Raw genomic sequence first — 72089 nt, forward strand, 5'->3', positions numbered from 1 at the left:
CATGATTGCACGTATTTTCTGGTCAAATCTGCTACATGATTGCACGTATTTTCTAGTCAAATCTGCCGACATGATTGAACGTGTTTTCTGGTCAAATCTGTCACATGATTGAATGTGTTTTTTGATGAAGGTGAGAATAATATTGAGGCTGCCATATTTATCTCCTTTTAAGCAATACCAGTTGCCTGGCTACCGTGCTGGTCCTCTGCCTCTAAATCTTTCAACCATAGACCCTGAACAAGCATGCAGCAGGTCAGGGGTTTCTGACAATATTGGCAGAACTGACAAGATTAGCTGCATGCTTGTTTCTGGTGTAATTCAGTTCACTACTGCAGCCAAATAGATCAGCAAGGCTGCCAGGCAACTAGTATTGTTTAAAAGGAAATAAATATGGCAGCCCCATATCACTCTCACCCCGGGTTCACTTTAAATTACAGTTAGCTCCGCCCTCCTCTGGCCACACCCATTGTTGCACCGCAAGTTAAAGCCACGCCCATTTTTTGCTGCGGCGCTGCGGGTCATCAGCTACCCCAGAAATTGGTCCAGCACCTGCATAGCACCCCCCCAAAAAAATCCTGGAGCCGCCACTGACTGCCTCCCTCCTCTGCTTACACCTCTCATACTGTGGATGTCCTTGGCAAATTTTGTAAATGCTTGGGGGGGGGGGGCAATGGAAAACTTGCACTGGGGCCCAAAGCTCCTTTGCAACGCCACTGTCCGTGTGTCTAACTCTGGTAGGCTGGCTCACTAAGCTTAAAGTGGTATGAAACTCAGCAATTCTTCTTTGCTCTAAAATATTATTTACAGCATAAAATCTACTACCACAAAAGAAAATTGTAGCAGAACAGCATTCAAACAGTTAAACACAGCTCTTTCTTCTTCAATGGAAAGCTTGCTGCAACATCCAAAGAGGTGATCATATCTTTTGTTTGCATTACAGCAGCTATGCAATAAAATGCAATGGCAGCCTTCAGAGCAGATAAACTGTACTTTTGGAACTTGTAATATGTAAACTGACAATATTACTTGTGCATAAATGCAAATATGGTAACTGTATTGGTAATAAAAAGAAGGAAAACACATTTTTATTGAATGTTATGTCAGAGTTGTATCCCACTTTAAAACACACCTGAACTGAGAGGGATATGGAGGTTGACATTTTTATTTCCTTTTAAACTATGCAAATTGCCTGGCTGTACTGCTGATCCTCTGTCTCCAATAGTTTTAGCCAAAGACCCTGAACAAGCATGCAGATCAGATGTCTCCGACTGAAGTCTGACTGGATTAGCTGCATGATTGTTTCGGGTGTATGATTCAGACAACGAAATAGATTAGCAGGACTACCAAGTAACTGATATTTTTTTAAATGAAATAAATATGGCAGCCTCCATATCCCTCTCAGTTCAGGTGTGCTTTTAAGTGTACAAAAGACCTTACATACCTGGGGCTCCCTCCATCCCCATCCGCACGGATCACTCCCACGCCGCTGTCCTCAGTCTTCTCCGTCTTCTGCACCGGTTCCTGTAAGTTCGGCCAGACGCGGCCAGTCTGAGCAAGCGCTGTGGGCAGTACTGTGTCTGCGCAGACTAGCCGCGACTGGCCAAACTTACGGGGCCCGTTAACGAAGGTGGAGAAGACTGAGGGCGGCGGCGTGGGAGCGATCCGTGCGGATGGGGCTGGAGGAAGCCCCAGGTATGTATAAAACTTTTAAGGTTCGTCGCCTCTGGTTTACGTTAAGCTGGACCAAATACTGTAGTTGTCAAATTATGGTCCCATATGCCAAAGCAACTGATCGCTCTTCCAGTGGAACCGCATAGTGATTGATTGCTATCGTACATGGCAAACTCAATTTCATTATATTTGAGCAGAAATCTTTGAGCATTGATCAAAGTGGTTTTTACTGGTCAATGCAATGCAACACTATGTGCCACTGTTCCTGTCTCGGGGAGCCTCTAGGCATAGGCAGTACAGGCCATTGCCTGGAGTGCCATTGGTCCTGGGGGCGCCATGTTGCTGGATTAAGCCACGCCCCCTGGATGAAGCCACACCCCTGACTAAGCCCCACCCCCACGGGTGTTCTATTACTTGCTTCTAATGCATCTGCTTAGCGTAAGTTGCAGCCAGCTGCCACAGTGTCCCTCTGTGCCTTGTGCATCCTTTCCCCAACCCCTCTTTGTACCCCCTTCTGTCCCTTTTGTGCCTCCTTCAGTCCCTTGTGGGCATGTCTGACCCCGTGTTTATCCATCTGTCTCCCTTTATTCCTTCTGTCTCCACGTGCCTCCTTCAGTCCCCCTGTGCCTCCTTATGTCCCCTTGTACCTTTCTTTGTTCCCCTGTGCTACCTCTGCCCTCCCCCCCATTCCTCCTTCAGTCTCACTCTGCCTTCTTCTGTCCACATGTGCCTCCTTCTGTCTCCCTTTGTGCCTCATTCTCTCTCTATGTGCTTCTTCGGTCCCCATGTGCCACCTCTGTCCACTGCACCTTCCTCTGTCCCCGTGCCTCCTTCTGTGCCCCTTTGTGCTTTCTGTCTACCTGTGGCTCTGTCTGTCCCCCTCTCCCTCCTTCTGTCTCCCTGTGCCTCCTTACATCCCCCTCTGCCTTTTTCTGTCACCCTTTTGTGGCTCCTTCTGTCCCCCTTTGTGCATCCTTCTGTTCCCCTTTGTGCCTCCTACTGTCTCCCTGTGCCTCCTTCTGGTCCCTTTGTGCTTTTTTCTGTCCCCATCGTGCCTCCTTCTGCCTCCTTTGTGCCTCCTCCTGTCCCCTGTGTGCCTCCTTTAGTCCCCCTGTGTCTCCTTCTTTCCTCCTGTGCCTCCCTTTGTCCCCCTTTGTTCCTCAATCTGTCTCCCATTGTGCCTCCTTCTGCCCCCCGTTGTGCCTTCTTCTGCCCCCTTTGTGCCTCCTTCTGTACCCCTGTGTGCCTCCTTCAGTCCTCCTGTGCCTCCCACTGCCCTTTTTTGTGCCTCCTTTTGGCCCTCACTGCCTCCTTCTGTCCTCCTTTGTGTATCATTCTGCCCCCCATTGTGCCTCCTTTTGTTGCCCATTCTGCCTCCTTGTGTCCCCCTGTGTGCCTCCTTCTGTTTCCTTGTGCCTCCTTCTGTCCTCCTTTGTGACTTCTTCTGACCCTCATGCTTCCTTCTGTCCCCCTGTGCCTCTATATGTTGCCCTGTGTGCCTTATTCAGTCCCCCTGTGCCTCCTTCTGTCCCACTTTGTGGCTCATGAAAGCCTTGCCTATGTGTATTTTCTGGTGAAATGCTCCTGAATTGTGTATTTTCTCGTGAAACGCTGCCCGCATTGTGTATTTTCTGGTGAAACACTGCTGCATTGTGTATTTTCTGGTGAAACATTGCCTGCATTGTGTTTCTTCTGGTGAAACACTGCCAGCATTGTGTATTTTCTGGTGAAACGCTGACACAATAAGTGTAATTTCTGGTGAAACGCTGCCGCAGTACGATTATTTTTTGGTGAAAAGCTGCCGCGGTATGATTATCTTCATTGTGGGGGGCGCCACAGGATTTCTCGCCTGGAGTGACAAAATGGCTAGAGGCGCCCTCATAATTTTCCAACATGTCCAATTAAACTCTATGTGTGCCCTAACATACAGCATTTTTTTAAAAAGTTGTTTTTATCGATAGTTGTCCTTTAAAGGACTCCCGAGGTGAACAGGCTAATCTATCTTTACATACCTAGGGGTTCTTCCAGCCCCTAGAAGTCATTTCAGTCTCTCGCTGCAGCTCCAGTCCGCCTCAGTGTCCCGCTGGGCGCCCGTAAAGATCGCCAACCTGTCGGCAGGTCGGCTCCTCTCCGCATGCACGTGTCCACGTCATGCGGAGAGGAGCCGTGCAGACAAATTTCCAATTTTTCGTTTTCAGAAGGCATCTTTTATTGAAATCAATGAAAATCGATTTTTACGTTTCATAGGAAAAACGTTTTTTAAACTGGGTAAAATGACTTTGCTGTGGTTCCCTGTATTGCATTCCGAGTTCTGCATACATACTGTATACATTTCATGAAAATAGACAGCATGGGGTCCCCCCTCCTGAGCCTCTTTAACCTCTTGTCACCCATGCAGGCTGGGATAGCCAGGATGTGGTGGCTTGGCGGCGTGGGGCTCTGCAGCCTGAACTATACCAGCCCGCAAGGTCCATGATATGGGGGGCTCTGGGCCCCAGAGCCCTTGTCCGATCCATGGCAAGGGGCTCTTCCCCACCTCCAGTGCCGAGGAAGATGTGGGGGCCCTCAACACCCTGGAGGGGGGTTCATGGTGACATCTGGAGGTCTCCTTTAAGAAGGAGATGCCCACCCCCTCCCTAGGTGAAATGAGTATAGCTCAGACTTTACCCAGTTTAAAAACCATCTTTCCTATGAAACTTTTTTCCTCAAAAACTACACGGCCTTTTTCTCAAAATGTTTTACCATGTTCCCATCAATCTCCCTAACATACGTGGCAAGCTTGGTGACGATAGCATTTACGGAGACTTTGCTATTACCTGTGGAAGTCTGCGTTATTGACTTCAATAGAAAAACGGATCACGCTACTCAAAACAGAGCGATTTCCAATTTTCGAGTTTGTGCTCAGAAGTACCAAATTCTGGAGCGAAAATAGGAACTGTTTCAATTCTGAGAGCTCAACCCTAACTACTAATGTACAGATGCAGGAATAGACTATAACATTTCCCAAATGAATGAATCTCCCGTTGTTTGTTGCATTATACAGTATTTTCTTGTGAACTTTACACCTCCTGCTGGTTTAAAACAACATGACTTGTTTGATGAAGTATGGCAAGGCAATATCTATATACGTATGTAAATCCTTCTTGTGGATAAAGAAAAGTATAATTTCCAACTCACCTACGTGAAGACGTTAGAGAGAGACTCACTTATTTAAGTAGGACACTCTCTGTAGAGACACTTCTTTAAATAAGCCAACACAACAGTAACAGGTTTTCCCAGTGGGCATTATTTAGTGTTTAATCAACAGTTTGGCACAATAAATTGCCTTCAGTGATGGTTACAGAACTATCGTACCCAAACGCACTTCACTGCAATGAACTGAACACCTCCTGCCATTCACAGGGAATGCTGCTAGTTGGCTCGCCTTCACTTTTAAAAGAAAGTAGAATAGAAATCTTTGGGATCATGGTTGGCTAACTAATCATCGCTCCACAACTGACAACCGTTCAGCTATGAGGATAATGGCTTCTCTTTACCTGTCGCTTTGTTGTAAAATAGAGGCTTATTAGGTTTTCCATGTCTAAACTTGAACAGAAAAGTAAGAAAGAGCAAAGTATTCCACACACGGGTGGATTTTAGTTTCATGTGAATGTAAAGAAATCGATTATTTAATGTGACTGGAATTTCTGAGCTAGATTGCTTGATGACTTCATAACATTGAAAAATTATGGCAATAAGCTGACTATTGTTAAAGTGTACCTGAGCTGGAGTCTCTAAGAGGGAAGCCTCTGGAATGAGGCTTCCCATGTTGCCTCTGGTACACCTGTTGCCACTCGCAGACCCTCCAATGATAACCGACAAGGGCTTTTTGGTAATCTGATCTGCAGCCATACTGCGTCTGAGCAGTAGGCCAGAGCCGCACGTGCACGGCCCCGCTTGTGCAAGAAGAAGAGCATGGCCCCAATCAACTGGAGAGTCTGCGAGTGGCAACGGGGACCAGAGGACGTAGTGGGAAGCCTCATTAGGATCCAGAAGCTTCCTTTGCCTTAGGGATGATTTTTTTCGGGGGGCAAGTGAAGTGTGGTCCGGTGTTAGTCGAGGAGCAGAAATGCAGATATTAAACTAACAAACCTTGATTCTGGTGATACCTTTAACCACTTAAGGACTGCAGTCATAAAACCCCTTAAGGACCAGAGCCTTTTTTTCCATTCGGACCACTGCAGCTTTCACGGTTTATTGCTCAGTCATACAACCTACCACCTAAATGAATTTTACCTCCTTTTCTTGTCACTAATACAGCTTTCTTTTGGTGCTATTTGATTGCTGCTGCGAGTTTTACTTTTTATTATATTCATCAAAAAAGACATGAATTTTGTCAAAAAAATGACTTTTTTAACTTTCTGTGCTGACATTTTTCAAATAAAGTAAAATTTCCTATACATTTGAGCGCGAAAGTTATTCTGCTACATGTCTTTGATAAAAAAAAAAACATTCAGTGTATATTTATTGGATTGGGTAAAAGTTATAGCGTTTACAAACTATGGTGCCAAAAGTGAATTTTCCCATTTTCAAGCATCTCTGACTTTTCTGCGCACCTGTCAGGTTTCATGAGGGGCTAAAATTCCAGGATAGTACAAATCCCCCCCAAATGACCCCATTTTGGAAAGAAGACATCCCAAAGTATTCAGTGAGAGGCATGGTGAGTTCATAGAAGATTTTATTTTTTGTCACAAGTTAGCGGAAAATGACACTTTGTAACAAAAAAAAAAAAAAAAGAAAAAGTTTCCATTTCTTCTAACTTGCGACAAAAAAAAATGAAATCTGCCACGGACTCACTATGCTACTCTCTGAATACCTTGAAGTGTCTACTTTCCAAAATGGGGTCATTTGTGGGGTGTGTTCACTGTCCTGGCATTTTGGGGGGTGCCTAATTGTAAGCACCCCTGTAAAGCCTAAAGATGCTCATTGGACTTTGGGCCCCTTAGCGCAGTTAGGCTGCAAAAAAGTGCCACACATGTGGTATTGCCGTACTCAGGAGAAGTAGTATAATGTGTTTTGGGGTGTATTTTTACACATACCCATGCTGGGTGGGAGAAATATCTCCGTAAATGACAATTGTTTTATTTTTTTTACACACAATTGTCAATTTATAGAGATATTTCTCCCACTCAGCATGGGTATGTGGAAAAATACACCCCAAAACACATTATACTACTTCTCCTGAGTACGGCGATACCACATGTGTGGCACTTTTTTGCACCCTAACTGCGCTAAGGGGCCCAAAGTCCAATGAGTACCTTTAGGATTTCACAGGTCATTTTGAGAAATTTCGTTTCAAGACTGCTCCTCACGGTTTAGGGCCCCTAAAATGCCAGGACAGTATAGGAATCCCACAAATTACCCCATTTTAGAAAGAAGACACCACAAGGTATTCCATTAGGAGGATGGTGAGTTCATAGAAGATTTTTTTTTTTTTGTCACAAGTTAGCGGAAATTGATTTGAATTGTTTTTTTTCACAAAGTGTCATTTTCTGCTAACTTGTGACAAAAATAAAATCTTCTATGAACTCACCATACTCCTAACGGAATACCTTGGGGTGTCTTCTTTCTAAAATGGGGTCATTTGTGGGGTTCCTATACTGCCCTGGCATTTTAGGGGCCCTAAACCGTGAGGAGTAGTCTTGAAACCAAATGTCGCAAAATGACCTGTGAAATCCTAAAGGTACTCATTGGACTTTGGGCCCCTTAGCGCACTTAGGGTGCAAAAAAGTGCCACACATGTGGTACCGCCGTACTCAGGAGAAGTAGTATAATGTGTTTTGGGGTGTATTTTTACACATACAGATGCTAGGTGGGAGAAATATCTCTGTAAATGACAATTATTTGATTTTTTTTACACACAATTGTCCATTTACAGAGAGATTTCTCCCACCCAGCATGGGTATGTATAAAAATACACCTCAAAACACATTATACTACTTCTTCTGAGTACGGCGATACCACATGTGTGACACTTTTTTGCAACCTAGGTGCGCTAAGGGGCCTAACGTCCTATTCACAGGTCATTTTGAGGCATTTGGATTCTAGACTACTCCTCACGGTTTAGGGCCCCTAAAATGCCAGGGCAGTATAGGAACCCCACAAGTGACCCCATTTTAGAAAGAAGACACCCCAAGGTATTCCGTTAGGGGTATGGTGAGTTCATAGAAGATTTTTTTTTTGTCACAAGTTAGCGGAAAATGACACTTTGTGAAAAAAAAAACAATACATATCAATTTCCGCTAACTTGTGACAAAAAATAAAATCTTCTATGAACTCACCATACTCCTAACGGAATACCTTGGGGTGTCTTCTTTCTAGAATGGGGTCATTTGTGGGGTTCCAATACTGCCCTGGCATTTTAGGGGCCCTAAACCGTGAGGAGTAGTCTTGAACCCAAATGTCTCAAAATGACCTGTGAAATCCTAAAGGTACTCATTGGACTTTGGGCCCCTTAGCACAGTTAGGCTTCAAAAAAGTGTCACACATGTGGTATCGCCGTACTCAGAAGAAGTAGTATAATGTGTTTTGTGGTGTATTTTTACATATAACCATGCTGGGTGGGAGAAATATCTCTGTAAATGACACATTTTTTATTTTTTTTACACACAATTGTCCATTTACAGAGAGATTTCTCCCACCCAGCATGGGTATGTGTAAAAATACACCACAAAACACATTATACTACTTCTCCTGAGTATGGCGATACTACATGTGTGACACTTTTTTGCAGCCTAGGTGCGCTAAGGGGCCCAACGTCCTATTCACAGGTCATTTTGAGGCATTTGTTTTCTAGACTACTCCCTACGGTTTAGGGCCCCTAAAATGCCAGGGCAGTATAGGAACCCCACAAGTGACCCCATTTTAGAAAGATGACACCCCAAGGTATTCCGTTAGGGGTATGGTGAGTTCATAGAAGATTTTATTTTTTGTCACAAGTTAGTGAAAAATGACACTTTGTGAAAAAAACAATAAAAATCCAATTTCCGCTAACTTTTGACAAAAAATAAAATCTTCTATGAACTCATCATACACCTAACAGAATACCTTGGGGTGTCTTCTTTCTAAAATGGGGTCACTTGTGGGGTTCCTATACTGCCCTGGCATTTTACGGGCCCAAAACTGTGAGTAGTCTGGAAACCAAATTTCTCAAAATGACTGTTCAGGGGTATAAGCATCTGCAAATTTTGATGACAGGTGGTCTATGAGGGGGCAAATTTTGTGGAAACAGTCATAAGCAGGGTGGCCTCTTAGATGACAGGATGAATTGGGCCTGATCTGATGGATAGGAGTGCTAGGGGGGTGACAGGAGGTGATTGATGGGTGTCTCAGGGGGCGGTTAGAGGGGAAAATAGATGCAATCAATGCACTGGGGAGGTGATCGGAAGGGGGTCTGAGGGGGATCTGAGGGTTTGGCCGAGTGATCAGGAGCCCACACGGGGCAAATTAGGGCCTGATCTGATGGGTAGGTGTGCTAGGGGGTGACAGGAGGTGATTTATGGGTGTCTCAAGGTGTGATTAGAGGGGGGAAATAGATGCAAGCAATGCACTAGCGAGGTGATCAGGGCTGGGGTCTGAGGGCGTTCTGAGGTGTGGGCGGGTGATTGGGTGCCCGCAAGGGGCAGATTAGGGTCTAATCTGATGGGTAACAGTGACAGGTGGTGATAGGGGGTGATTGATGGGTAATTAGTGGGTGTTTAGAGGAGAGAAGAGATGTAAACACTGCACTTGGGAGGTGATCTGATGTCGGATCTGCGGGCGATCTATTGGTGTGGGTGGGTGATCAGATTGCCCGCAAGGGGCAGGTTAGGGGCTGATTGATGGGTGGCAGTGACAGGGGGTGATTGATGGGTGGCAGTGACAGGGGGTGATTGATGGGTGATTGACAGGTGATCAGTGGGTTATTACAGGGAATAACAGATGTAAATATTGCACTGGCGAATTGATAAGGGGGGGGTCTGAGGGCAATCTGAGCGTGTGGGCGGGTGATTGGGTGCCTGCAAGGGGCAGATTAGGGTCTAATCTGATGGGTAACAGTGACAGGTGGTGATTGATGGGTAATTAGTGGGTGTTTAGAGGAGAGAATAGATGTAAACACTGCGCTTGGGAGGTGATCTGATGTCGGATCTGCGGGCGATCTATTGGTGTGGGTGGGTGATCAGATTGCCCGCAAGGGGCAGGTTAGGGGCTGATTGATGGGTGGCAGTGACAGGGGGTGATTGATGGGTGGCAGTGACAGGGGGTGATTGACAGGTGATCAGTGGGTTATTACAGGGAAGAACGGATGTAAATAATGCACTGGCGAATCGATAAGGGGGGGTTTGAGGGCAATCTGAGCGTGTGGGCGGGCGATTGGGTGCCCGCAAGGGTCTAATCTGATAGGTAACAGTGACAGGTGGTGATAGGGGGTGATTGATAGGTGATTGATGGGTAATTAGTGGGTGTTTAGAGGAGAGAATAGATGTAAACGATGGATTTGGGAGGTGATCTGATGTCGGATCTGCGGGCGATCTATTGGTGTGGGTGGGTGATCAGATTGCCCGCAAGGGGCAGGTTAGGGGCTGATTGATGGGTGGCAGTGACAGGGGGTGATTGATGGGTGGCAGTGACAGGGGGTGATTGACAGGTGATCAGTGGGTTATTACAGGGAAGAACGGATGTAAATAATGCACTGGCGAATCGATAAGGGGGGGGTTGAGGGCAATCTGAGCGTGTGGGCGGGCGATTGGGTGCCCGCAAGGGTCTAATCTGATGGGTAACAGTGACAGGTGGTGATAGGGGGTGATTGATGGGTGATTGATAAGTAATTAGTGGGTGTTTAGAGGAGAGAATAGATGTAAACGATGGATTTGGGAGGTGATCTGATGTCGGATCTGCGGGCGATTTATTGGTGTGGGTGGGTGATCAGATTGCCCGCAAGGGGCAGGTTAGGGGCTGATTGATGGGTGGCAGTGACAGGGGGTGATTGATGGGTGGCAGTGACAGGGGGTGATTGACAGGTGATCAGTGGGTTATAACAGGGAAGAACGGATGTAAATAATGCACTGGCGAATCGATAAGGGGGGGGTTGAGGGCAATCTGAGCGTGTGGGCGGGCGATTGGGTGCCCGCAAGGGTCTAATCTGATGGGTAACAGTGACAGGTGATGATAGGTGGTGATTGATGGGTGATTGATGGGTAATTAGTGGGTGTTTAGAGGAGAGAATAGATGTAAACGATGGATTTGGGAGGTGATCTGATGTCGGATCTGCGGGCGATCTATTGGTGTGGGTGGGTGATCAGATTGCCCGCAAGGGGCAGGTTAGGGGCTGATTGATGGGTGGCAGTGACAGGGGGTGATTGACGGGTGATTGATGGGTGATTGACGGGTGATTGACAGGTGATCAGGGGGGATAGATGCATACAGTACACAGGGGGGGGAGGGTCTGGGGGGGTCTGGGGAGAATCTGAGGGGTGGGGGGGTGATCAGGAGGGAGCAGGGGGCAGTTTAGGGACTAAAAAAAAAAATAGCGTTGACAGATAGTGACAGGGAGTGATTGATGGGTGATTAGGGGGGTGATTGTGTGCAAATGGTGGTCTGGGGGGTGGGCAGGGGGGGGTCTGAGGGGGTACTGTGGGCGATCAGGGGGCAGGGGGGGGCAGATCAGTGTGTTTGGGTGCAGACTAGGGTGGCTGCAGCCTGCCCTGGTGGTCCCTCGGACACTGGGACCACCAGGGCAGGAGGCAGCCTGTATAATACACTTTGTAAACATTACAAAGCGTATTATACGCTTCCTATCCGGGGATCGTCGGGTTAACAACCCGCCGGCGCTTCCGATTGGCCGGCGGGTTGACGTCGCGGGTGGGCGGAGCCTATTGCCGGTGGATGCGCGCGCATCTCAGCGCGCGATCCCCGGCCAGAGAGTGCCCCAGGACCTGACGCCAATCTGCGTTACGTGGTCCTTGGGCTGCCACTTTGCCGCCGCCAATATGAAGTAGGCGGTCGGCAAGTGGTTAAAGGACACCCGAGATGACATGTGACATGGTGACATAGAAGTGTATGTACAGTGCCTAGCACACAAATAACTATGCTGTGTTCCTTTTTTTCTTTCTCTGCATGAAAGAGTTAAACATCAGGTATGTAAGTGGCAGTTCCTGTCTGAGTCAGGACTGGGTCAGACTACAGTGTGACCCTCACTGATAAGAAATTACAATTATAAAACACTTTCCTAGCAGAAAATGGCTTCTGAGAGCAGGACAGGGATAGAAAGGATCAATAGTTCATAGATTTTAGCTCTGGCATACTTGAATGAATGAATGAATGAATGAATGAATGAATGAATGTGTCATTGAGCAAAAATGATAAAACAATAAAAACTTAAAAAGTAGATTTAAATATAAAATAACACTGAAATATCTTAAAAAGTCATATTTAGGAGGAAGATAGATACAATTGTTTATTTCATTAGTTTATTTTCACCTCGGGTGTCCTTTAATGACTAACTGTACATTGTTTATTGCAAGATTTTGAAACGTTAAGTTTCTTCTTCAGGTATTATACTGCACTGTTTATTGTACGGTTCTGATACAGTTCAGGCCTAATTGTTCATTTTTATAAAACCATTCCATATATGCAAAATCAAACTATAAACATTTAAATGCAATCGAATAATTTTTATCATTGTCAATTTACATTGGATGGGAGGGCCTGGAAATGTTGATTGGATTGAACTGAATGGATTATTTTTAAGTTCTGGAAGGATCACTTTAGAAATCTATTGCAGGTGTTTTAAAATCAGGATCAAACTCTATTCATGCATAACTGGCATAAGCTGCTCTCCTGTGGTATCCACAAAGAAAGACTACGGAAAAGAAAACGGCTAAATATTGATTGTAAAGGGTGAGAGGAAAACAGGGAAGTTGTTCTGCACCACAAACTGTGTTCTGTCAACATGGCTGTAAAGAAGTGAAATTAGAACTTATTGATGATGTTGGAAAATCCTCATTGGCTGAAAACTAAAATGCTTAAAGGACAACTGTAGTGAGCAGTATATGGAGGGTGACATATTTATTTCCTTTTAAGCAATACCAGTTGCCTGGCTATCCTGCAGATCATCTGCCTCGAATACTTTTAGCTATAGCCCCTGAACAAGCATGTAGCAGATCAGGGGGTTGATTCACAAAGCTGCGCTGCTTTAACAGTGCAGCTTAATGACTACAGCGCTTGTTATTAATTCTCAGTGACGCTATGCAGTCATAGCGTGCAATGCAAAACAACGCTCTTCATTGCTACTTTAATGAGCGGCTCGTTAAACTTAATGAGTGCTCCACTGAACCTGCCCGGAGGCCAGCGGGTCCAGTAGCTTCAAACTTTGATTGGCCCAGTAGGCTGCCTGTCAAGTGACCTTTCCTGACTTGTGAGCAGCAACAATGCAGGTCCTCACTGAGATCATTTGTCTTAGCCATGACTGTCCACAAACCAACTGCAGAGAGCTGATGTTTTTTTACCTGTTGAGTTGATTAAACAGCTGTCCCCAATTAATCAGGTTAATTCGGATGCTTTAGAACAGCTTGGACTATTTGGAAGAGTATAGAACTTTGGATTTCCCCACAGACTGTGACAGTTTGTGAAGGATGTGACTAATTTTGGACTGGAAAGTTTTTGCTTAAATGTAAATGAAAGCTGATAAATGTTTTTTCTCCACAATACTGCCTATTGTACATCGTCTTACTATCTTTTGGGAGACACCTATGTTATTTGACTTTCTGACTTAATCTGACTTTCCTGAACTGAAGGTCAGGAGGCAAGATGTACTGGTGCGTTTGTTAGTTTTGGTTGGGGGTATTATTTAGCAGCCAGATCATGTTTTATTAATCTCCACATTACACCTCCTGTCTCAACAGAAAGTGAATAGAATTTTTTGCATATAAATTGTGTACCAGAAACTGAAAGCGCAAGGATTCAAGGAGAAAGGCAAGTGTGGTACAGATGTTTCCATTAATTATTTATATTATTCTTGGTGCTGATTGATTTAAAATAGTGCTATTTGAATGGGTAAAGGTCAATTTCAAAGCTGAACTAAATATAAAAAAAACATCCCAGCACACAGGAAAGTCACCTTGTATGACAATGATTAAAGTGGAATAAACTCTAACATACCATTCAATCAAAATGTGTATTTCTACTTTTTAGTACCCATACAGTTACCATATTTGCTTTTGTGCTCAAGTTATATTGCCTGTTTACAAATTACAAATTCCCAAAGTACAGTTTACCTGCTCTGAAAGCTGCCATTGCATTTTATTCTTAGATTTTAATATATAAGTACAGCAGCAATCTAGTGAAAATGTCTCATATATCTCTGCTTGTCAGCTCCTAGCAGTTCCTTCTGCATGTGGGTGGCTGTAACTAATTGTAGCAAAAGAGGAATGTAAACAAAAGATAATGTTATCACCTCTTTGGTTGCGGATCACAAGCTGAAGGAGCTTTCCACTGCAGTGCAAAGTGCTGTATTTAACTGTTTGAATGCTGCTCTGCTACGATTTTTTTTTATGGTAACAGGTTTAAGGCTGTAAATAATCTTTTAGAGCAAAGAAGAAATGCTGAGTTTCAGTCCACTTTAACCACTTAACGACCGCCTAACGCCGATAGGCGTCGGCGGGTCGTTAGTGGTATAGCATGGAAACGACCGCTCGATCGAGCGGCCTTTCCATGCCAGTTCACAGAGGCTGTCTCCGTAAACAGCCGGAGAGCCGCTGATCGCGGCTCGCCAGCGAAATGTAAACACGCGGGGAAGAAATCCCCGCTGTTTATATCATACGGCGCTGCTGCGCAGCAGCGCCGTGACGTAGATCGGCGATCCCCGGCCTCTGATTGGCCGGGGATCGCCGGCATATGATAGGCTGAAGCCTATCCTTCAATGCGCAGGACGGATATCCAACCTGCGCAGCCCATGGAGGGAGAGGGAGGGACAGGAAGGCAGGGAGCGCCGAAAACGCTGCGGAGGGGGGCTTTGAAGAGCCCCCCCCGCAGATCACAAACAGCCGGCGGCGATCAGACCCCCCAGGCAGGACATCCCCCTAGTGGGGAAAAAGGGGGGGGGGGAGTCTGATCGCCAAGGCTCAATCCTGATCGGTGCTGCGGGCTGGAGAGCCCACGCAGCACTGATCACTGCAGAAAGCCCTGGTCCTTAAGTGGTTAAGGTGTACTAAAAGCAAAATTACATTTTGAATTAAGCCCATGGTGGGTTAAATTACTGCTGAAAATTTTCCTGCAGCTTGTTGTCTTGAGGGTCCTCCTGTTCCCATTAATAAACTTAACAAACTACAGGTGAAATGAAAAAAAAAATAGAATATCGTGCAAAAGTCCATTTACTTCAGTAATTCATCTTAAAAGGTCAAATTATTGAGTCTATTTCTTATATTGGTTTCACCTTTTAAGTTGAACTACTGAAATAAATGGACTTTTGCAAGTTATTCTAATTTTTCAAGTTTAACCTGTATATGCTTTATGCAGTTGTATTGAAGGTCCAACCAATGTGGGTAAATAAGAAAACAGCAAAAAAAAAAAAAAAAAGAAAAAAAATGTATAACAGACCTCATTTTATGGTATCAAAGTTTAAAAGTGATCACCAGATCTGTCCCTTCCCCCACAAACACTCATGCCATTTAGAATATAGGCCTGACTAATCCAGCTGGATTGTCTGTGCCTAATGGTTCAAATAATTGCCTCCATACGGATAGTTAACAAGATAATACATAATAGGTATGTCAATAACACGCACAATAGACATAAATGAATGCATTTAAATTCATGACTCCAAAATTAAATCAATTATAGATAAAATTCCACACATCATGTAGACAAGATGAAAGTTAATACACCTCTGGTACATGTTAATCATAGAGCACATTCACTTTATCCAGCTGTTTCTTAAAGGTACATAAACTTGTCTGATTTGACCGATCCGCCAAGCGGAACCGGAAAAACCAGCATTATCAGCTGAACAACCGTTTCTACACACACCGGATTTGACGTCCAAACGACTGGTCGTTTGGAAAAATCAACGTGTGTTCGCACTTTTAGCCTCATATTAAAGTACAAGGCATGACATTTGGCAGGGCTCGGGACCTGATTCCATGGTGACATTGCAGGGCTGAAGCTGTACAGTTGCTTCACTAGCCCGCAGCCTAGCCTGTTCCTATGCCGGGGGTAGGAAGAAGTGACGTCATGCGGCGGACAGGGTAAGTGGGGAGAACAAAGCTCTCAGCCATAGCTGGCCACCCAGGGTCAGGGACGTCTGTACATATGCTGGATTCTTGGCAGAAACGGTAGTTATGGGCCACCCCGAGTTTCATCTAGTGTGTATGGAACTTAAAGTACAACTGATGTGAACAAAAAGAAAAGTTAGATACAATTTTCTGCTAGTCCTCTCTTCCTCCCCTCGTTCCTGCGCCATCCCCTAGTGAAGTTCAGTGACCGGATACCTCTTTGTCCTTCCTCAGGCGGCCCTCAGAATTACCTACACAGTAGGTATTAATAACGTGACAGCTCTGACAGCCCTGTTTCTGATGAATACATCTCATGGGGAATGGAGAGTGCACAGGAGTAGGCAGGCCCCCTAGAATCTGTATGGGCCCTTGCCGCAAGTTCTTTTGAAATAAAGGGAACTTTGAGAATCCCCTATAAGGAGATGTACTAATTAAAACCCTGTTGGTAAGAAGTTCAAAGAAGTTCAGAGACTTCAGATTAATAATATGAACTTGAACTGATTCAGGATGGCACTGCTTTGGCCCTGCAAGGACCAGAGCCTTTTTTATTTTTCTATTTTTACAAATTGATCACAGGGTCACAGAGCTCAGCTGTCACTGGACAGCTGAGTGTAGCAGTGGTGGCAGAGGCAGGAGTACACAGAGACAGAACACTGAAATCTACTTCCTGGCAGAGATAAGAGTCTCCAGACTTCAGTAGAGCATGTACAGAACCACTTGAAGGGTACCTAGTGTGACACAATGTGACATAAGATAAACATAGGTACATACAGTACTAGTATTTTTAAGTAATTGTGTTATTTCACTTTCTGTTTTCTTGTAAAGCAAGTTGTAATGTTTGCGGGTTTCTATCTCCGTGGTCAGCGCACAAGATGCACGCTGACACAGCGGAAATCCTCCACAAACGTGTAATTTGGAGAACCCAGGTTAGGTGCAATGCACCAGTAGAGGGCAATTCCCACCAGCAGATGGAGCTGTGGAGTGCAGACGAGCACAGCCTCTGCACGGCCACAGATGCCAGGATGGGAATTGTACAGATAAGGCAAAGTAGGGCACGATAGCCCTCAAGAGAAATAGCACAGGGACAGACAGAATGTGTGTTCACCAATCTAGTCGCCCCCTAGCGACGATGAACACACATCAACGGAAAGAAAGAGCGAATGCAATCGCAAGAATGGCGATTGCCAACAGACACCAGACTGAGAAGGACAGAGCATACTGTAGGTCCTACCAACTCGTTTGAATGCTTGGGGGTGCAACTTTCAGCTGAGGAAAACATTAACATATTGCTGATCTACCGCCCACCAGAAAAATACTCAGACTTCCTTGAGGAACTTGTAGACCTCCTATGCAACCTAACAATGGAACACCCCAGATGGATTGTTCTTGGAGATTTCAATACATGGGTGGACGACTCCTCTTCACAATTTGGAAAAGAGCTACCTCGTGCCTTACATGAACTGGGCTTCCTCCAATCAATCAGCTCTGCTACTCACAGGAAAGGTCACACTCTGGACCTTATATTCCATACTGGGCTGTCAATAGCCAATGTGGAAATTAATCCTGTTGCCTGGTCAGACCATCACACTATCCACTTCTCCCTCTCAATACCAGCCGTCAAACACCAGGTCAAGAATCAAATAAAATATCGCCGCTTAAAAGGGCTAACACCTCAACATATCCGAGATAACCTTAGCTTTGATGAATTGACTGACTCCAGCTTGGACCCTGATACTCTGGTGTTTAAATACAACAAATGTGTTTCCTCCACCTTTGAGACCATTGCTCCTCTGCGCACCAAATATCTTACTCCACACCATCATGCACAGTGGTTTGATAACGCTATAAAAGAGCTGAAAAGACAAGGCCGAAAACTTGAGAGGCTGTGGCGCAAATCTCAGTCCCCAGAAGACAAACATGCCTTAATCTTCCACTTGAAGAGCTACCAAAAGGTAATCACGGGAAAAAAATCATCCTTTCTATCACAAGAGATTGCAAATGCAGTTAACAAACCAGCCCAACTGTTCCGCACAGTGGAAAAACTCTGCAACCCAGCATGTCAAAAACTTAATATCGAGTCTTCAAAGGACCTCTGTGACCAATTTGCCCATTTCTTCACAGACAAAGTCTCCGCTATAAGGGACAGAGGCAAGAGACAGAGGAGAGTGCTCGATTCTCATACTGCTAGACCTTTCTGCAGCCTTTGACACAGTTGACCAGGACATCTTGATAAAAAGGCTACAGGAATACTGCGGCATTGATGGCATAGTACTTCAGTGGTTCCAATCCTTCTTGAGTGGCAGAACCCACAAAGTGTCTATGGGGCCCTTCCTGTCCACCCCTGTAACACTTAAGTATGGGGTGCCCCAGGGCTCAATCCTCTCCCCCCTGCTTTTCACGATTTACATGCTACCGTTGGGAAAACTAATCCAAAAACATGGCCTGACATACCACTGCTATGCAGACGACACCCAACTATATCTTTCCTTCAAGCCTGGTGTGACAGACCCAACTCTAACTATAAACGCCTGCTTACGTGAACTACAGCAATGGATGAATGACAACTGGCTGAAACTAAATGCAGACAAAACTGAAGTCCTTCTGATTGGAGAGCAGAGCATGATAACAAAACAACTTAACTTGCAGTCTTCACCACTGGGAATAGGAGGCACGGATCTACGCAGCTCTGATCATGTGCGTAGCCTGGGAGTTCTAATTGATGGGGATTTAAACTTCAGAACTCAAATCTCTGCTGTGGTGAAATCATCCTATTTTCACCTGAAGAACATTGCAAAAATCAAGCACCTCATACCCCCAGAAGATCTGCCAACCTTAGTCCACGCCTTCATCACATCCCGACTGGACTACTGCAATGCTCTCTACACTGGCCTTTCAAAAAAGGTCTTGTACCGCCTACAGCTGATACAGAATACTGCTGCCAGACTGCTAACCAACCAACCCCGTCACTGCCACATAACGCCAGTCCTGCATTCCCTTCACTGGCTACCTATAGAATGGAGGGTCCTATTCAAGATCGGCCTACTGACATTTAAATCCCTGAATAATCTAGGCCCTGGATACATGAACGATATGTTACAGCTGCGTAGCAATCCCCGCATTCTCAGATCCACAGGTTCTAATAATCTAGTCATACCCAGAGTCCACTTGGAAACTTTTGGTCCCAGAGCCTTCTGTCATGCTGCCCCTACGTTTTGGAACTCCTTACCTCAACAGATCAGGACAGCCCCATCCCTGGACGTGTTTAAATCCAGACTGAAAACCCACCTGTTCAGTCTGGCATTTGCAGAAATATAACTTTTGTTGTGTGAATACTTCATCCTACTAATTACTGAATCTGAGAGAGCCTAAGCGCTTTGAGTCCTATGGGAGAAAAGCGCTATAGAAATTTTATTGTATTGTATTGTTATTGTATTATGAGAGTAGCAAACAACAATCAGAAGATAAGAAAAATAATAAACGCTAGCTAAACGCGAACACCGCACTCATTCGCAACAGCGAACGCGTTTCTTCACGATCACCGCGCGTTAAGCACCCAGTGATAAGCGTGCCACCCTAACAACCACAAGTAATACAAATGAACACAAATAAACTGAGACAGACAGAATGAACGCTTGCGAAAGCAAACGATCAACACAAACAGGTTGCGTAGACGCTTGCTAATCGGTTGCCTCACACCAGGCAACAGAAGGCGCAAACACAGGACAAGACAGACAGATGAGTGCAGCCAGTAGCCACCGCGGCTATGGTCTACACTCCAGGAACTCAGGCAAGGAGGATCCACCGTTGCTACCGCTAGAGCGAGTGCGATCCAAACAGACAAACAGATGAGGCTACCAGTAGCAACCGCTGCTCTGGTTAGCACCCGAGGCAGAATACAGAAGGAGGCACTGCCACTACCACTAGGGCGAGTGTGATCCAGACAGACAAACAGATGGGGCTACCAGTAGCAACCGCTGCTCTGGTTAGCACCCCTAAGGCAGAATACAGAAGGAAGCACTGCCACTGCCACTAGGGTGAGTGCGATCCAGACAGATGGAGCAGCCAGTAGCGACCGCAGCCCTGGCCTACACTCCCAGACAGACAGAACGATTTCCTGTCGACTGCCGCTGGCGACAGGACAATCGCAGCAGAAGGAAGCACTGCCACTACCATTAGGGCTAATGCAATCCAGACAGATGAACAGAAGGGGCTACCAGTAGCAAACGGCCAACCGCTGCTTTGGTTAGCACCCCTAGACAAACAGAACGATTCCCTGTCGACCGCCGCTGGCGACAAGGTAATTGAGACACAAAGACTGTACAGGCAAAACAGATAATAAAATCTGACTGCACTAGAGGGAATGCCTAGTACAGTCCCAAGAATTACTCTAAGATAATCTTTGACAAACAGGCAAGGCTGACACTCCAGGAGTGTTTATCAGTAACAAACCAGGAGGATGACCAGCAAAGGAGTCTGGGAGAACATGGTATTTATACTGCCAGGCTTCAAAGGAGGCAGGTAGGCAATTTGCATAACGAATGTATGCAAATTCCTCAGCAGCAGAGCAGGTCTGAAACTTGCAAAGCAAAGACAGGTCTCTTTTCCAGAGACCTGCAGCCCTCAGACTTAAGGAATGGTCAAACAGCTGTCTGTCTATGCAGACAGCTGAGCGGATCATTACACAAGTGTTAAAAAACTGAAATTGTTATCTATGCAAATGAGCTTGTCAAACAGACAAATTCAGCTGGATTCCTGAAAAGTATATAGCAGACAAAACCCTCTTTTCTGGCTGAGAAAACACTGCTGTTAAGGTGTTAGTGCAGGAGTATTCAAATGGTCATTACTTGTTTTGCAGCTGACTTGAAGCGGATTTTACATCAGATTGCAATGGCTTAAATATGATCCAAGGATGGTCAAAGCTAGAACTGGTTGGGAAAATTGGGGGAAAGAAATTCCAGCATCTGAATGGCTGGAGTGTGAGGAGTCCTACATGGAAACCGTGATCAAAGCTTATACAATTATGCTGGTTTCACCAGATTCACTATACGCCTCCCAAAATGTCTACATTTTCCAAAGGTGTCAGTGATGCTTGTTGGAGGTGTGGGCATAGGCCAGGTACGTTTAAGCATATGGCTTGGGACTGTCCATTGATACAGTCGTTTTGGAATTAAATTACACAATGTATGGATACTGAGTTAGGTCTTCATGTGGTCTCCTTGTATTACTCGTCTTTTAGGATTACTGGATGATTTGCCTCTCGGGAGTAATAAGAAATTATTGGTTATATTACTATTCTTTTACGCTCAAAAATCTGTCTTATTAGAATAAAAAAAATCCGCTTAACCTTCATTAAGCCTCTGGAAGCAACTGATAAACACAGCAATACCCCTGTATCAACTAACTTGGCTGGCCAGAGGGACTGGTTCAACCTTCTGAGGTGTGGGGGGAATAGTTCCATTATAATGAGTCTGCTACTGCTAATTTGGAATGTGACCCCAAGTATTATTGATGCTTTGTGATGTAAGCCTAAGCCAGTATAGATATATGTTTTCCCCTGAAGATATTATTATTTTGTTATAATGTCTCCGAAGTATAATAGTATTTGGTACTATACGGAAATAATATCACAAATTTTTGAGGGGAGGTTAGCTTGCGCTAATACTTTGTTTATAGCTAAAGGTGTATGTACTCCTTTTGATAATCTTTGTCATGCCCCTACTGTGATGTATACTTTGTTACACTGTCAATTGACTGTTTAATGTTTTGTTTGTTGGAAAACAATAAAAAGACTTTGGAAAAAAAAAAAAAGAATGCAATTGATGGTGTTAAGAATTCAATCTTAAAAATGAAGCTCTTAAAGTGGAAGTGAATTCTTGCACAGGACACAGAGAGAATTGAGTGAAATGCATCCTGTATGTTTTTAGAGAGAAGAGCCTGGGCAGCACGGTGGCGTAGTGGTTAGCTCTCTCGCCTTGCAGCGCTGGGTCCCTGGTTCAAATCCCAGCCAGGGCACTATCTGCAAAGAGTTTGTATGTTCTCTCCGCGTCTGCGTGGGTTTCCTCCGGGCACTCCGGTTTCCTCCCACATTCCAAAAACATACGGATAAGTTAATTGGCTCCCCCTAAAATTGGCCCTAGACTACAATGCTTACACTACATAATATAGACATATGGCAATGGTAGGGATTAGATTGTGAGCTCCTTTGAGGGACAGTTAGTGACAAGATATATATATACACTGTACAGCGCTGCGTAATATGTCGGCGCTATATAAATACTAAATAATAATAATAATTCCCTCCTCACCTGTAAGTAATCACAAATGTAATTTGATCTCTTAGCTGTGTCAACAACAAAAATGCGGCAGTCTTTTCAGACCTAGCCAATATGTAAACACAGGATGTTAACCCTTTGTCTGCTTCCATGAAAGCAGGAAGTGGACACACTGTAGATTTATTGCAGGAGTTCTGTAAGCTGTAACCAAGAAATGGTTTTCTTTAACCTTTTTTAACTTTTTTGACTACATTTATTTTTAGTTCAGGTTTATTTTAAGTGACAGGTACATAGGAAGAAAGTTATTTACAGTGCATTTTACACTAGAACAAATGTACATCATCTATATGTAGGTTCATACATGTGCTTAAAATTTTACATTTTGTCATCAGTGGTTCTTAAAAGGCTATCAAAACAAACCTTGTTCTCCTTTTGTTCCCCCCATTACTAAGGAGAGGCCTGCTTTCTCCTAAAAGCCCTATCAAGCAGATGTTCAAAGCTTGCTAATGTTTCTAATGAAAATATGTGAGCTGACCCATAGACTGTAAAACAAGCTGTTGCAACCACTAGAACAATGAGGTAACTGTACTCACCTGAGCTACAAAGCATCATAGTCAAAATCAGTAGGCTTGGTCTACCGCAATGTATTATGGTCAAAATAGGTAAGCTTGGTTTAATGTAACCACTTAGCAACCTCTGCCACACTTTTCTACATCCCTGTTTATAAACACCTGTAAACACATGGTTCTGTTTTCTATTTTTAGAAAACGGAGTTAGTATAACACTATCTTGTGGCCAAAAAGTAAAACTACTTCCAAATAAACCACTATACCGTACACGTACCATAGAAAAATTAAATACATTTTCATTATTTCTTAACTCCTTCACCCCTAACCCAAAATAAAATATTATCGCCATACATTGTACTAGGGACACAATTTAAGCATTGTAATAACCGGGACAAATGGGCAAATAAAATGTGTCTGTTTTATCTGCAATAGTACATTTTATTTTTAAACTACAATGGCTGAAACCTGAGAAATTGTGCATTTTTTTCATTTTTTTCTTCTTCTTCCCTGTAAAATGCATATAAAATAATATAATTCTTAGCATAAAGTACTGCCCAAAGAAAGTCTAGTTTGTCCCCCAAAAAATAATATATACCGTATTTCGCGCCGTATAAGACGCACCCAGGTTTAGAGGGCAAAAATCAGGGAAAAAGAAAATACTAAACCTGGTGCGTCCATATTCCAGGAGCGTCTTGTACTTGTCCTTCTGTGTGTTCTCATGTGCCCCATGTGTCCTTCTGTGCCCCCCATGTGTCTTCCCGTGCCCCCCATGTGCCCTTCTGTGCCTCCCATGTGTTCTCCTGTGTGTCCTCATGTGCCCCATGTGTCCTTCTGTGCCCCCCATGTGTCCTCCTGTGCCCCCCATGTGTCCTCCTGTGTCCTCATGTGCCCTTCTGTGCCCCCATGGGTTCTCCTGTGTGTCCTCATGTGCCCCCATGTGTCCTTCTGTGCCCCCCATGTGTCCTCATGTGCCCTTCTGTGCCCCCCACGGGTTCTCCTGTGTCCTCATGTGCCCCCATGTGTCCTTCTGTGCCCCCCATGTGTCCTCCTGTGTCCTCATGTGCCCCCCATGTGTCCTCATGTGCCCCCCATGTGTCCTCATGTGCCCCCCATGTGTGCTCCTGTGCCCCCCCATGTGTCCTGATGTGCCCCCATGTGTGCTCCTGTGCCCCCTCATGTGTTTTTCTGTGCCCCCATGTGCCCTCATGCCTTCCTCCCTCCCACCTGCCCGAGTCTCCTGCCCTCCGGATTGGAGTGTTAATAGCAGCAGCAACTTACCTTTGGCAGGCTCCTGCGCTGATCCTAGATCATTGCGCTGCCCCCCGCTAGCCTCCTCTGCCTCCCCCCTGTGTATTTGGCCCCCCGGGTGAAGGAATAAAGTATCGGCAGCTTACCTCCGCAGTGCGCCCGCGATGACTGCAGACGTCCGTCTTCCAGGCACTTCTCGCTCTAGTGGCCGGCTTGAACTGCGCGTCATCAGTTCAAGCCGGCCACTAGAGCGAGAAGTGCCTGGAAGACGGACGTCTGCAGTCATCGCGGGCGCACTGCGGAGGTAAGCTGCCGATACTTTATTCCTTCACCCGGGGGGCCAAATACACAGGGGGGAGGCAGAGGAGGCTAGCGGGGGGCAGCGCAATGATCTAGGATCAGCGCGGGAGCCTGCCAAAGGTAAGTTGCCGCCGCTATTAACACTGCATCCGGGGGGCCAGGAGACGCAGGCGGGCACAGAAAGGCAGGAACAGAAAGGCAGGGAATCCCCAACATGGCAGCGGGTCGCGGTCCGTATCGGCGGGCGTTATTAAGTTGGGGATTCCCTGCCTTTGCCGTATAAGACGCAAGGACTTTTTCTCCCCATTTTTGGGGGAGAAAAAGTGCGTCTTATACGGCGACAAATACGGTAGATCATTTCAGTGTGATAATTAGCAATAAAGTTATTACCGAATGAATGGGAAAAAAACCTGTAGTAGAAAAATGGTTAATGTCAAAAACTAGTACTGAATAAACAATCAATTTATTAAGGTAATGCATGAAGACTCTTTTTACAAATGCACCACTCTAAATCGCAGGCTTAGAGAGATTGGTGAGAGCCAGCACACGTGATGATGACCACTTTAATGGCATGACTACTTTAACATTTTACTAGATTTGCTTGCAATACGTATCACAATTATATCAGTTACCTAATTATTATTTGTATATACAGTACACTATACAGGATCTTCTCAAAAAATTAGCATATTGTGATAAAGTTCATTATTTTCTGTAATGTACTGATAAACATTAGACTTTCATATATTTTAGATTCAAATACACACAACTGAAGTAGTTCAAGCCTTTTATTGTTTTAATATTGATAATTTTGGCATACAGCTCATGAAAACCCAAATTTCCTATCTCAAAAAAATAGCATATTTCATCCGACCAATAAAAGAAAAGTGTTTTTAAAACAAAAAAAAGTCAACCTTCAAATAATTATGTTCAGTTATGCACTCAATACTTGGTCGGGAATCCTTTTGCAGAAATGACTGCTTCAATGCGGCGTGGCATGGAGGCAATCAGCCTGTGGCTCAGGTGTTATGGAGGCCCAGGATGCTTCGATATCGGCCTTAAGCTCATCCAGAGTGTTGGGTCTTGCGTCTCTCAACTTTCTCTTCACAATATCCCATAGATTCTCTATGGGGTTTAGGTCAGGAGAGTTGGCAGGCCAATTGAGCACAGTAATACCATGGTCAGTAAACCATTTACCAGTGGTTTTGGCACTGTGAGCAGGTGCCAGGTCATGCTGAAAAATGAAATCTTCATCTCCATAAAGCTTTTAAGCAGGTGGAAGCATGAACCCACTTTTGAACCAGAAACAGCAGCAGAAGCGCCTGACCTGGGCTACAGAGAAGCAGCACTGGACTGTTGCTCAGTGGTCCAAAGTACTTTTTTTGGATGAAAGCAACTTTTACATGTCGTTCGGAAATCAAGGTGCCAGAGTCTGGAGGAAGACTGGGGAGAGGGAAATTCCAAAATGCCTGAAGTCCAGTGTCAAGTACCCACAGTCAGTGATAGTCTGGGGTGCCATGTCAGCTGCTGGTGTTGGTCCACTGTGTTTTATCAAGGGTAGGGTCAATGCAGCTAGCTATCAGGAGATTTTGGAGCACTTCATGCTTCCATCTACTGAAAAGCTTTGTGGAGATGAAGATTTCATTTTCCAGCACGACCTGGCACCTGCTCACAGTGCCAAAACCACTGGTAAACGGGTTTACTGACCATGGTATTACTGTGCTCAATTGGCCTGCCAACTCTCCTGACCTGAACCCCATAGAGAATCTGTGGGATATTGTGAAGAGAAAGTTGAGAGATGCAAGACCCAACACTCTGGATGAGCTTAAGGCCGCTATCGAAGCATCCTGGGCCTCTATAATACCTGAGCAGTGCCACAGGCTGATTGCCTCTATGCCACGCCGCATTGAAGCAGTCATTTCTGCAAAAGGATTCCCGACCAAGTATTGAGTGCATAACTGAACATAATTATTTGAAGGTTGACTTTTTTTGTTTTAAAAACACTTTTCTTTTATTGGTCGGATGAAATATGCTAATTTTTTGAGATAGGAAATTTGGGTTTTCATGAGCTGTATGCCAAAATCATCAATATTAAAACAATAAAAGGCTTGAACTACTTCAGTTGTGTGTATTTGAATCTAAAATATATGAAAGTCTAATGTTTATCAGTACATTACAGAAAATAATGAACTTCATCACAATATGCAAATTTTTTGAGAAGATCCTGTATATACGTTATTTTTAAACTGTTTCCCTCATGCATGTATTGTCATGTAAGTATATTAAAGCATAAAGGTGGCTTTTGGATGGCCATTTCTTTCCTTTATGGTATTATTTCATTATTTTATATTATAATTTTGGCATACAATTCACTTTTTGCAGCATCCTGTTAATTTGGATTTTTTTTTCAGCTTGGTGCATTAATTTTATTTATACAAAAGAAGGGCAGTGTACAGTACAACAGTTGGACATTTTAAGCATCACAAATCATTGAAGTATCAGGTAGCAGGAGGAGTATAAATGCATTTAATTTGTATGTTATAACGTGTATCTCAATAACATTCCAAATGTTAATAAATATAAGTGCTGCCATCTGGGAGAGATATTGGCAGAAGGTTACCTGGCACGCTTTTAAAGAGACTCTGTAACAAATTTTTCAGCCTTAGTTCTTCTATCCTATAAGTTCCTATGCCTGTTCTAATCTGCTCTGGCTTACTGCAGTCTTTCCTAACTGCACTGTCTCTGTAATAAATCAATGTATCTTTCCTCTGTCCTGTTTGTCGGGCTAAAGCTTGATTGTGTGGAATGTGCAGGGCTGCTTGTGATTGGTAGAAGCGATACACACCCTCTGCAGGCCCCCTGCATACTCTGAATGACTCACACACTATGCTTAGCTGAGCCTATTAGAAGCTGGTTAGTTTGTTTGTAAACACTGCCTAAAACTGTTAATTACAAGCCAGGATTGCAGTAGAGAGTGGCAGAAACAGCACAGAGGGGCACAGGAGAAAATAATGAATAGAATGGTATGCTTTTTATTGTAAGAATATTAGAGTACAGATTCTCTTTAATGGCTTATCAATTGTTTGAGCCTGCCTGACCAAAACAAAGAAAAAAGTTTACATTGCGCCCATTTCTAGAAGACCACATCAATACAATGTCCCCAAAGTGAGTGGGGGAGACAAAAACTCATCTCTCATCTAGGGACCATAAGAAAACCCACAGTGACAGGTTAAAACCATCTTAGAGCGGATTATAACCCTGCATTTCAACTTTGCTCTAAAACATTATTTAGGCCCCGTTCACACTGCACGCGTTTCCAGCCGCGTCTTGGAAACGCGTGCAGGTGGCCGACACGCACGACATCAGACAGTGCATACAGTGCACTGTCTGATGTTCACACTGCATGCGTTCCGGACCTGTGCGGTCCGGGAACTCATGCTGCATGCATTTTTTGCCAAAACGCGTGGCTGTCCCATTCACTTTTCAGTGATGGGATCAGCCACGCAACGCATACAAACGCGGATGGCGTGCGTTCGTACGCATTGCGTCCGCGTGCGTGCCCGTCCGCGTTTGTAATGTGAACGAGGCCTAACAGTATATTATATGCAACCAGCATTTTTTTTTTTACTAGACCAGCATTGGAAGGGTTACACAGAGCTTTAAAGTTCCTGGAGATTTCTGCAGACGCATCCGAAGCTGACATAGATACATTTTGTTTACATAAATGTATCGAAGTGTTGAATGTGACTCACTCTCTCTGACTGAGAAGGAGCTGGAGGACAGCCAAAGAGTGTGTAACATTTCTCAAAAGATACATTTAACTAAATAGAATGTAACAATCTGAACTTCTGCATATCTCTCCACGGAACTTTAAACCTCTGTGTTTAACCCTTCCAATGCTGGTCTACTAAAAAAAAAAAATATGCTGGTTGCATATAATATGCTGTAAATAATGTTTTAGAGCAAAGTTGAAATGCAGGGTTATATTCCGCTTTAATAACCAAAGGCATAACAGAATAGAAAAACATCTGCTGAAACTGAGTATGCAGGAACTGGGCCCACCCCAATCATATTGTATGACATTTAGAGCAGTTTCCAATTCTCATAAATTATTTCCACCCATTAACCCTACACAATGGGCCACAATCAAATCAAATCAATCTTAGAGAAATTCAAATATTTGTGACAATCAGAAGTTCCTCTGGCAAGCCTGGAGTCCAGTATACTCCATGACAGGGCTTCCAAACCCCGTCCTCAAGTACCACCACGTTTTGTGGAAATCCACAGAGGTAGTTAATCACCACTGCTGACACTACCTCACCTTTGAATGTTTGTGGTTTACTGAAACATATGCACTGTTGGTGGTACTTGAGGACAGGGTTTGGAAAGCCCTGCTCTATGCATTATAGAAAGTAAAAATAGCCTTCTGAGTAGGTGTGGGGAAACCTTTAACGCATCTGAAAGGATGTCCTCCTATTCCTCATTCGCTACTGGGCCCAGGACTAGCTTCCACATTTGTGCTACGAAGTTTGCATTTGGTGGAACTATATTGTTCTACAGGGTGGTGATAGGTTTCCTAAAATTGGGGTCAGTGATAATTGTTCAGCAGATCATGAAAAAGTGGATGATGTGTGCAGACACTGAGCATGTAGTGCATGGTTTAAAGGGAACCTAAACTGAGAAGGATATGGATTTTACCTTTTAAAATAATACCAGTTGCCTGACTCTCCCGCTGATCCTGTGTCTAAGGCCCGGTTCACACTTGCGGTGGCCCTCCGGAAATGCCGTGCCGGAGCCGCACCGCCTGCAGAACGGACGGAACGGACGCACGGCATAGCAATTAAAGCCTATGCGTCCGTTCACATGGGTCCGTTCTGCAGAACCGGAGCCGGACCGGATCCGGGCCGGATCCGGACTCCGGCCTCCGTTCCAACATGCGCCATTTTTTCATCCGGCCCCTCCGGCAGCCGTATCCGGGGCGGAGCCGGACTGCACCATCCGGCCAATACAAACAAATGGGAACCGGAGGCCGCACAACACACTGGCTGAGAAATCCGGATGTTCTACCCCACTTCCTATGCGGATTGTTGCGGCGATATTGGCTGGGGACACATGGGCAAGCATTTCGGAGTGGAGCAGCACAGCTGGATCCGGAGATGTTGGCAGCATGTCGGAGGTGGAGGTGAGTGCTAAACAGCAGAGGGCCTGATTCCACAGGTCCCCCTTCTGCTGACCTCCCAGACCCCAACTTTTTTTTTGTTTTTAACGAACTTTTGCCAAACGGATCCGGATCGCATCCTGATGGACACCTGATGCAACCTGACCGGATCCGGATCGGATCCGGATCAGAACCGTACGGTTCCGATCCGGATCCGGTCCGGATCCGGTCAGGTCATCCGGTCCGTTTGGCAAACAACCGCTAATGTGAACCGGGCCTTACCTATAGCCACAGCCCCTGAACAAGCATGCAGATCAGGTGCTCTGACTGAAGTCAGACTGGATTAGCTGCATGCTTGTTTCAGGTGTGTGATTCAGCCACTACTTCATCCAAAGAGATCAGCAGGACTGCCAGGCAACTGGTATTGTTTAAAAGGAAACATCCATATCCCTCTCAGTTAACCTGCTGAGCGGTCTGGACGAGCTCAGCTCGTCCAACACCGCCAGAGGCTGCCGCTCAGGCCCTGCTGGGCCGATTTTTGTCAAATAAAAAGCAGCACACGCAGCCGGCACTTTGCCAGCCGCGTGTGCTGCCTGATCGCCACCGCTCTGCGGCGATCCGCCGCGAGCAGCGGCGAAAGAGGGTCCCCCCAGCCGCCTGAGCCCAGCGTAGCCGGAACAAAAAGTTCCGGCCAGCGCTAAGGGCTGGATCGGAGGCGGCTGACGTCAGGACGTCGATGACGTCACTCCGCTCGTCGCTATGGCGACGATATAAGCAAAACAAGGCCGGCCGCTCATTGCGGCCTTCCTTGTTTATTCTGGGCGCCGGAGGCGATCGGAAGATCACCTCCGGAGCGCCCTCTAGTGGGCTTTCATGCAGCCAACTTTCAGTTGGCTGCATGAAATAGTTTTTTTTTTATTTAAAAAAAACCCTCCCGCAGCCACCCTGGCGATTTAATCAGAACGCCAGGGTGGTTAAAGGGACTCCGAGCAGTGCAGAAACTATGGAAAGGCGCATACCATTTTGAAGCTCTCTTTCTCCTCTTTCCAACGCTATATAAACCGCCGCCCTATGCCTTTTAGTTTTCGCTATTTCGGCCGCTGCGATTTCGTTCGCAAAAAAATCGAAAACTAAAAGGCGTAGGGTGACGGTTTATGTGTCGTTGGAAAGAGGAGAAAGAGAGCTTCAAAATGGTATGCATCTTTCCATAGTTGCTTGTATTACACAGGACAACTTTTCCCCAAAGTCAGCAGCTGAATGGAGCTGCCGACTTTCGGGAAAAGTCGTCCTGTGTAATACAAGCAACTATGGAAAGATGCATACCATTTTGAAGCTCTCTTTCTCCTCTACGCCTTTTAGTTTTTGATATTTTCGAGATCGAAATCGTGGCAGCCGCGATTTTGATCGCAAAAATATTGAAAACTAAAAGGTTTAGGGCGGCGGTTTATATATCGTTGGAAAGAGGAGAAAGAGAGCTTCAAAATGGTATGCATCTTTCCATAGTTTCTGCACTGCTCTGAGTCCCTTTAAGGTTCCCCTTAAGTGTAACTAATAGCACTGCATCACAGCTGGTAAACCAGTATTTAGATGGAAAATGGTTTAAAGTGTACCCAAGGCAACATGTGACATTATGAGATAAACTTGTGTATGTAGAGTGCAAAACATGAATAACTAGGCTGTTTTACTTTTTTTATTTTGCTGCCTGAAAGAGTTAATTTCTAGGCATGGAAGTGACAGCTTCTGTCTTGTTGGTAGCTTGCCTGGAATATAGTAAACATCACTGATAAGCTAATTACAGCTATAAAAGTTTTTCCAGGCAGAATAAAACTTCTAAGAGAAGAAGGAGATACTGTAGTAAAAGGACAATAGTTCATGTATTTTACTCTGGAACACTTAATAGGCTGCCACTGAGCAGAGGCAACAAAACATTCATTCTACTTTGTAAATGTTTGAGGCAGGGGTCACACTTGTCGGCTTTTGCACGCGTTTCAACTGAGAACTCATGTTAATCAATGGGATAGGGCAGTGATCTGCAAACTTGGCTCTCCAGCTGTTAACGAACTACAAGTCCCACAATGCATTTGCTTTTATGAATCATGAATATGGCTGTCAGACTCCCACAATGCATTGTGGGACTTGTAATTCCTTAACAGCTGGAGAGCCAAGTTTGCAGATCACTGGGCTAGGTCATACTTGAATGCAGATTTCGCACACAGAAAAAAAAACTGACATCTTGGGCAATTTGTCAGTTTTTTTTTATAAATTATATTAGCTGCTGTAAGGCAGGGGTCACACTTGTCTTTCAATATTCTGAAGAGTGTAGAAAACTGAAAGACAAGTGTGACCCCTGCCTCAATATAAAATAAAACAATGGGATATAAAAATAAGTCATTTTTAGAAGTAGGAGGATAAATACAATTGTTTTACTTATCAGTTTATTTTCACCTCGGGTTCACTTTAATGCGCCCTGATTCTATGTTTTTTTAAATGAAAAGCATAATGTGAAAACCTCAGTAGCTACATATCTGTACTTTTTCTTGAAAAGTAACATTCCATGATAAAGGTACCACTAATTATATCAAAACCCCTTCTAACGTGTGCACTGCCTCTGCAAATGTTAAGTCTCCTTTTGATTTCTCTACATCTGTCCAAAGTACATGTAGGTTTCAAATGTTCTGCATACTTACAACAAGTCTACTTCTTGACCAGAACCAATTAGTGTGACAGTCAAAATGTATGTATGATGTAGACAGATGTGGAGAACTCATGAATGAGACTTAACACAGCTACGTCATTGCGCAAGGTACAAAGTATCCGGGCAATGGCCAAGTGTGATGGTATCAGGGTGAAGGGGAGGGACTCCCTGTGTTTAGCTGAGGATGTACTGTAAGAATATAGGGCTTGTTCACACTACAAGAGCTTTTCTAAATGCTTTGCGATTTTAAAAGCTCTTGCTAATGTTATCCTATGTGAGTGTTCTCACTGGAGCGATGTGACTTTGTAAAAATCCCCCATAACATTGCATTAGCAAGAGCTTTTCAAAATCACTAGCACTTAAAAAGGTCTTGTCGTGTGAACACGCCCTAAGAGCTGAAATAAGCCCTAAGAGCTAATAAATACGTAGGGAGTAAAAAGCATTCTTAAAGCTAATGTGACCCCATATTTAAATAAAAAAAAGTTGGATACTCACCTAAGGAGAGGGAAGGCTCGGTCCTAATGAGCCTTCCCTCTCCTCTCCTGGTGCCCTCGGTGCTGCGCTGGCTCCCCCGTTCACATCCCCCGCCGAGGGGACTTCGGAAGTCTTCGGGAGCCGAGTCCTCCCGAAGACAGGCGGCGCACACGCGAGTACGTCATAGAGGGCGCTTGCGTGTGCGCAGTGTAGAGCGGCCTGTTTTCGGGAGCACTCGGGCTCTCGAAGCATTTCCGAAGCCTCCCTTCGGCCGGGAAACAGCAGTATTTGACCGAAATGGTCGAAAACCGCTATGGGGGAGCCAGCGCAACGACGAGGACCGGGAGAGAAGAGGGAAAGCTCTATGGGACCCAGAGCCTCCCTCTCTTTAGGTGAGTATCTGACTTTTTTATTTAAAGGGACTCCGAGCTCAGAGTAAAAATAAAATTTGAACTTACCCGGGGCTTTCTTTATCCCAGCCCTGGTCGGGACGTCCCACGCCGGCCTCCTGGCTCTTCTCCCGGCGGCTGTCCGCATAGCGCGGACAGGCCGGTCCCCCGGGCGACACTGGTGAGTGTCGGGCCTTCTTCTTCCGTATACGTCACACGCCGGCCGCCACGCGTCATGACGGCGGCCGGCGTGACAGCATGGCGCATGTGCGATTAAACCGCACATGCGCCGTGCTGTCACGCCGGCCGCCGTCATGACACGCGGCGGCCGGCGTGTGACGTATACGGAAGGAGAAGGCCCGACACTCGCCAGTGTCGCCCGGGGGACTGGCCTGTCCGCGCTATGCGGACAGCCGCCGGGAGAGGAGCCAGGAGGCCGGCGTGGGACGTCCTAACCAGGGCTGGGATGGAGAAAGCCCCGGGTAAGTTCAAATTTTATTTTTACTCTGAGCTCGGAGTCACTTTAAATATGGGTTCCCATTAGCTTTAAGGAACTTTGCTAAGACAGGGAAAGCACCTAGGTGCACCTATAAATGGATGTGTCTTCATGTCAAAAAGGTATTATTTGCATGAATAGAGACAGAATTAACATATTTTAATATGGTAAATTATTATACTTTAAGGCCGGATCCGTACTATAAGTGCTTCTGTGACCACTTGCGTTTGATTAGCGCTTGCTGAGTGTTTGTTAAAAAATCGCTCCCTTTCACTTTCATTAAAATCCCGGTAAAAATTGTGTAAAATTACCGCGATCGTGAACGCAAAAAAAAAAAAAAAAAGCATACGTGATTGCAATAATTTTTAACCACGAGTTTAATGAATAGGAATGGAAGCAATTTTTTAACAAGCGCTCAGCAAGCGCTAATCAAACGTGTGATTCGTGATCGTGTGCAAACGCGAAAATGCGCACGAAAATGGCCGTGATATGAGTTATCACGGCTTAGTGATTCAAGCCCATAGTGTGAATCCGGCCTAAGGGGACATTTTGAATTGTATCAGCCTCACACTGCAGGTACACTTTAAAGAACAGTTTTATCTAAAGGCTTAGTTGGGCAAGGCACATGGTGGAACACTTCTTTAGCATCCTGGCTAATAAATGGTGGCTGTAACCACTGACAACTATGAAATCCTGCACAATAACCTGAAAGATTTTGAAAAAATTAGGGTTAAAGAGAACCCGAGGCGGAACATACTTACTGGAAACAGCGTTCCTTCCGGAGAAGATTGAGCCACTTCTCAATGCCCCACGTTGCTCCACTCGTCCATGGCAAGCAGTTTCATTTTTGTGACCCCAGGGTTATGATGCTGCACACAGAGCTCTGTGTGTACAGAGCATGCAGAGGAGGGAAAAGGGGTGGGTAAAAAGGTGGGGGAGAGCCAGTAGGATGGCCTGAGTGGGCAAAGGAGGGCCAGTAGGATGGCCTGAGGGGGCAAAGGAGGGCCAGTAGGATGGCCTGTGTGGGCAAAGGAGGGCCAGTAGGACGGCCTGAGGGGTGAGGAAGGGGCATTTTGCAGGAGAGCCTATCCTGCTAGGGACCCCCTTCCTCTCTAGGATTGCCAACGAGCTTCTTGCCGGTAGAATACAGGGGGCGCTGCGGGGTGCACAGAGAGCGGCATGGAGGGACACAGAGTCATGTCCATTAGATGGGAACATGCCTCTGTGTCCCATTTCTGCCCATTGTACCCCCCTCGGGTACACTCTAACTCACCTACAGTTATGGCCAAAAGTTCTGAGAATGGCACAAATACTGGTTTTCACAAAGTTTGCTACTTCCGTTTTTATGGTGGCAATTTGCATATACTCCAGGTTGTTCTAGAGAGCGATCAGCTGAATTGCAAAGTCCTTCTTTGCCATATAAACAAATTTAATTCCAAAAAATACATCTCCACTGCAATTTCAGTAATCTTTTTGCTAACACAATTGAGAATGTTGACGAACACAAGGAGATCATTCTGTCATAGTGACTGATTTAGAATAGCAGTCTGGATGCTTTAAAAGGAGGGTGATGCTTGAAATCATTGTTCTTCCTCTGTTAACCAGGGTTACCTGCAAGGAAAAACTGTGCAGTCAACATTGGGTTGCATAAAAAGGGCTTCACAGGCAAGGATACTGGTGCTACTGAGATTGCATTTCAATCAGCCATTTAACTGATCATTAAGAACATCAATGAGAGAGGTTCAATGTAAAAATTGCAAAAAGTACAGGGATTGGACTGTTGAGGACTGGGGTAAAGTCGTTTTTTTCTGAAGAAGCCCCTTTGCAAATGTTTGGGGCATCTGGCAAAATGATTGTCAGGAGAAGGAAAGGTGAGCACTACCATCAGCCCTGCCTCATGCCAACAGTAAAGCATCCTGAGACCATTCATGTGTGGGGTTGCTTTTCAACCAAGGGAGATGGGCTTACTCACAATTTTGTCTAGAAAACAGCCATGAATAAAGATTGGTACTAAAACATTCTCCGGCAGCTTCTTTCAACCATCCAAGAATAGTTTGGTGAAGTACAATGCCTTTTACAGCATGATATCATACGGCCAAAGTGATAACTCATTTGCTTGGGGAACATAACATTGAAATTTTGGGTCCATGGACAGGAAAATCCCCAGGCCTTAATTCAATTTAGAACTAGTGGACAAGCCTTCAGAGGCGGATGGACAAACAAAAACCCACAAATTCTGACAAACTCCAAGCATCGATTAGGAAAGAATCGGATGCGGCTACGGACGTTTTTGAGCTCCCCCCACCGTATGCGTCAATTGCAGATTCTCCAGTCCGGCTTGGAAGTTTCAGTACCAGCCCTAAATGAGGCTCCCTGCACACTGCAAATCCGTTTTCCGATTCCGATTCCGTTTTTCCTTGAATACATTCAACAGAAAAACGGATCAAAAAACGCAGCATGCAGTTAAGATTAAAAATCTGAATCGGAATCGGATGTAAAAACAGATTAAAAATCTGAATCTGAATCTGATTTGCTTGCAGTGTGCAAGAGGCCTGACGACCCCCGACTCTTGAGAAGATTTTCTCTGCTATACTGTATAAGCAGGTACAGATACAGGTGCTGTACTGTATGTAGTACCAAGTAAAACGGCAAGCGATGTACCTTACCGGCAATTGGCTGGCTGTTGTATACCAGGCCTTCCCAGTGAGATGCCCCCTCACCTCGTCACCGGAACATTAAGTCACTTCTTTCCAGGAATCCTGGTGAGTTAATTTTGTTCTACCATAATTGTACAGCACCGTCCTTGCTGCTTTCATACGGTCACCGCATATGGTGGGGATGCGGCCACGGACGTTTTTGAGCTCCCCCACCATATGTGGCAACCGTAGATTTTCCAGTCTGGCTCGGAAGTTTCAGCACCTGCCCTATAAGATGACCCCCACCTTTTGAGAAGATTTGCTGGGTTAAAAAGTGATATGACATTAGAAAAGTCATATTAATCAATGATTCACTCCAGTAATCTCATCAGCCCTGTGAAAAGATCTGGTTCTGCCTGTTCTAATTCCATCCTCCATAGATTGAAAATACATGGTCAGTGTTCTCCCCAGAGTCTTTAGGATAAACGCACCCAGAATAATCCCCTCCGAACCCAATGTGAGCCCACACCCAGTGTGACCTTCCACACCCAGCTACTTTTTCATGACATCCGGCTGGTAAAAAAAAAAATCAGGGGAGAACACTGATGGCAAATTTTAAGATCCAAGAGGACAGGGAAGGTGTGGGGTTGTGGGTCCAGGCCTTCCTTCCCCTGCCAAAACATCCATGTTGATAGAGTTCTCTCCACAGTATATCCTAAACTTGCCCCCGAAGGTGTGCCTGGGGTAACACATATGCAGTGGTGGATGGGGAGATACCCCTACAGATTGTATGGCCAGCGTTTAGGAGTTCCAGGAACTCTCAGAAGATAAGCAGAGGTGCATGCATGCCTTTCTGTATTTCTTCATTACACTTGAAGACTTCACTTTTATATCCAGATCAAGTGACTGATACACTTCATTTAAATACTGCAAAAACCAAGGCAGCTATAGAAGATGCAGGTCATCACCTTATTTTCAGATGCCTGTACTAAGAACCTTGTGAGGGATTCAATGCAATCCTGCAAGAGCTGGCACAAGACATACACAATACTGCTCTCCATACATGTGTATACTGCATCCCATACATTTACATACAGCACTCTCTACATACTGTACACTTGTGCATACTGCTTCATTACACATATTGCTCCACACATATACACATGTACGTTGTATCCCATGCTTAAACATACCCCACCCCCTACATATACATGTGCATACTAATCCATACATATGTGTAGCATGGTGGCAAAGTGGTTAATGCTGTCACCTTGCAGCACTGGGAGGATTCCAATCCCAGCCAGGGCACTATCTGCACAGAGTTTGTATGTTCTGCCCATGTCTGCATGGGTTTCCTCCAGGCACTCTCCTCCTCTTACATCCCAAATACATACAGATCGACTACAATACATACACTACACAATACATACACAGACTTATGACTATGGTAGGGATTCCATTGTGAGCCCTTTTCAGGGAAGGTTAAGTGACAAGACAATAAACACTGTACAGCGCTGCAGAAGATGCCGGCGCTTTATAAATGCTAAATAATAATAATGTGCCTACTGCAACACCTACATATATGCACAGTTCCCACGCATGTACATTCTGCACCTTTTACATATACATAACATACACATGTGCATGCAACATCCATACACATTAGCTGACTGCAACCAACACATATGCATCACCTACATATATGCATAGATCATCCCATACATGTACATGCTGCACCACTTACATACATGTGCACTCACACAAGTACACTGGCATTCTCGCCTATATTGCACTCTATATACACACACTGCACTGACATGCATGGCTATACTGCAATCCATACATATACACATGCAGACCCTGCACCCCATACATACATATGGTCACAGCCTGCCCCCCATACATATATATACACACAGTGACACACGCACACAGTGACGGGATAAGTTTGCAGCCAGAGAAGTTGATGAGGCTGCAGAGCGAGGCTGGGAGAAGACAGCAGCAGCACTTCCGGGATAAGCGGCGCTCCCAGGGGCTGCGGAGGGAGGGAAGCACTCACAGAACAGCAAATGCTATTCAGCCCAGACGGTTTCAAGCCGCCCTTACTGGGGAATTACTGTAGTCTAGCTACGGCTCTTACCACCAGCGCTGGATCTCTGCGCGCAGGAGGGGAGGGGGAGCTGCGGGGAAAGGAAGCCAAGTGGGGAGTTTTAAAGTTACTCTGTTGTAACCTATAGCATGAGAAGAGAAGCAACCGCGATGAGGGGGGCGCCTCCTGCCCCCCATCCCCCGTGTTGGGCAATGGGGTCTGTCATATACTGTACAGGTTCACAGTTCAAAACTTATAAAAGCCGAAGTGGTAACCAGGCGTTCATCGTATATGTTCGCTCATTGCTGTGCCCTTATAGGACAGGCTAAGCTGGCACAGCTAAACAGGCTGGGTAAAGTTTAGGATGAGTTTGAGCAGCGCTGGTAGACGTTCACAGCAAAATATATATACTCAGTAGACTAAAACTAAGAAGACTAGCAGGTAGTTTAGAGTTCCCATAATTCTGTCATACGTCAATACTGTATACTGTACAAGCAGAGAAATAGGGCTCTAGCCAAGTAAGAACTATGGGCCTATCTTTGATGCCCACCTTTTTTTGTGGGGGCTAGCATTCAAAGCAGGCAATTTAGGTGCTCACCATATATATGGGTGGCGCTATTACTGTAATGCTATGGCTCCGCAGCCTGAATAGCGATATCATGATTGCAGTTCGGGTTGCGGCAATAGCTGGATCCCAAATTACACATTCTAAAGTGAAACTAGGTAATCAGTAGGAACATTTTTTGATATATTTCCAGAGATTCCCTTGGGCAGGGAGAACCCTCCCAAATCATTTGCAACAGGAGGCCTTTCAGTAAGGAGACCTTAGGCTAGACTCCTTAACACTGCTACTGCCTATGGAGCACACCCTAGTGGCTGCAATTCAAGAGCTTTGAGGTCACGAGGAGAAAAGCGCAATATAAATGTTGTCTTGCCTAGCATCAACTAGGCCCCTAGTCTCACTTCCGGCCCTAGACAAAATGCCTAAGTTGCTTTGTGGATCATTAGGCTATGTATTTGTTTAAAAGGTGCTCTATTACATCAGGAATATAAATGACTCACCGGTCACTAACCACAATAATGCCATTAATTTCATAGATGTAACTTATTTTTTAAAAATAAATTGCATGTACTGGTAGCAAAACTCCTATTTTCATCTTTATTAGATAAATGTTGGTCTTTTAGTTGACACATATGATGATTATTTATGTCTCTTAGTTACCGGTATATAGTGCCAACTTATCACGCAGGCCTTCACATAGTACATAGAATTATTAACTTTTCCTTGTCCACAGAGGAGTTCCCAGTATAAATTTACCACCAAAGGTCTCGATTCATAAACAGCAGTGTGATAAAAAAATCTTGTCGGGAAAATGCCGCACTCGGTATTTTCCCGGTCTGTGTGCTAATTCATAAAGATTTCCCCAGCTGCCCTTGGAGGTCGGTAAATTACCGCAGCCCATTGAGCGGTAGTGTAGAGCAGTGTCTCGATTCTCTCTTTGCCCTGCAGAAATGAATCACACAGTCGGCTCTCTGGCTCTCTCCACTGATGACTCAGACAGATGAGTCACACAGTCTTTCCCTGCCTGCTCATATGACTCACACAGACAGCTCTCTCCACTGATGACTCAGACAGATGAGTCATACAGTCTTTCCCTGCCTGCTTAAATGATTCACACAGAGGGCTCTCTGGCTCTCTCCACAGATGACTCAAACAGACTTCGGCTCTCTGCACTTTTGCATTCATCAGAGCTGTCAGAGCTGTCGGTAACTTGTTATCGCCTCACTAGAGGTGTCGGTAACTACCGCCAGGCTTACCGCTTGTTGCAGGCTTTATGAATTGACATTTGCTGACAATTTACTGACATGTGTTGTCGGTAACTGCAGCCAAGTCGGTAATTTATCTCCCTGGTCGGTAATGTCAGCTTTTCATGCGGTAACAGCCTTTATGAATTGACATTTTGCTAAATGGTCGGTAAAGTCTGCTGTTTTCAGCATTACCACATGAGGTAATGCTTTATGAATCGAGACCAAAGTCTTGAATATCCACACACATGGAGCCTGTATGATTTCACCGTGTCTGCATGCGTTTCCTCCAAGTACTCCATTTCCCTCCTACATCCCAAAAACATACAGATAAGTTAATAGGTATGCAGTTATGATCAGTAGGTTCTAGTTGTGGGTAGGTAGTGCTAGGTAGATTCTAGTGGTAGTAAGGTAGTAAAAGATTCTAGTGGTGGCTAGGTAGAGCTCAGTATGTTCTAGTGGTGAGTAGGTAGTGATAGGTAGATTGTAGTGGTAAGCAGGTAGTAACTGATTCTAGTGGATTGTAGGTAGTGGTTGGTTCATTCTAGTGGTAGGCAGGTAGCAACAGTTAGATTCTAATGGTGGGAAGGTAATAATTGGTATATACTACTGGTAGGCAGGTAGTAACAGATTTTATTGGTGAGAAGTTAGTGATTGGTAGATTGTAGTGGCTAGCTGCTAGTGAGAGTAATGCTGGGAATACACGGTTCGATTTTGAGCCATTTAGATGGCTCGATAGATAATTTCCGACATGTCCGATCTCCGGCCCGATCCTTTCGGCGCTCGATTCTGCATGGAGGACAATGGGAAAAGATAAGAAAAACGAGCGGAAGAGAATCGCATGCAGAATCGAGCGGGCAAAATGATCGGGTGCGGAATCGAGCAGCAAAATCGAACCGTGTATGCCCAGCAAGTTTTGAGAATGGCACAAACACCGGTTTTCACAAAGTTTGCTGCTCCAATGTTTTAAGGTCTTTCTGTTACTTGTTTCTGCTTTGTATTAAAGTATAACTACATGCATTACACAAGTTTCCTAGGCTCTTATTGACAATTACAACATTTTATGCAGATAGTTAATATTTGCAGTGTTGGTCCTTCTTTTTTAAGACCTCTGTAATTTGCCCTGGCATGCTGTCAATCAACTTCTAGGCCAAATCCTGACTGATGGTAACCCATTCTTTTATAATCAACTAGCTGATGACCCGGCATTGCCTGAGTATGCACTTGGTTGTTGTTGGCCCATTTTTTCTAACCTTAACACATAGTCACTCAATAACCAAGTTTTTGAGCTTTGTGGTCCTTGACATCAATAATTAAAATTTTCCCATTGAAATAAAACAAATCTGGTTTGTGGCTCCGCCCCTTCTCTGAATTTGAACTTCAGTCCCCCAATGACCGAGTGTACCAGGTTTTGAGGCCTCGGCCATTAACATTATAAGAATGGCAGCAATGTAAATATTCCCCTTGAAAATCAATAGGTGAATTTTGATTGGCTGTTGTAGGCTTCATCGACTTTTTCTGAATATTAATCCCAGTCATTAGTGTCCAACTTGAGAACCCTGCCATTAACAGTGTAGGAATGGTTGTAGTTTACATATCCCATGTAAAAAGTTAGTTGTTTTTGGCTCCACCCACTGTTTCTAACCTTGACATACAGTCACTCAATGGCCAAGTTTATGAGCTTTGGGGTCCTTGGCATCAATAATTTCCATTTTTCCATCGAAATTAAATTGGTTTAATTGTGTCTCTGTTGGTTGTTTGTGTCTCTGTTCCTTTTCAGAATTTGAACCCCTGCCACACAGTGACCAACTGTACCAAATTTGAGGCCTCTGCCATTAACAGTGTAAGAATGGCAGCAATGAAAATATTCCCTTTGAAAATTAATAGGTGAATTTTGATTGGCTGCTGTAAGCTCCACCCACTTCCCTGAATATTAATCCCAGTCACCCAATGACCAAGTGTGCCGAGTTTGAAAATCTTGCCATTAACAGTGTAAAGGTGGCCACACACCATACATTTTTTTAAAATATCTGTTCAATTCAAGAATTGCAATCAATTTTTCTGACTGATTGTAACATTTCAAAAATATGACCAATGTACCACACACATGTTCAATTTTTCCCCAATTATAATAAAAAAATTATACAATCTTTAGAAAATTTTCCAGCATTCCGGATCGATAAAAATCGAAAATCAGATAATTTTATGGTATCGTGTGTGGCCACCTTAAGAATGGCTGCAGTTTACATTTTCCCATTGAAAAGGAATTGCTGAAATTTGATTGGCTGTTTTATGCTCCGCCCACTTCCCCCTGAATTCTTCACCTCGGTCACCAAGTGATCAACTGTGCCAAGTTAGAGGACTCTGGCTTTATTGTGGCTCGGAAAACAGCCTTTGGCTCCCTGCACACTGCATGCGATTCCAATTTTTAAACGGTTTTTACATCCGATTCCGTTACAGCATGCTGCATTTTTGACTCCGTTTTTCTGTTGATTGCATTCAGGGAAAATTGGAATCGCAAAACGGATTTGCAGTGTGCAGGAAACCTTTTACAAGTTTTCCTTTGACATGAATGGATGAAATCTGATTGGCTGTTTGTGGTTCCGCCCAGGTCTGCAGGGGTGCTGCGAGACCCCCAGAACATATCAAATGAAATCGGTCAAGGCGTTTTCGAGCAATTGCGGCACATACATTACATACATACACATCCGATTTTATATATATACTAGTAGACCTAAGCCTGTTTAAAATCGGGCTCTAGGTCTCTCTCCCCGCCGCATGTCAGCGCACGTGCGCACACCTGCTGCTGCGCATGCACACACCCGCCTGCTGCCCTCCTCCCAGACCCCCTGGCCTTGTCCTCCTCCTGTCCCAACGACTACACATGCGCATGTAACCAAAACACATGGGACACAGGGACAGGGAGGATGAGGCAGGGACAGTTAGGGTTTTATTACATAGAATATAGATGCTTGGAGTTTGTCGGAATTTGTGGGTTTTTTCGTTTGACCACCCACCTCTTGAGGATTGACCACAAGTTCTCAATTAGATTAAGGTCTGGTGAGTTTCCTGGCCATGGACCCAAAATGTCAATGTTTTGTTCCCAAGGCCACTTAGTTATCACTTTGACTTTTGTGCTCCATTGCGCTGGGAAAGGCATTGCTCTTCACCAAACTGTTCTTGGATGGTTGGAAGAAGTTGCAGTCAGAGGATGTTTTGGTATCATTCTTTATTCATTGCTTTGTTCTTAGGCTATATTGTGAGTGAGCCCACTCCCTTGCATGAAAAGCAGCCCCACATATGAATTGTCTCAGGATGCTGTACTGTTGGCATAAGACATGACTGATGGTAGCGTTCACTGTTTCCTCTCAATTTCCTCTTCAACTATTTTGCCAGATGCCCCATTGGAGTAAATTACTCCAGTCCTCAGTCCAATCCCTTTACATTTTGGCAGAATATGACGAAGTAGGTAACTTCAGCGCACGGCAGTCAGCTGAATCTTCTATAGTAGACGGTCCTGGCCTTTGCTGGACTTTCTTAGGCGCCCTGAAGCCTTCCTCACATCAAGTAAACCTCTATTCTTGATGATCTGATAAGTGGTTGATTTAGGTGCATTTTTAGTATCAGCAATATAATTGCCTGTGAAGTCCTATTTATGCAGCACAATGATGACTGCATGTTTCCCGGCAGGTAACCATGGTTAACAGAGTACAATGATTTAAAGCATCACACTCCTTTAAAGCATCCCGGCCCATATGCAATTAACTTTTTCTCCTAGGTGATATTTTTAAAATTGTCAATTAAATGACTTTAAAGGGACTCCGAGCTCGAGTAAAAAAAGAAAGTTGTACTCACCCGGGGCTTTTTCCAGCCCAGTGCTGGTCGGGAGGTCCCACGACGGCGTCCTGGCTCCTCTCCTAGTCCCCGCTCCGGAATGGCTGACCGGCCGCAGCCCAGGCGACACTCTGCTGAGTGTCGGGCTGTTCCTTCCGCGTATGACGCGGCTGACGTCACACACCGGCCGCCTCGCGTCATCACGGCAGCCGGCGTGAAAGTACTGCGCATGCGCGATTAAAGCGCGCATGCGCCGTACTGCCACGCCGGCCGCCGTGATGACGCGAGGCGGCTAGGGTCAGTACTTATTCAGTAGAAGTCCTTGGGCAAGACTTCCTAGCACTGCAGAGTGGCCCCTTGAGCATGCCCTTAGTGGCTGCAGCTCTTGAGCGCTCTGAGTCCAACAGTAGAAAAGCCCTATACAAATGTCAAGATAGAATTTATATTTTATTTCCATTTGCAACGGCGTTACAGAAGAGCTAAGCTAAAAATAAACCCCTTTACTATACTACACCCATAGCTTTATAAATAGAAAGTACAACAGTACTGCCTACTGTAGCTAAACATCACCCACTGTTAAAGAGGAACTCCATTGAAAATAATGTAACACAAAATGTGCTTCATTTTTACAATAATTATGTATAAATGATTTAGTCTAGTGGGCCACACACTGCAAGCGAGAGCCTATGCGATTGTCCTTCACTAATAGAGCTGAACGATGTTGTGCCTCCATGCTCTGAAACTAAAACCTATGTTGATCGAAATCATGTGAACAGTAGCTGATTACTTTGCAATCAATATTTTCCATCCTACCCAATTGAATAAATTAGAGAGGCTCCCTATGCTATATTGATTTTTATCATTTGGCACTGTTAGTGGCCTGAAGAAGTGGGCTCAGACACGTGAAACGCGTTGCCGGTGCTAAATAAAAATCTTTTGTAAATTACAAAGATTTTCATCATTGAGGTAAGCTACCTCGTTTTCCTTCTCAATTTTAAACTGTTTTTAGAAGCTTTTATATAACCATGGGTCCTCTTTCCCCTTATTGTGCATAAGTACACCCCTGTACATAGCCTGTCCGAGGGGTGGGGACAAAACACACGTGGCTCCTACCACGGTGGACAACTGTCCCATTTTTTCTTCAAGAGAGCGAACACATCCAGGTCCATCGAGGACAATTCCGAGTGGAGTCAGGTTTATGGTCTCCACCTGCTTCCTGTGGTCGGTTGTCCCTTGCAACCCTCCTTTGTGTGGAGTACCTTGCTTACTTATTTTTACATTTACAATTGACATACTACACTATTGGGCTCCCATTTTTTTGTCTCCTGTGCCTTTTTCCCATAGGGTGTCAAGACACCCCTACTACACTACGATTGAATAAATTGGTTGGTTGGACCAGATATCGACCTATCTCCATCGATAGAGCAGAAAGGAATGTAATTAATTCTCCCCGACTTGATAAAATGATTGAATCAAATGGTCGATCGAGCAGGAAAATCAGGTAACGTATGGGCAACTTAAAGAAGAACTCCAGTGAAAATAATACAATAAAAAAGTGCTTAATTTTTACAATAACTATGTATAAATTATTTAGTCAGTGTTTGCCCATTGTAAAATCATCTCCCTGATATACATTCTGAGTTTTTATCACATGACATTTTTACTGCTGGCAGGTGATGTCAGTGGAAGGAGAAGCTGCTTTTTTTTTTTTTGGGCAGTCGGAAACAGCTGTTATTTCCCACAATGCAGCGAGGTTTACAGACAGGAAACTGTCAGGACCATGCCATGGTCCTGATATCACACTGTGGGAGGGGTTTCACCACAATATCAGCCATACAGATCCCCCTGATGGTTGCAAGGTGGCTCCCCCAGGACCGCGTAATACCAATTGGCGTTAAGTCCTTAAGGAGTGCTTTGCAGGGGATCGCACTCGTCGATGCGCGCATCTCCACTTGAGTGACGGAGCTTCCGCTCCGTCATCAGTCTACCAGCAGTGATAGCCGCTAGGAGACTGTTAGACGGCGAAACTGCCGTCTATTTACATTGTACAGTGCTGCGGTCTATGGCAGCACTGTACTGGGAACAGCCGTGTCACTCAGCTATCTCCTGGGAGGCTCAGAGAGTGATTGGCTCTCATAGGCTGGTGCCTATGAGAGCTGATCGCTGTAATTGGTTGCTGAGGGGAGAAGGGATATAAAAATAAATTAAAAAAGGAAACATTTATTATAAATAAAATGACAAATAAATTAATTAAAAAGAAAAACACCCTGCAGCAGTGACCAGAGCCCACCAATAGAAAGCTCTGTTGGTGGGCATAAAATGGGAGGGGATTCATTTGTGTGCTAAGCTGTATGGCTCTGCAGCGAGCATTTAAAGCTGCTGAGCACTAAATTGTAAAAATTGCCTGGTCACTAGGGCGGTGTAAGCCTACGGTCCTTAAGTGGTTAAAGGATATCCAAAGCGGATAAGATTGTAAGAATGGGGGGAGAAGGCATGTACAGAGAGAAGTCCTCATGCCCACCACTCCCCCTGTTCACCTCTGTCCCCTCTATTCTCTCCTAAAAGCCATCAGAAGCTGCTTGTGGATCAACCGGCTTTTAGGACAGAGCTTAGGGGGACAGAGGTGAACGGGAGGAGCAATGGGCATGAGAACTGCTCCCCCTGTTCTTACAACCTTATTCACCTGGGATATCCTTTAAATACTTCTGATAAGTGAGCTTCTGTATCAAATTCACCAGTCAATGCAGATACAATACTGATTGTGTGCTCCTCTGTCTACATATCTGTGCAGCCTGGATGATGCTCTGGCGTTGCAGCCATGCACAGCAAGTCACAGATGACAGTCAATTCCCTCAGCAATCAGGCATCAGCTTACACAGGAAGCATAAGTTTCACTTTTGAGGTAATCCATGCGGGCCCAGAGTAGTGTGCAGATAGCGAGCAGGCTGCAAGTGGCTGCCAGCCCATCCACCAACCACAGCACATGGGTCTCACTTTCCGACTGATGTATGGTATGACACATGTTCCTGCCCACTTTCCACTAAAGATACAGAATACCACAGGGGCCGAAAAAAACAGGTTTACAATAACAAAAGTTCTATTATACCAGGCTTTACAATACCAGGTGTTACTCCCTTATACTTATAATGGTGCTTGTCCGGGACCTGGGTATTTAGTTTACTATAAACTAATGTTTACTATATCAGAGTTTGTTATAACGACGTTATACTGTATTTTATGTAAGGAGGCTGTTAGTAATGACCCCGCATTTTATCTCCGATCCATGGTAACAAAAAAATTCAACTGTTGATGCAGTCCATCTTAGGCCTCGTTCACATCTAACTAGCACAGATGGCCGTGCGATCGGAACGCAATGCATGCGACCATGCTTGCACATTTTTACCACCTAATAGCAAGCAATTGCTTGACTGCGTACATTCTGGAATGACCTGTGTTTTCCTATGATCTATAGTCCAAGTGAACAGAAAATCAGGCTCTTTTTTTCTGTTCTACACACAGACAGACTGTAGCTATTTTCTTTAAAAGATACCTTATCTCTAAATTTATTTAAAAAAGGGCACCTTATGTGTGTATGCGGGAGTCTTGCACCTCCTGCACTCCGGCATCACCCTTCGATCTTCTCCAAATCATCGCATTCTGTCTCCGTTGGTCGGCTTGCTCAGTGACCTCCGACACGGACATTCTACGCTGCGCATGCGCAGTATGTCCGCTAGGGCGCCTTACAGCCACGCTCCCTGGAGACTCCATCTCAGGTAAGCGCACATACTGGGGGTCACCAACTGCGCTGACCAGGCGGGAACAGAATGGGATGATTTGGTTAAAAACGGAAAGTGACGCTGGAGCACGGGAGGTGTAAGATTATGCACAACTCCCCATACACACATAAGGCATCCTTTTTTAAATACATTAAGAGCTAAGGTATCCTTTACGTTGTACAGAATAAGGTTGCTTTGATTTTCAGTCATGCGCAGTAAAGCACAGAGCATTCACAAGCATGTCATTTTGCTATCTTACAGAACATTTCCATACAGGGTCTGCAGTAACGGATGTTTGTTGGAAGAAATGAGTAAAAAAGTTTTGATTGCATAATGTGGAGTCAGAATGTTCCTCGGGGATTCTCCTAATGCGTACCTCACTAGCTGAAAACTGTACCAGAGGGGACATGAACCCCAACCTTAATTGTTCATGAAATATTCTCTGCTTCCTCTCATTTGCAGGACAGTCACCAGAACAACATCCCATGGCTCACAACTCAGGATGCAGCATGCTATTGTTTTTCTTGTGAAAAGGTTGACCCTATAGTTTAGGTAAGAGCTGCTTAGCATGTCAAAGGAGTTCTCCGTGAAGGAAAAGAAGAAAATATTTTAAGTCTGTGGCATTTAACCCATGTGTACTGTTTTGAAAAGGCAAATTGATTAAAGGGACTCCGAGCAGTGCAGAAACTATAGAAAGATGCATATCATTTTAAAGCTCTCTTTCTCCTCTTTCCAATGACATATAAACTGCGATTGAAATTGCAGCGGCCGCGATTTCAATCGCGAAAATAGAGAAAACTAAAAGGTCGCCAGAAAGAGGAGCAAGAGAGCTTTAAAATGATATCCATCTTTCCATAGTTACTTGTATTACACAGGGCGACACTTTCTCCAGTGTCAGCAGCTCCATTCAGCAGAATGGAGCTGCTGACTTTAGGAAAAAGTCGCCCTGTGTAATACAATGTAACTATGGAAAGATGGATATCATTTTAAAGCTCTCTTTCTCCTCTTTCCAATGATATATAAACCACCGCCCTACGTCTTTTAGTTTTCTCTATTTTTGCGATTGAAATTGCGGCCGCAGCAATTTCAATCGCGAAAACAGCGAAAACTAAAAGACGTAGGGCGGTGGTTTATATATCATTGGAAAGAGGAGAAAGAGAGCTTTAAAATGATATGCATCTTTCCATAGTTTCTGCACTGCTCGGAGTCCCTTTAAATCCAAAGTTTTATAAAGGCTAAAAATGGATGAAATGCCAGTGCGTTAGCCCATTTAAATATAAAAATTCTAGTGTCATTGATATGGGAATAAAATTAGAGAAACATTTGTAATCGATATCTATTATTATTTTTGCGCTTTAATAAGTGTCAGCAGCAAAATGTTTAAATAGTGCCCATGCTGTGCCTTAAACTGTTCCTGAGGGGAATCTCAGGTAAAAAAAGCATGCGAAGTAGACCCAGACTGGACCCGACTGAGCCAGTTACCGGGGCTAATTGCGGCTGAATGGCAGACCGCGGGAGGACGCAGAGGGACTCCAACATGTTTAAGGGGCTGGAGGACGCCCCAGGTAAGTATCAATTTTTGTTATTTTTAGATCTCTGGTACACTTTAAACAATTTGCCCCACAACTTAGACCATGTTTTAGATTTTGACCCCTTATGTGATTGAGTTTGACACCCCTGCTGTAGAGGCTTCCCACACTGTCCTCCGGACCTCCGTTGCCACTCGCAGACCTAAAGAAATCCAACAAGGCCTCTGTACTACTGTGTAGGCATAGCCGCATGGGTGCAGGCCGACAGCACTCATGCATGAAAAAGAGCGCACCCTTGATGTTCTGGAGAGCCCCGGGTAGCAGCGAGAAGGACACAGGAAGTCTCTACAGCAGTGGTCTCCAAACTTAGGCCCGCGGGCCAAATGTTGCCCTCTGAGGCTTTTTCACCGCCCCCCCCCCCCCCCCCCCCCCACACACACACACAAAATGTATTGCTTATAGATGCGGTCCACTGCATCTTAAAATATTGGTGGCTAACATATAGAATAGCAGTGCTGGCACCACCAATGCACAGGGAAGCCAGCGAGCAGTCATTCGTTGGCTTCCAATCCAATTCTGCATCAGGTGACACTGCTGTCAAATTGGACTACAGGTTGTCCCCTGGGTATGCTTCACTGTCTGGCGCAAAGAGGTTTTTACTATCTGCACATGCTGTGTTGGGGACATAATAATTGCACATGCTGTGTTGGGGGCATACTGCTTTGGTTAAAAAAGTCATCAAGCAAGTAATGCTACCCAGAGTACTACTTACTCCGAGCTTCCTCCAGCCCCTGGCAGCCACCACGCCTACCACCTGTGACTAGGTCAACAGGGTATGCTTGCACTCAAGTTCCTAACACATATGCACCGAACAAGACTTATTTACAGAATAATAAACATTGATATATTTCAAGGTATTATTGCCTCTATCCACTACAATTGTAATAAAAACACAATTACTGGGTACTAAAGGTAACTAGTAAACCCATGGGAAAAAATAATGAAAACATCATTAATATATCGAAATCCAGGGTTTTATTAGGAGCAGAGGGACCCCGGACTACCACAACACTTCCTAGAACAAGTGCTGTATTATGTGCAGTGGGTCACTGGTAAACAGAGGGGAGACATAATAACGGAAACAATGAAGTTTAAAGGAGTCATCAGGCAGTATTAAAGAAAATAAGTGCTACTTACCGGGGGCTTCCTCCAGCCCCAAGCTCCCAGCACGTCCCTCGCCACAGCTCTCCCCGCAGCCATTCGCCGCAGCTCCGTCCCGGTCCCCAGCGATGACGTCAGGGCGACCTCCAGGTCGGCCTGTACTGCGCCTGCGCGAACGGCGCTGTCAATCACCGCCACGTGGGCCGGAGCAGTAGTTCTGCACCTGCGCAGTCTGCTCCGGCCCACGTGGCGGTGATTGACAGCGCCGTTCGCGCAGGCGCTGTACAGGCCGACCTGGAGGTCGCCCTAATGTCATCGCCGGGGACCAGGACGGAGCTGCGGCGAACGGCTGCGCCGAGGGATGTGCTGGGAGCTTGGGGCTGGAGGAAGCCCCGGTAAATAGCACTTATTTTCTTTAATACTGCCTGATGACTCCTTTAACACTGAATGAAGTAGAAATCAGTTGCAAACCTTGCTGCCGAAGTGAGTTATACAAGGGAATTGCCAGTTGTATCCATGATGTTTTATGAGGAATTCTGGACCACAACGGGCAACACAGACTTCCACCTTCTTTATCCTTCAAACAACTGTAGTCTTTTGTTCTTGAAAAGCACACAGACTTGTATAAGAGCATCGCAATAAGAACTGAAGCTCTTCTAAAGGTAAAGGGTGGCTCAAGTCTTTATTAGCTCCATGGTATTTGTGTTTTGTGGTGTTTCCATTATCATCCATCCCCTGTAGGTTCAAGGAAGCAGCCAACATATCCAGCAAAGGCAAAGGCAGGAGGAAAACCATCTGTGGAGATGATGGAAAATATGATGCCTGCTTGAAATGGCTTTACAAATGTTTTATTTGATGTGTGTACAAAATGAAGTCTTTTATTTTTTCAGTTTGCTATATATATTCCCTGTCAGCTATAGTCAATGGTTTACTAAAAGTTATTTCGTATGTAGTCATAGATATTCTAGCACTAGGGCCCAAATGCAATTCCTTTTTTTTCACCTGCGTTTTCTCCTGGGTGATATTTTTACATTTGTCAATAAAATGCATTTTAAAGGGAACCAGAGATGAATGATTTACGCAAAATAAACATATCAGTTGATAGCTTGTAAAGAATAAATGCTCTACCTGATAATTTCGCCACTCTGGTGTGCCTTTTTGAGTGTTTTTTATCCATTATTGCTCCAGGAAATATCCAATATGGCCGCCGGCTCATACCTGTTCTGCTTCCGGGTTATGAGTAGTTCTGGATGTGCTGTCTAGCCTCTATGAGACTATAGACAAGCAGGGCTGCTGCTGCAGGCTTTCATCTGTGTGCTTTCATTATTCTGGTATGCTGTGTGGCTGCCTGTAGGAAGTGTCTCTCATAGAAATGAAACTGCATACAGTAGATAATGACTGGCTGCACAGTGCACACAGATACACTTGTCTGTTTCAGAGCTTCTTTCTCGGCAGCAGCAGCCCCTCCTATGTCAACAGCTCTGAGTAGGGGGCCAGGAGGGGGCAGGCTTGGTCTTGAAAAGACTCCACAGAATAGTGACTCAGCTATAATGATTCCAGGTCAAACCCAGACTGAATCAGTCGGTGGATTCTTATCACAGTTGATAACAGATAGATTAGACTGAGAAGAATAAAACTAAAAGTAGGGTAGGTGTTTACTGTCATGTTCCCACTTATAAATGTAATAAAATACATGAGGGTGCTTCGTCTCTGGTTCTCTTTAAGCCATCAGAAAGCAAGAAAATGCTCAAAATAATTTTGATAGTACCTTTTCATTTACTTTTTGGTACTTTTTTAGTTGAAAAGTGCTGGAAAGTTATTTTAATTTGAAGATGAAAAATTACATCCTAGGAGAAAAGTCAGGTGAAAAAGTGAATTGCATATGGCCCTAGGTCTGCATGTATAGCATTGCAATATCATAATTATTATTCTTTAGTATTTATATAGTATATATGGATCTTCCACAGCGCTATACAGAGTATATTGTCAATTTAACTGTCCCTCAGAGGGGCTCACAATCTAATCCCTACCATAGCCATATATCTATGTATGTATTATGTAGTGTATGTATCTTAGTCTAGGGCCAATTTTTAGGGGGAAGCCAATTAACTTAACTGTACGTGTTTGGGATGTGGGAGGAATTCGGAGTTCCTGGAGGAAACCCACACAGACATGGGCAGAACATACAAACTCCATGCAGATAGTGCCCTTGGCTGGGATTCAAACCAGGGACTCAGCACTGCAAGGTGAGAGAGCTGACCACTACAACACTGTGCTGTCCATTTTAAATTAAGGGGAAATAAACAAAATGAAATGTGAGGATTTTTTTCCATTAATTATGTTAATAATACTGCAACTGTCTTCAGTTCCTGCTTGTTCTTGGGGCATTTTCCCTTAAGTTTTGTCTTTAGCAAATGAAATGCATGCTCAATCGGATTCAGGTCAGGTGATTGACTTGGCCATTGCATAATACCTTCAAAAACTCTTTGGTTTCTTTTGCAGTATGCTTTGGGTCATTGTCCATTTGCACTGTGAAGTGCCTTCCAATGAGTTCTGAAGCATTTGGTTGAATATGAGTAGATAATATTGCCGGAAACACTTCTGAATTCATCCTGCTGCTTTTGTCAGCAGTCACATCATCAATAAATACAAGAGAACCAGTTCCATTGGCAGCCATGCATGCCCACGCCATGACACTACCACCACCATGCTTTATTGATGAGATGGTATGCTTAGGATCATGAGCAGTTCCTTTGCTTCTCCATACTCTTCTCCTCCCATCACTCTGGTACAAGTTGATCTTGGTCTCATCTGTCCATAGGATGTTGTTCCAGAACTGTGAAGGCTTTTTAGATGTTGTTTGACAAACTCTAATCTGGCATTACTGTTTTTGAAGCTCACCAATAGTTTACATCTTGTGGTGAATCCTCTGTATTCACTCTGGTGAACTCTTTTCTTGATTGCTGACTTTGACAAAAGCAGCAGGATGAAGTCAGAAGTGTTTTGGGCAATATTATCTGCTCATATTCAGCCAAAAGCTTCAGAACTCATTGGATGGCGCTTCACAGGGAAGGAGACATGGGGTTAAGGAGTGAAGCAGTGAACCTTTACTGCTACCCATAGCAAATTATAGACTTGTCTGAATAGGTTTGTTTTCAGAGTGCGTTTGAAGGTTTCCAGGCTCGGAGCATGAAGAACAAGCTTTCAGAGAGAGAGAGAGAGAAGGAGAGGGATAGCCCGTGAGAAGTCCTGGATGCGAGAGTGAGAGGAGGTGACCAGACTAGTGGACAAAAGTGTCTCCTGTGTGGAACGGAAGGTCCGGGCGGGGAGGTATCTGGAGATTAAAGAGGAAATGTATGGAGGTGACAGCTTGTGTAGAGCTTTTTCTGCAAGCGTAAGAAGTTTAAATTGGATTATTGGCGTAATTGTTAACCAATGGAGGGATTGGCAGAGAGGGGCTGTCTCAGAGGATCTGGAAGAAAGGTTGATGAGAAGGGCAGCAGAGTTTAGTAGGGACTGGAGAGGTGCCAGTCTGTTTTTGGTAAACCACAGAGTAGGGTGTTACAGTAGTCAAGGAATGAGATGATTAGAGCATGCACATGCATTTTGGTTGCTTCTTGTGAGAAGAAAGGACGTATTCTGGAAATGTTTTTGAGATGGAAGTGGCAGAAGGTAGTTAAGGTGTTGATATGTGGTATAAATGAGAGCTCAGAGTCCAGAATTACACCCAGACAGCGAGCTTTAGGAATTTAGGTTATTGGGGTATATCTACATTGATTGTGATTATGGGAGGTGGAACAGAGAGCGAAGGTGGAAATATCACAATCTCCTTTTGCTCATGTTGAGTTTAAGGAAACTGGATGACATGAATATAGATACAGAGGATATAAAGTCAGGGACTTTAGATAGTAGTGTGGAGAGGTCTGGGGCAGAACAATAAATTTGGGTGTCATCAGCATAGAGGTGATATTGAAAGCCAAAAGAGCTTATTATTCGTCCCAGACGGTGAGTGTAGATGTAAAAGAGGAGGGGTCCAAGGACAGAGCCTTGTGGTACTCCCAAGAGACGGTGGGCGTGAAGTATAGTTGGTATTAGCGTAGGAGACCACGAAGGAACGCCCAGACAGGTAAGAGTTGATCCAGGAATGTGCTAGGCCCTTGATCCCAGTGTCAAGAGGGTCTGGAAAAGAAGGGCATGATCAACAGTGTCAAACGCAGAGGACAGATCTAGGAGTATTAGTATGGAAAATTTGCCTTTGGTTTAAGGTTGTTCCTATGCCTACAGCTTCCCCATCTCTGCCACTCATGCCAATATCTCTTATACTGTACAAGGAGCAGATATTACCAAACATGTGTTGATCAGAAATGATCTAGTTTGCAGAAGATTTTTGTTGTATTTAAGTGTGTTTGCCATAGGTAGCACAGTCTAGCATAACGTTAACATTGCCATGAAATTAAAATCTCTTAACTGCAGATGTATTAGTCCTTCTTTCCATGTATTCAATGTAGGATGGCTTCAGTGTTTAACACAGTAATTGGCTTCCAGAGCAAAATCCAGTCGCTCTAATTTGTTACTTATGAGAAATGAGTAAAGTCTAGATTCTCATTATGACATGAAATTTCCAAACACACATTATCATTACCCTTCTAGTAATAAAGAACCAAAAATGACTTTTTATGATTAATAACTCAGTTATGTCAACTGCAGGATGTTTTATTGAGGCATTCAGTGCATGAGGAAGTATGACAGCCTCCATTGGTATGTTGTTGTCCCAATAAAATAACATTTGTTCATTACAGTATTAAATGTTTATACAGAGTAAATACAATTACAAAACACACATAGGGCCCATATGCAATTCCCTTTTTATCCTAGGTGATAATTTCAAACTTAGCTTATACCACCAGCAAGCAAGAACATACTCAAAATAATTTTTATAGTACTTTTCCTTCTACTTTTTATTACTTTTTCAATTGCAGAGTGCTAAAAAGTTATTTTAAATCGAAGATGAAAAATTACCTCCTAGGAGAAAACTGAAGAGAAAAAGTTAATTGCAGTTAATTGCCAATGGGCCATATGCAATTCACTTTTTTCACCTGAGTTTTCTCCTAGGAGATAATTTTTCATCTTCGATTTATAACAACTTTTTAGTATTTTGCAATGGAAAAGTACCAAAAAGTATGTGAAAAAGTACTACAAAAATTATTTTGAGTATTTGTTTGCTTGTCAGTGGTTTAGAAAGGCATTTTATTGACAAGTTTGAAAATTTCACATAGGAGAAAACTCAGGTGAAAAATGAATTGCATATGGGCCAATGTCCCTTCTTCAAGTCTTTCCTAGTTGATATTTTCAAACCTTTTTCAATATAATGCTTTTATACCACAAGCAAGCAAGAAAATACTTTGCAGAGCGCTGAAAAGTTATTTTGAACAAGAGATAAAAAAATTATCTCTTAGGAGAAAACTTAGAGGAAAAAGGGGATTGAATAAGGGCCTATAAGTTCTGTTCAGCATGGTTTTTGGACCAGTGACTGGTGGAAACATCTCTGTATCCCATTCATGCTTCTGTGAGCTGTAGACAGAGCAAAGTTCTTCAGTGTTGAATAACTTGCTCCCATGGGGGCACATCATCGTCCTGGGAGAGTCTATTAGGAATAATTTGTGCACAACTTATGCTGAAGCTGACACCCTCCTTTTACTGTACCTGTTTTGAATGCAAGGTGTGTAATCTGACCGTCATTCGAGCTCTGCATACTTGTGCAGGTAGTCAATTCAGGTGCAGGGTCTGTTTGGAAGCACTGCCAGTCCCTTCTGCTGTACAAAATACTTAAGTATACTTCAGGCTAGCTGCCTCCTTGGGCATCAGTTTGCATTCAAATTTTTAGAATAGTGTTCAGCACATAATTTGCATTTGATTTGTATTCAAGGTGTGTATTTAGCACATCTCTGCACATCTCTGTAGGTTTCGCTTCACTTGCATCCTGTAAGCGCTGCTCATTGCTTTCTGTCTTTTGATTTAATTAATAATGTACACCAGTTCTGCTGTAATTTAAGGTATTGGAGCATGTATAATGAAGTGTGGTTATAATGTCGTAGAATGAAGTTATGATCAATAATGCAACATATATACCTACTGCAACGATTGGTGTAGCACACAGACGTCTGATTATTGTGTGATCTGCAGAATCACCAATAATACAGACTCTATACCCGATTATGTGGTGATCTGCAGTATCACCAATAATGCAAGTATAGAAGGCTGAGAACCAGAGGTGTAAAGTGTTTGGTGCAACAGCAGATTAAATGGATAGATTTCACCAGAGAAGCTGGTGAGTACTATCTGAACAACAGTGCTAGACCTCACCAGGGGAGCTGGTGGGTACTAGCTGTAACAACAGTGCTAGCCCTCACCAGGGGAGCTGGTGGGTACTAGCTGCAACAACAGTAGTATAAATAATAGGTCTTACCAGAGGAGCTGGTAAAGTACTAACAGCAAGAGTGGCAACAAAGTTTGGCTAAACCTTACCAGAGGAGCTGGTAAGGTACTATCAGCACAGGCGACTGAATAGTTTAACTAGACCTTACCAGAGGAGCTGGTAAGGTACTATCAGTCACAGGAGCTGTATAACTAAAACTAAACCACACACCAGAGGAGCTGGTGGGTATTTAGTAAAAAGAGCACCTCATGAGTGGCAAGGGCCCGCTGGTGAGTAGAGAGGTCAGACAGGCAAGAATGGCAACTGAGAGGCGAATACAGTACAGAAACGTGAGGCAGAAGAATAATGAGTTATCAGGCAGAGGTTCAGCAACTAAGGTCAGATAGGCAGAAGTACAGAATCGATAAGCAATAGCAAGGTCAGAGTATAGCCAGAATCATACACAGGTAATCAGAAATACAATATAACAATAGTCCTAGTCTTGTGTGAAATCCCTGGTTTCCTCCCAGATCAAAGCACATCGGATATTAGTCTAAGGTCTGAGCGCTAACACAGGTGTATTCGCAACAGCAGACAAGTTGCAAATGACCAGTGAAGGCTTAAGAAGCCGAGGCGACCTCACAGCCGCGCCCCTTACCAATCCGAGCGGTGTGAGTCACCTCCGACGTCAGCCGACCGCAGGTCGGCTGACGCGCCTTCTTCCAGCATAAAGGTCCTGTCTCCGCACGCGCCCGCGCGATACTGTGACCCTATGAGCACGAGACAGTACCGTTCCCGGCGTGCTAGACGCCGACGGAACGGATGAGGCCTGTGAACAGGGAACAAAGGCGGCTGCGGGTATACCCTGCGTGTCCGCAGCCGCCATAGTTGCAGATGTTACACCTACACACCAGCCAGAATCTTCTCTTCTAGGTTCCACCATTCTCACTTGGATTGCTGGTGTTGGCAAAGCTAAACTCTGCCCCCTGACACTCTCTCACTGATGACACCCCACGGCATGCATCCTCCTCTCACATACTCCCTGTCTTCAAAATGGGGCAGAAGAGATGTAACAGCTTGGCCTACCAAGCCGTTCCCTTACATGTCTTGCACTGGTCATCACACGCTTTAACATAAGGCACTCGGGGGGGGTTTGTGTGGGCAAAAAAATAAGGGGATCATGGAGCATAATAGGGAGGTAGAAAAGGGGAAGTCTCGGTGGTGTTGGCCCGTTCCACCCTTAACAAGGAAAATGGAACACTTTGGCAGTTCAGTCCTCCTTTTTGTATTTTCGTTTCAGACGTTGTTATTAGGTATATAAAAGGGAGAAGTAAAAGACCAGGATAATCTATCCCCCACACAGGGGGGTAATCAAAGTAAAGTGCACAAGATATGCATCACAAATATACAATTAACATATCAGCAAGACATAAGAGCAAAATATGTAAGTCAGTTATAACAGATTATAGAAAATATGACACCATGGAGGTGTAAAATCAACAGTAAGTTCTGAAAATACAATTTCAAAGCAAGGGCAAGGCAGTGACACAAATTGTATCTTCATAACTCACAAATATATGTCTGGAAATAAAGCAAATACGAAAGCTCAGCTGCGTCAGCATAGTCCACCCAGGGGGACCAAGTGTTTTCAAACAGATCCATACGGTCGTCAGTCACCGCTGCCATTGGTTTACATATCATAACATGGTGTACCTTAGCGATTACCATATCAAGATTGAGGTGGGAGGCTTCCCATTCAAAAGCTAAAAATGACAAGCATAGGGATCTCAATAGCAGCTGGAGTGAGGGACATGGCTGCACAGGAGGTGCTTTAGAAATTCAGGGTGTGAGGCTGAGTGTTAACCAGAGGCCTAAAGTGTCCCAGGAGGGCCGGTCTGACGAAGCTGACGTGAGTTCAGCAGGAGGACTGCATGAGGGAAGAAAGTGCTCCTGCATCTGGTGGTTCTGCAGGGGATGGCTCTGTAATGGCATCTCAATGGGAGGAGCTCAAGTAGTGGCTACCTGGGTGAGAGGGATCATGTGAAATCCTGGAAGCCGTCTTCCTGTAGTGGGATGAAGGAGATCTAGCGGTAGTAGGGGAGCACCAATTATTTTTTTCGGCTGTGTTAATCACCCTTTGGAGCTTATACTTGTCACAGAGAAAGCTCCTGCATACCAGTCTATAATGGAGGAGCAGATAATGGACGGTGTAAAAGCTAGTAAGCAAATTTTATACACCAAATTTCTTCAGTTGGCTTTCTTCCGCATACCGAAATTCTTCAGTTATGTCTGAAAGATGCTGATTATTTACCTTATCTTCCACAAACTGTATACGGTATGCCTAGCAATACGAAGACATTTGGGAGCATGTCATTGAGAAAAATAAAAATAATTTAATGTATTTGTTTTTGAGTATTCCTAGGTAACTTAGGCAGAGGAAGAATATTTGTCTGCTTAAGTCAGTGAGTAGGATGACAGAAATTCATCTTTTCAAGCAAGAATTAGTTCTAGATATGATGTTACAGAGCTGCTCCAGTTCTTCAGTTCTAAACATAGATGTCAGTTCAGGTCTCACAAAATCAGTGCCATGCATTTTGATAGTAAATAATTGCTTTTCACATAATAGAGGCAAGATAGAGTTTTTCAGGTTTCTCACCAAGGAAAAGAAAAACAAAACACCCACACATTTATGTTCTTCAGAACTTTCTCTGCCTTACTTCCCCTGAGAATGGAAAAATCAAAATTGCTAAGGAAGTACACATTTTATGAAAACATTTTGCTTTTAAAAAGAACTTCTGTTTTTATCTTGAGTGAAAAGTAAAGCTGAACTCTAAGAGTCTGCTCTAAAATACAGTCATGGCCAAAAAAAAATTATACCTGTATGTCAGAAAACACGCCACTTCTCCCAGAAATGTGTTGCAATTACAAATGCTTTGGTATTGTCATGTTTATTTCTTTTATTGGCACTGGAAGATCACAAAAAAAACTTAGAAAAAACAAAAAGACATTCCTCACAAAATTTCAAAAATAGCTTTGACAAACTTATTAGCGCCTCCGCTCAAAGGGAAGGTTCAAGCAAAATAAAAAAATGAGTTTCACTTACCTGGGGCTTCTACCAGCCCCATGCAGCCATCCTGTGCCCTCGTAGTCACTCACTGCTGCTCCAGTCCCCCGCTGGCAGCTTGCCGACCTCGGAGGTTGGCGGGCCGCATTGCGTACATTTTTACGCATTCCCGCTAGTGCAGGAACATTAACACATACATTTTTACGCGTTACTGGTTCAATACGTAAATTTTTACGCATTGAACCAGTAATGCGTGAAAAATGTATGTGTTAATGTTCCTGCACTAGCGGGAATGCGTAAAAATGTACGCAATGCATCCCGCCGACCTCCGAGGTCGGCAAGCTGCCAGCGGGGGACAGGAGCAGCAGTGAGTGACTACGAGGGCACAGGATGGCTGCATGGGGCTGGTAGAAGCCCCAGGTAAGTGAAACTCATTTTTTTATTTTGCTTGGACATTCCTTTTAATACTTGGTAGTGCACCCTTTGAAATACATAACTGATGTTAATTGCTTTATGTAACAATCAATAAGTCTTCTACATCCCTCTAAAAGAATTTTGGACAACTCTTGTTTTTCTAGCTGCTCCAGGTCTCTCAAATTTGAAGGGTTCCTTCTCCCAGCTGCTGTTTTTAGATCTGTCCACAGGTACGCTATAAGATCTTGACCTGGATTAATTGCTCAAAAAGTCCAAAGTAGTTTAGCACACCATTCTGCATAAAGTTGCTTTTTATTCCATCAATGTGTTACAGTATTAATGAATTGAATAAAAAGCAACTTTATGCAGAATAATTTGCTAACCTACTTTGGATTTTTCGTGTTTGGACAACGGTAGTTTGGCTTTCTACCTTGGTTATGCACCCAGCCTACCTGATGTAATGGTGGTGACTCTGCACCTGACCACCAGAATTCATTGCTGGCTGCTGGAACTCTCCAGTGCTTTGTCTTAAACCATTTCTGTGTGCTTTGTGTCATTGTCCTGCTGTAAGACCCATGACCTCCAGCTGAGAACCTGCTTTTTGACATTGGGATTCTTTGGTAGTCTTCAGATTTTATAATAACATGCAAACAGTCAAAACTACCAGTGCTTGAAGCAGCAAAGTAACCCCAAAATACCAGTGAGCCTCCTTCATGTTTGACTGAAAGGACTGTGTTCTTTTCTTTGAAGACTTCTTTCTGCTCTATTTGTTTTCTGTAAACAGTCAAATGATGTGCATTATGGAAAAGCCATATTTGTTTTATCTGTCTAATGGTGGCCATACATGGTACAATTTTTTCATACAATCTAACCATTTCTATGTAATATAAGGGTAAATTAAGTTAATATACTGAAAGGATAATTTAGGCAGTTCCCTTATATTACATAGAAATGGTAAGATTGGATGAAAAAATTGTACCATGTATGGCCACCAATAACCACTTGCCGACCGCACGCTTATACCGTGTGTCGGCAAAGTGGCAGCTGCAGGACCAGCAACGCAGTACTGCGTCGCCAGCTGCAGGCTGATTAATCAGGAAGCAGCCGCTTGCGCGAGCGGCTGCTTCCTGTCAATTCACGGCGGGGGGCTCCGTAAATAGCCTGCGGGCTGCCGATGGCGGCTCGCAGGCTAAATGTAAACACAAGCGGAAATAATCCGCTTTGTTTACATTGTACGGCGCTGCTGCGCAGCAGCGCCGTAAGGCAGATCGGCGATCCCCGGCCAATCAGCGGCCGGGGATCGCCGCCATGTGACAGGGGACGTCCTGTCACTGGCTGCACAGGACGGATAGCGTCCTGTGCAGCCCGGATCACTGGGCATGACAGGTAGGAGAGGGAGGGGGGAATTTCGCCGCGGAGGGGGGCTTTGAGGTGCCCCCCCCCCGCAACATGCCTGCAGGCAGGAGCGATCAGACCCCCCCTGCACATCATCCCCATAGGGGGGAAAAAAGGGGGGCGATCTGATCGCTCTGCGTGCCCGCTGATCTGTGCTGGGGGCTGCAGAGCCCACCCAGCACAGATCCCAACAAACAGCGCTGGTCCTTAAGGGGGGGTAAAGGGTGGGTCCTCAAGTGGTTAAGGACATTCTTCCACAAGGACAGTAGGCTTCCATAGGTAAGTTTCAGCACACTATAATCTGGCTTTTTTATGTTTCTGTATTGCTCAAGTGTACCATAGAGAAAAAAAAAAAAAACTTTTTGTTAAAAATAGTGGTGAATCAAGGAAGTATCCAACACTTAAAATTGCTGCATAAGGATCGCTTCTTAAACCACCTGACTCACACATCATTGACTCCAATAACACACACACTCCAGTACTGGTACCATCAATTCCGAATTCTCTTCAGAGAGGGGAGACAATGTGAGTGACAGCTTCAGTGCTGGCTGGCTGCTATTCTGCCAAAAATAACAGGTAGATATACTGGAGCACGGGGTGCTGGGCATCTCATCACTCTGCCATCTGCACACAAAGAGTCACCACGTGGCTGTTCTTCCACTCATGGAAGTCACAGGACCAGTCTCTGTTGCCAGTAGTAAAGATGATGACCCGTAGGCTCATTGTGGTTCAAACAATATGAATAAATTACACGGTGAATATCACTCATGTCTTGATCTCTCTTCTGTTCTTTAACGTCTCACTTTGCAATGTATTGGTTTATTTTTTTCCCTTTTTTGCTAAAGTTCCTCTTTAAAGGGCCAGAGCCATGCCGTCCAAAATGTATTTATTTTTTACGATTCTGATAAGATGCCAATAATATCGATAAGGCCATTTTGACATTTTGTACGTAATACATAATGTTTTGTGTTTTTCCCAGTTTTTTTGTGTTCTTCCAGCGCCAAAATAAATAAATAAATAAACATGACGACCAAAGAATTTGTAATTGCAATCATCTTGTGGGAGGACAGGTGCATTTTCTGACATAAATGCGAGGGTGCCAATATTTTTGGCCATAACTATTAAGTATGTGAGGCCTGACAAGTTATGTTCCCAATCAGTCTCTATGCCCCAATCTATTGCCACGGCTCTGAAGCCGGCCCACAGTCTCACCTATAGACAAGCCCCCGCTTGAACAGGACACGTTATTTGTCTCCTGACTACGGTTACCCCCAGGTCTTAACATGCAAGGTATACAGACTGAGGTAGAGAGGACAATAACCCACCAGAACCACACTGAGGCAAGTAACCCAGTTCAATAGTTTCATAAGTATCACACAGGACTATTACCTTGATTCAGGAGGATGAGGCCCTTAGCGTTGAATGCCAGTAATGACAGATGTTTCAGGAACAGGCAGTGAATGGTCCAGGCAGTTTGTGAGAGAGTTCATACAAGGTCCACATGCAAGGTTATTCAAGCAACAAGCAAGGATTAGTCCAGGTATAACTAGAGTGTCCAGTAACAAGCAATGGTCAGTCCAGGTAGCATGCAAAAGCATCCAGTTAACAAGCAGAGGTCGGTCCAGGAGGCAGGCAAGAGTGTCCAGTTTACAAGCAGAGGTTGGTCCAGGCGGCAGGCAAGAGTATCCAGTTAACAGGCAGAGGTCGGTCCAGGCGGCAGGCAAGAGTATCCAATAACAAGCAGAGGTCGGTCCAGGCAGCAAGCAAGAGTGTTCATGAATCAAAGCAAGGGTTAAAAACAGCAGACAAAAATAGTCAAATACAAGCCAAGGTCGAGATCCAGTAATTCAACAATGTGAGTGCGCACCCAGCAACTAGCCACAGCTATGCTTATCACGGGCGATGACCAGGAGCAATCTGCAGGCTTGAATACAACTTTTATCCAATCAGTGGCCGGCAACAATCCGCACATCCAATCACACAACGGTACACCTACCTAGGTGTCAGCTGCAACGTAAGCTGACACAGCCTGTCAGCTGACCGTGGTCAGCTGACTATTGTGTACATTTGCAGAGGGCGTACTGGAAACGCGCCCTCCCCCTCTCAGGATGTGTTGCCTGCATTCCCGCAGCAGCGTCATTAGCGGGGAACAAGCGTCGAGACCCGGGTCTCGGTGGAAACATTATCAATAACAGGCAGGTTCCTTATAAACTATATTTTCTTCTACACTGCTCCCCTCTTTTTTCAATTTTAAGTGATTGAGTTCAACTAAAACCGAGATCCAGATGATGTCATTCGAATACCTCCCAAGATGGTGGGGATTGGTGTTTGGATGGTCATGTGTCAACTATAGTGGCTGATCATGTTTCTCAAATGCTGCAAGTAGTAAACAAAAGAGACTTTTTCTGGTGAATTGCTATGATAGATTTCCATGAGACCACAGTAAGGCTCCCTGCACACTGCAAATCTGCTTTGCGATTCCGATTCCGATTTTCAATTCCGATTTTCCCTGAATACAATCAACAGAAAAACGGAGGAAAAAACGCAACATGCAGTAACGATTAAAAAGCTTGATCAGAATCGGATGTAAAAACCGATTCAAAATTGGAATCGGAATCGCATGCAGTGTGCAGGGAGCCTTGAACTGCTTTTAGCACAATTTGAATTGTCAGCATTTGGGCTGTTTGAAAGCGGCGTTAGAGCAGAGTGACACATGCCAGACTGCTTGTGGATGCCTTTTCCCTATACATCCTACAGCACATTGGATTCCTGATATCTTCTCCATTATAATGCTGGGCTAAGTATCACTCCCTTTTCTATTTGCCTGTGCACTTTGCATGCACACACATATGATGTTCCTACTTAAATTACCTTAGTCAGACTTTTGCTAATTATTTTGGGGCACGCTAATTTATTACATACTAAGCGGCCTAAGCCAGTTTAAAAACGGGCTCTAGGTCAGTCACCGCCGAAGCATACGGGCTCTAGGTCAGTCACCGCCGCAACATTACAGCGCGCATGCGAACGCCCGCTGCCACGCACACGCCCGTTGCGTGCACACACACTCGCCCCCTGGTCTGTCCTGCGTCCTGTCCCAGTCAGTGCAGGACATACGCAGTAGCGCAAAAGCACTGACACAGCGACATGGAACACAAGGAGATTATAAAAAGAGATGTATTCTTGTTTATACATCATTAATTATTCCAAGATGGGGTCCTATTTTGGAACCACCTGGAGGAATTCATTGGATCTATCCACTGTGCATATCATTGATTTATTTATTGATGATATGAATTTATATAGGATGGGGGAGTTGCATATCATTCTTTTTTAAGTGTTTTTAACCTTATCATGTATTGAATTATTTGTGTATTATTTGTGTATATCGTGTATTGAATTATTCTAGCCCCTTAAAAGATGACTGAAGCCATATTTATTTAATACCAGTTGCCTGGTAGTCCTGCTGATCTTCTGCCTTTAATACTTTTAGCCATAGACCCTGAACAAGCATGCAGCAGATCATGTGTTTCTAACATTATTGTCAGATCTGACAAAATTAGCTGCATGCTTGTTTCTGGTGTGTAATGCAGACACTACTGCAGCAAGATTGTAGAAAGAGGAAATTAACTGGTTTAAAGCACCGTGGATAATCAATCACTTTATTAATTGGAAAATTGATGAGATAAAGGTAGTTTCTTAGCATGCAAAAAGTACAAAATACAATAAAATATTATTAAAAAGCCTCAGCCTATCAAAGCTGTCAATAGAATAATGGCTGCTATATCAGAGTACAGTGGCCACTGTATACACTCAGACCATCCTGTTCTCACACACCTCTCACACATACTACCTAAGCCGGCCAGAATCACTAAAGGAGGTGAAAAAATCAAATTGTTCTCATAAACTCCTTTGCTTTTCCACGGATTCAAAATTAAAGTCTGCGTAAGCAAGTAGAGGGGAACACTGATTCCTGAAAGCACAGGCAAAGCACATGTCCACGTACAGAGTTATGGGCAGATTGCAAAAGCACACTAATTTCTGAGCTCGCAGTGCAAGATGCATAGTCACAAGGAAAGCGTACAGCGATAGCCATAAAGCACAAAAAGCACATCTGAGGAGCGGGGGAAGCCAGTATTGCGCAAGGGTTGCCAGGCAACTGGTATTGTTTAAGGGCCCTTTTCCACCAGCGCGTTTGCGCTGGCTGAATCGCAAAAACGCAAACCGCTAGCGATTTTACAATCGCTACGGTTTGCTTTTTAACATAGGAATCGCGGTAGGTCATTTCCACTACCGCGAACGCGCGGCGGAGCGATATTTGCCGCGATTTTGCTATGCAGTGCATAGCAAAATCGCGGCCGCGAACGTCGGGGAATCGCCGGTTTTGCGATTTAGCAATCGCTAGCGTTCAGCGTGAACGCTAGCGACTGCAGGTGGAAAAGGGCCCTTAAAGGAAATAAATATGGCAGCCTATATATTTTTCTCATTTCAGTTGTCCTTTATGGACCATAGACCACTGGTACTAAATACCGGAGCTTGTCAACATCACGCCACATGGAATTGCCAATGTCGCCATTCACGCCGCACACCCGTTGCCTAAGCCCACCCGCTCTGCCATCTGTATGGAGACAGTGCTCTGTGAGCTGGTCAGGAGCCAATTTCATTGGCTCCTGACCCTGTGATCAATGTGAACCAATGAGATTGACTCAAAGTGATTGCTCCTGACCGGCTCACAGAGCTCCGCCGTCATGCCGACGGCAGGGCGAGTGAGCTGCAGCATTGGGAGAGCAACGTGATTGGGGGTAGTGGCGGGAGCATGCGGCGCGGAAGTTGAAATCTATGTCCTATCAGAGGTAAGCAGCCACAAACAGGACGTAGATTTCAGCCAATGCGGTCCAAAACAAGTTAAAGTGGTGTTGCTTTCCCTTTATGCCCAAATAGATTGTATCATTAGTGGATCATCAGTACCTAAAATCAGGCCATCCTTTTATAAATATAGTGTTACAAACACAGCAATCAGATGTTAAAGATTTTAAATAAAATGTAAAAAATGTATATCTCATTAATTTGTTTACAACATTTTATAAATGGGCCTCTATAAATGGGCTATGTGCAGCCAGTGTGCAGCGTATTCTGTCCTATGGAACCAAGATGTGGGTAAACAAGCAGGAGGCTTTCTGGTGCAGGGAATACAATCAGCAAAAGGAATTGAATACAGCTGATTGAAAAAAATGCAGCAAAGATGCCTATAGACATATTCACCCGTCACCTCAAATGACCATGAATCATTGCTTCAGGTGTCTGTACGTAGCATTAGTCGCATAGTACTGTTTTTTTTTTTTTTTTTTAATCATCTGTGTGTTCATATCTGCTAAATTGTTTAAGACATTGTTTTAGAGATAGGTGTTTTTTCAATACCTTTTCCATCAGATGTAAAATGTACAAAAGGTTAATCTTCCCTACACTGATTGTCAATTGTAATCCAATCTGAAATTGATTGTGTGGACACTTGGAGGTTTTATGCCAGGGAGAAAGCTTTACTCTAAATGACAGTTGTTTTTTTCCCCATCTCAAAAGCCATAGGAGGTACTGGGCTATGCTCATGTCATCCCTATAGAATGTGTATGACCAAATTCCGGGTACCATGCTCACCATTTGAACATCTTGCACGACTGGGTAAAATATATGATTAATATTTCATACTAGGAAAATAATGTTTGGTATCACAATGTTGCAGATTTTTAATGGGTCATGAATATGCTATTATTGTATGTCAGCTGAGGTCCACTGAATACTAATGTCAGCTGCGGACCACTGATTACTAATGTCAGCGAAGGACCTCTGATTATTAATGTCAACAGATGACCGGTGATTACTAATATCAACTAAGGACCCCGATTACCAATGTCAGCTGAAGACCACTGGTTACTAATGTCAACCGAGGACCATTGGTAACTAGTGGCGCTCAAATACCCCTTTTCAAAATTCGAGTTAGGTCGAATTCGAATAGTAAATTATTCGAGGTCAGTCGAATATTCGAGTCAAATAATTTTTACTATTCGATTCGACCTCGGAATTCGAGCTCACTATTCGAGTCGGTATTCGAGCTCATTATTCGAGCTGACTATTCGAAATGGCCTTAAATAGCTTCCAACACTTGTTTTGAGGGTGAATGATGCAAGAAACCTCTTTTTTTCCAAGTAACAACAGCAAGTGATTATGTGGGGATGTTCCTTTAAAAAAAAAAAGTTGAAAAGAGAAGTTGTGTCCAGAAATTTGTTCAGTACTGTATATACTTCTTCTTCTTCTTCTTCTTTATCTTCTATATCTTCTTCTTCTTCTATATCTTCTTCTTCTATATCTTCTTCTATATCTTCTTCTTCTTTTATATTGTCTTCTTCTTCTTCTTCATCTTCTTCATCTTCTTCATCATCATCTTCTTTTTCTTCATCTTCTTTTTCTTCATCTTCTTCATCTTCTTCTTCATCTTCTTCTTCATCTTCTTCATCTTCTTCTTCTTCATCTTCTTCATCTTCTTCATCTTCTTCATCTTCATCTTCTTCATCTTCTTTATCTTCTTCTTCATCTTCTTCTTCTTCATCTTCTTCATCTTCTTCTTCATCTTCTTCATCTTCTTCTTCATCTTCTTCATCTTCTTCTTCATCTTCATCTTCTTCTTCTTCATCTTCTTCTTCTTCATCATCATCTTCTTCTTCTTCATCTTCTTCATCTTCATCTTCTTCATCTTCTTCATCTTCTTCTTCTTCATCATCTTCATCTTCTTCTTCTTCATCTTCTTCTTCTTCATCTTCTTCTTCTTCATCTTCTTCTCCTTCTTCTTCTTCTTCTTCATCTTCTTCTCCTTCTTCTTCTTCTTCTTCTTCTTCTTCTTCTTCTTCTTCTTCTTCTTCTTCTTCTTCTTCTTCTTCTTCTTCTTCTTCTTCTTCTTCTTCTTCTTCTTCTTCTTCTTCTTCTTCTTCTTCTTCTTCTTCTTCTTCTTCTTCTTCTTCATCTTCTTCATCTTCTTCTATATCGTCTTCTTCTTCACTTATTTCTCTTTTCAATTTTTTTTTTTTAAAGAAATGCAGCTATTTTTGAGCGTAACAAATAGCTGGTGGCGCACGCATGTTGGAAGCGCCATTGTATGTGCTCCCTGGCAGTGCAAACACACAGACAGCAGGAGGTAAATTCAGCAGCAGAAGGAGGAGGATGAGTGTGTGGCAGCAGGCAGTCAATGAGGCAGGCAGCGTGACATAATAGCCCTGGTACCTAGCGGTGATACCAGGGCTGTAAATAAACACAGCAGGCAGGAGGTCCCAGACAGCGGTCGTACAGCCCACATTGTGTCCAATACACAACTGGGACAACACAGTTTTCAACCCGGGCACCTCTGAAAAATTAAACCTTTTTTTTTTTTTGGTTTTTTTTGTTTTGTTTTTACAACAAATTACACAGATATAGCTATTTTTTGACGTAATAGCTGGTGGCAGAGTGGCAGCAGAAGGTAAATCTGTTTACCCTGGCAGTGGGAAACACAGACAGACAGCAGCAGCAGCAGGAGGAATGGAGGAGTAATTATGTGTGCAGCTATTGTTTGACGTAATAGCTGGTGGCAGAGTGGCAGCAGAAGGTAAATCTGTGTACCCTGGCAGTGGGAAACACAGACAGACAGCAGCAGCAGCAGGAGGAATGGAGGAGTAATGTGAGCAGCTATTGTTTGACGTAATAGCTGGTGGCAGAGTGGCAGCAGAAGCTAATTCTGTGTACCCTGGCAGTGGGAAACACAGACAGACAGCAGCATCAGCAGGAGGAATAGAGGAGTAGTGTGAGTGTGGCAGCAGGTAGGCAGCGTGACATAATAGCCCTGGTACCTAGCGGTGATACCAGGCCGTAAATGAACACAACAGGAGGTCCCAGACAGCGGTCGTGCAGCCCACATCGTGTCCAATACACAACTGGGACAACACAGTTTTCAACCCGGGCACCTCAGAAAAATTAAACCTTTTTTTTTGGGGGGGTTTTTTTGTTTTGTTTTTACAACAAATTACACAGATATAGCTATTTTTTGACGTAATAGCTGGTGGCAGAGTGGCAGCAGAAGGTAAATCTGTGTACCCTGGCAGTGGGAAACACAGACAGACAGCAGCAGCAGCAGGAGGAATGGAGGAGTAATTATGTGTGCAGCTATTGTTTGACGTAATAGCTGGTGGCAGAGTGGCAGCAGAAGGTAAATCTGTGTACCCTGGCAGTGGGAAACACAGACAGACAGCAGCAGCAGCAGGAGGAATGGAGGAGTAATGTGAGCAGCTATTGTTTGACGTAATAGCTGGTGGCAGAGTGGCAGCAGAAGCTAATTCTGTGTACCCTGGCAGTGGGAAACACAGACAGACAGCAGCATCAGCAGGAGGAATGGAGGAGTAGTGTGAGTGTGGCAGCAGGTAGGCAGCGTGACATAATAGCCCTGGTACCTAGCGGTGATACCAGGCCGTAAATGAACACAACAGGAGGTCCCAGACAGCGGTCGTGCAGCCCACATCGTGTCCAATACACAACTGGGACAACACAGTTTTTAACCCGGGCACCTCAGAAAAATTAAACCTTTTTTTTTTTTAATGGTTTTTTGGTTTTGTTTGTAAAACAAATTACACAGATATATAGCTATTGTTTGACGTAATAGCTGGTGGCAGAGTGGCAGCAGAAGGTAAATCTGTGTACCCTGGCAGTGGGAAACAGACAGACAGCAGAAGGGCAGTACACAGCAGCCCACTGTAGGTGTAAAATGTGTGGCTGCAGGCGACGTAATAGTCAAAGTGAACCAGGCTGGCTTAGTGAGCAGGAGCCAGGAGGTGGTAAAGGGTGGTAAGGCACATTAACGATGGTTCTTAGCCAGTTCATGTCCCCCTCTCGCCGACAACAGGGGCCAGGAACTCGCCTTCCACCCACGCCTGGTTCATCTTGAGAAACGTCAGTCTGTCCACAGACTTGTGAGACAGACGTGAGCGTTTCTCGGTGACCACACCACCAGCTGCACTGAAGCAGCGCTCGGACAGCACGCTGGAAGGGGGGCAGGACAGCACTTCCAGGGCGTACTGCGCCAGCTCGCTCCAGATCTCCAGGCGCTTGACCCAATACTCCATGGGATCAACAGGGGCATCGCTGTCAAGCCCGCTGTAGGACCCCATGTAGTCAGCCACCATGCGGGTCAGGCGCTGGCTGTGACCGGTGGAGGATGCTGCTGCATGCACCTCCTCTCTAGTCACTGCTGCCGGAGCCTCTACAGTCCTGTAGAGCTCGTGGCTGAGAGACAGCAGGTCTGTGGGGCGCTTGCTGCTGGATGCAGGCACCTGCTGCTGCCTCTGTGCTGGCTGCTGGACAGTGGGGGTGGAAGGCTGGGGGAAGGCTTCCTCCAAGCGCTCAACAAGGGCCTGCTGCAAGCTCCTTATTTGTTGCGCTGGGTCTCCTCCTGCAGGCGGCAGGAACTGGCTCAACTTCCCCTTGAGGCGTGGGTCTAACATCATGCTGATCCAGATGTCCTCCCTCTGCTTCATCTGGATCACCCTGGGGTCTCTGCGCAGGCACGTCAGCATGTGCGCTGCCATTGGGAAGAGGCGGGCCACGTCTGCTGGCACATCGACGGCAGTGCTGCTGTCCTCATCCTCCTCCTCTGCCTCGTCAGCCTCATCCTCTCTCCACCCCCGCACCAACTCAGCTGCACTGTGCTGCTCCCCCTCATCACCAGCAAGGTCAGGGACCTCCACCAAGTCCTCCTCCTCCTCCCCCTCAGAGGTGGACTGTGCAGCTGCTTGCCGCTCCTGCTGGTCCAAGGCTGCCGCTCCCTGTTCCAGCAAAGCATCGAGGGCCCTGTTCAGCAGACAAACCAGGGGCACCCACTCGCAGACCATAGCATGGTCCCTGCTCACCATGTTAGTGGCCTGCAGAAAGGGAGCCAGCACTAAGCACACCTGCTGCATGTGCCTCCAGTCATCATCGGGGACGATGGACGGGATGTTGCTGGTCTTGTCCCTTCTCTGAGCGGCGGAAACAGTGGCCAGGGCAAGGTACTGGTTGACAGCGTGCTTCTGTTCAACCAGACGCTCCAACATCGCCAGGGTGGAGTTCCAGCGAGTCGGAACGTCAAGGATCAGCCGATGGCGTGGCAGATCCAGCTCCTTTTGCACGTCTTCCAGGCTCGCACAGGCTGCAGCCGAGCGCCGGAAGTGACGCACAACGTTCCTTGCCGTTTCCAGCAGTTCGCCCATCCCCTGGTAGGTGCGCAAGAACTTCTGCACCACCAGGTTCAGCACGTGGGCAAGACAGGGGATGTGGGTCAGGTTTCCCCTGTCTATTGCGGCAACCAGATTGGCCCCATTGTCGGCCACCACCTCTCCGACTCTGAGGCCTCTGGGGATCAGC

Source organism: Hyperolius riggenbachi, chromosome 1 (genome assembly GCF_040937935.1).
Source record: "Hyperolius riggenbachi isolate aHypRig1 chromosome 1, aHypRig1.pri, whole genome shotgun sequence".
NCBI classification, from domain to species: Eukaryota; Metazoa; Chordata; class Amphibia; order Anura; family Hyperoliidae; genus Hyperolius; species Hyperolius riggenbachi.